Source organism: Peromyscus eremicus, chromosome 10 (genome assembly GCF_949786415.1).
Source record: "Peromyscus eremicus chromosome 10, PerEre_H2_v1, whole genome shotgun sequence".
Classification (NCBI taxonomy): domain Eukaryota; kingdom Metazoa; phylum Chordata; class Mammalia; order Rodentia; family Cricetidae; genus Peromyscus; species Peromyscus eremicus.
Window position 1 is genome coordinate 42,716,279 of NC_081426.1, and position 72,089 is coordinate 42,788,367.

A 72,089-nucleotide genomic window follows, 5' to 3' on the forward strand; every position below is an offset into this window, starting at 1 on the left:
AATTATAAGTATAAGCATTTTTATGCTTTGAGGGGCACGTTCATTCTTTTATCTTCATTAGGCTGAGCTAATAGGAAAGGTTAGTGATTCTGATACATGGATTCACATATCACATGTGTGCTTGTGGGGGTTGTGGGTGTGTTTATTATATACAACCTAAGGCTTTCTAATTCAATCTTTTCATTTATAAATGAAAATATTGAGATATGAAAGAGAAAAGTTTCCTCTGAACTGTGTTATCTGGCCTGTAGCAAACTGCCTACAATCAGCTTTGAAGCATACAACTGTGCAGGTTAGAAAGTAACCTACCTGGGCACCTATATTCAACATAGACTTTTGTGAGCCCACATTAAGTGTTATTGATCAGAACCAATATCAGAGAAAAGAATGTCTATGTAGTTGGTTCTTTTTTTTTTTTTTTTTTCTTTTTGGAGGACCTGCACCCAGGCCCCAAATAAATACACAGAAACTTATTCTTATTTATGAATGCCTAGCCTTAGCTTGGTTGGTTTTTAGCCACCTTTTCTAACTTAAATTATCCCATTTCTCTTCAACTACATTTTGCTTCCAGGCTTTTTACCTTTCTTTATTCTCTATATCTTTATTTCCTTCTTACTCCATGGGTGGCTGGGTGGCTGGGTGGCTGGCCTCTGGTGTCCTCCTCTCTTTTATTTTCTCACTCCCCTTCTCTTTTCAAGCCTAGATTGTTCCTCCTATTTATTCTCTCTGCCTGACAGCCCTGCCTGTTTCTCTCTCCTGCCTAGCTATTGGCTCTTGAGCTCTTTATTAGACCAATCAGGTCTTATAGACAGGCAAAGTAACACAGCTTTACAGAGTTAAACAAATGCAACATAAAAGAATGCAACACATTTTGCATCATTAAATATTCTGCAGCATAAAAAACATAACACATCTTAAATTAATATTCCACAACACATCTATAATGCAAGAAACCTGAGCTGTGGGAGCTCAGTCTATTGACGATAAAAGAACACATGGGTCCCTCAAAGCAGGAAAATGCTGGTACTTGTACTTATGAAAGTCATTGTTCGAACATCAGCTGGGAACCTTCTGTGTAAGCTAGGTATAAATGAAATATGGGAACTGTACGATTGTTCTTAAGAGAGAGCATAGCTGTGATTTTCCCTTACAGATAAGAGGAGCTCCAAGCAAGTTACTCCAACCCAGAGAGACAAATCATATATTGTGACAAGAGGATTTAAATTGGGTTCTATATAGTACCCTTACTATCCACCTTCTTTGTAAGCTACTGAGGGGAATACTGGCATTATTAGCACATTGTGGTTTACACCTGTCATTTGTGTACTAGGGACAGATAGGACTGTAATTCTAGAGATTTTTATCAAATAGTGGCACTATACCCACTAAACAGAAATGAAGTAACCTGGGAAAATAGTGATCACAATTAATAACACATAGCCAACCTCACCTTTCCCCTCTGTGTTTGTAAATGACCCCATTTGGAATTAGGGTCTTATAGATGATGAAATTAAGATATAGTCACAACACGGCTCACTCCTTGATCTCAGACTTCCAAACTTTGGAAGCACAAGGCAACACACTTCCCTGTTTGAGAACTTCATCTTCAGAATTTTACTTGGACAGTCCAAGCGAATGATGGCCAAGGGAACTTTGATTAGAGCTGAAAGTTATCGAACTAATTCTACTGAGCCCAAAGTGGTTGAATTCTTTATCAAATGGTGTGATTATAATACCCATTCTGTCCACAATGTTTAAACAAAATAACTATAATTCATTAAATACCTTATATAAGTGGCCACAAAATGCTCATAGCAATACTGTGGGTCAAGTATTATTATTTGTGGAGTGGAGATGAACTCATAAGTTAATGTGTATTGTTGAGAGGAACATTGCCATGTCAAGGGGCATCAATCCTTCACTTGGGAATTGTAAGGCTTTCCTTTGTTCCCAGTATAGATTTTTATAACATTTGACACTTAGAGAAAACAGTACGTGCAAAAAGGGCTCACTGTAGCTTTCTCAGCTAACCTGCCTCCTCATTCCTGTTGAATATATTAAAGGTACAAAGGATCCTGGCTTCTGATATGTGTCCAGGTTTGTTACTTGTTTCTGTCTTTCTTAATCTCCCATATCTCCCAGTGAGGTTTCCAGGACCCAGCCACAGCATTTATTAACAGTTGCATTTCACAGAAATGAAAGGTGACGCTTAGGAATATCAAACAGCTTGTATCAGGTCAAGTGTGCAATATGCGTATATCTTCCCAGTTGATCGATGTTGATACATTCTCTGTCGCACTACCTCAGTGTAAGCTGAATCCAGCCCTTTTTTCACTTCCTTCTTTTCTTCTATTCCTCCTTCCTTCCTTTCTTCTTCCCTAGTGTTCAGTGTAAAATGACTGTCAAAATACATAATAAAAACTAACAGCCATAAAATACACTGTAAGGCCATATTTCAAACACCTCATTCACGTGCTTATTACATACTCTCTGCCAAGTGAAATATTAGGATCAGCAATGACAGTGATGATCAAGCTTCAGCCACTATTCTGAAGGGAATTACAGGGTGGCTTTAGAAGAGTTTGCTACTCTAAGGAGGACACAGGAATGGAATGGCCCCTTAACACTGTGCTCTGGGAAGGTTCTTTCTAACCTTCCTATCAGAGCAGAGAACATAAATCTACACCTTCTTTAGGTCAGATTCAATACCATTTGATTGTAAGGTAAGCCAACCAGAGAAGTTGGTTTAAAACTCGCCCAATTGATATTAGACAAGTTGTTTTAAAATACAAATTTGACTTTTCCTATTCAATATTCTTGCTTTCCAGTTGGAGCATATTTGTATTAGGGATGACAGTGACTCACTTATTTACCGCAATATCCCAGATTTCCTTGCAAGCCAAACTATATACCTTTGACCAACGAGATACAAACAGAAGCCTTCTAGAGTCCTAGAACTATTTACTTGGTTACTCATCAGTTTGTTTTAATACAGGTGCTTAGCTTTGCTCAATCATTATTTCTTTTGAGTCCTGTCTGAAACACGGAAATGAGGTTGGAGTTGAAGCAACTAGGCTGAGACTATACGTGATAAATGTGAAGAAAGCTGTATGCTAAGTAAGGCACTGGGTAATGATTCAACTTAATCAGGATTCTGGTATTGTTTATTGAATGAGAGGGGGAGGCAGGAATCTCATTCGATCAGCCACTAAAGTTAGATTTCTCTGTTCATTCAGCCTAATCTAATTTCTGAGTGATAAATGATAGGAAATCAGCAATGGCCCCAGAGAATATAGACCCAGAAATAGGAATATTTCAGGATCATCTGATGAAATGGCTGGATTTCCAAGTCATCAGTTAGAGTGAATGTCACTAATAAACAAGATCTGCTCAGTCACACAGTTGATGCAATCAGCATGCTATTATCTCACTCTAAAATATTCATAGACTACCAGGATGGAAAGGCAGAGACCAAAACAAGTAATAAAAGGAATTCAGAGGGAAGGAGTCAGTGCAGGAAGCAAAGAAAATGGCTTTGCAAAATATACTTGATATATAGATATCTGAGAGGAAGTTTTTAAAGACAACAAAAATGGAATGAGAACAAGGATCTTTTGTGAAAGAAGGGAATTTAAATAATAATAATAATAATAATAATAATAATAATAATAATCCCAAGAAATGAACAATATTGTGCTTAGGCAAACGAGTGAATTCATTAAGGGATAATCAAAATAAACATAGAAGAATCTCACATAGAGATATATAAAAACAATGTTAGAGGGGAAAAGATAATTGTAAACACTACACCATCAATTCAGGAGAACCAATATCTGATTAAGAGAGTACAGAGAGCCAAAGCTGTAGCAATGGATGTGAAGCAAACTTCAAAGAGCTAACACAAAAGGAGTCCCCAGAATTTGAAGTTTCAGACTATCAGATTGAAAGAGTCCTCCAAAGGCATAAAACCATGAAAGGACAGAAACCCATGGCAGCTCATATAATTTGGAATTTCAGAATACCTCGGTAAAGATAAAATGCTAAACGGCTTCCACAGGGAAAAGGGAAGTAGATTAGATGAAAAGAATGACTGTAGGCTTTTAAACAAGACACTACTATATTGAAAAGGGAAGCCTGTGGAATTAAAAAGAAAACTCTTCTCATCTTGAGAACATGAGCTTAGGTCACCTGTGATGGGAAAAAGTAAAAGCAAAAACTGAGAATAAGAAATTTTGTAAAAATGTATCTCTTTCTTATGAAGTAATGACAGAGACTCTCTGTGAACGAGCAGGCATAGCAAATCAGAATGGGAACCAATTCAAGAGAGACAAAGGGGATATCAGGAAAAGAGGAAGATATTTCTATTACTTAGGAGTCTCAGGAGGTTGACTATTTGCAAAGGAAAACAAAGGGGGAAAGCTATGAATTTCCCAAATAGAACAGTGAATTTGGATATTAGAATGTGCATGTCTGAGCTGAAAGGCAACTACAGTTTGAGATTGAGAATTGGAAATCATGCATATATAGAATTCTTAGCAAATGAGAATATGAAACACATCCATTCTCTAGGTAAAACAGGGAAACAAAAGCAGTTATCGCATTATGTCTTGAACAACATCAGACAAAATTACACCATTAAAGTAAGCCTCCAGTATCCTGTGAAAGCATGAATTTGGGTGAGATGAAAAGAAAGGATTGATGTTGTAAAGTAAACTCTCTCCATAGGTCATATCAGGAAGACAGTAGGTAACATCAGAGAGTTAAAAACTAAAAAGAAAAATGATGAGCAAGTTTAGACTTGCTATATAAGCCTCCAGTAGAAGAAGCAGTAGAAAGCTTCAAGGATTCTGCTTCTTGGAACAGAACTCCTACATGATGAAAGTTGCTCATAAATTGCTATCTTTTCTTTTTCATCTTTTTGAGTTTTTCTATTGTGGGAAGGGCCTTGATATTCAAAGTTCATGTATTTCTTTAGTGAATGCGAGCATTTGTTAAAATTATTTTACTTTTGATTTACTTGTTGAAAATTAATTATTTTGGTTTAGAATTATATTTTATCTGATAGAAATTTTGAAATATCAAATACATTAGCTAGTATTCCTAAGGTTTGACAGTTTGTCTGAGGCAAGTTTCACTATGTAGCTGTGGTTATCCTAAAACTTACAATGTTAAAGTAGTTGGTCAAGAATATGTAACAATTCTTTTCTTTCTGTCTCTTGGTCGCTGGGATTATAGGCACGCAGATCATGACTGTCAGTGTTTCTAGTTTCTTTGGTAATCTAAATACACAGGAAATGCATTTAATTTCCTGTATATTTATGGCATTTCAAGTTATGTTTTTATTATAAACTTTGTTTTACTTATCCACTCACTAATTCATTTATTCTACTTTTAAAACACTTCATAATTTATTTTATGTGTACTTATTTATTTTATACATACAAATAGTCTACAGACTAGAAGTCTAAGTGTTCCCTAGAAGAAACTCTTCTCTCCAGTAGCCACAGAGCTCAAGTTCCTGAAAAATCAAACCAAAGTCTGTATTATAAGGTTGGCTAAAAGACAATGAAAACTCAAGTCCCAGCCTCAGAGGGTGTCAGAGGTAAGGGCATTAACTGGTAAAGAATAGGATCCTGTAACTTGAGATGGAGATGTGTAGAAAGGCTCTATAAAGAGTGAGAACTTTGAACCCTCAGATTCTCAGTTTATCTCATATATGAAAGTCGTCTTTCTATTCTCAGCAGAAGATGTGCTCCTACCCTCACCCCTTGAAATATTACCTTTTTCTCTTTTGACTGAAGAAATTAAGTCCACATTGTCCATTGTCTGCTAAATCATCAGTGACTTTCTCTGAAGGAGATGCTAAGCAAGACAATACTGATGTCCCTCAGAGCCCATCAATGGTTGCCTTTACACATATAACCAGACTTAAGGCTATGTAGGCTTCTAGTGGGAAAGTTAGGAAGTGCAGTCCACAAGGAGGTATACTACACTACTAAAGAGCTTAATGATTTTGTTAATTCATTCAAACAGAAGTCTGGGGAATGAATATGTGTGGGAATGGACTTTAAAGGTGTGGAAAAAAGAATGGAAAAGTACATAAAACTCAGTCAGGCTAAGTTTGTTGATATGGGCCCCTGGAGTTGATACTCTAGATTTAACATGGAAGCTTTCACAGCTTAAAAGTGTGCCAAAAGTTTGTTTGAATTGTTGACTGAAGCATTTGTCAAAGGTGGCCTACTAAAAAGGAGTTGAAGATGTCTGATATCCATTGGCTTAGTGTTAATGAAGGGATTTTTCAGGCTCAGGGAAATTGCAATGCTACAATGGGTTAGCTGTGTAAAACTTAATCCTCCACAATGAGAAGGCTCAGAAGACACGCCATTCACTAATCCTATAAGACACAAAATGGGTGAGGGCCACCAGCATATTTAAGGAGCTTTGTTGTTGCCCTTTCCTTGTGAAAGACCTGAGGATTGGAGATGCTGCTGCTCATCTGGATGATTTAAATGTAGTGCTTTTAATTGGGCACCAATATAGTAGGGACCAGGTGGCAGCACTGAATTGCCAAAGACAAGGTGATCATAGTTATCATAATGGGAAGCCTAGACAAAGCAATGTCCATTTTGACCTTATCTGTAATGTTCTGCACAGTCAAAGTGAATTTTATGGTGGCATGACTCTTATGGACATTTAGTATAGGCTAATCATGTTTTTTTTTTGTTGTTTTGTTTTGTTTGTTTTGTTTTGTTTTCCTGGCATGAAATAGGTAAAAAGCCTACTTCATTTCTGTCTGATATGAATAAGTAGAAAAATTCTCACACAAATGACAGAAAATTTAGTTTGTATTGTAGCAAAAGGGAATCTCATTTTGTAAAGCAGTTTCCAGACTTGAGCCAGTTTGCAGATCCAGAACCCATTAAATGAAGAATTGTGAAGGTTTGCCTGAGCAAGATAAGAGTTTTACTTTTAGCCTTTATCCTGTCCTTCTCCCAGAGAGACCTATGGCCTTTTCAAGAGTAATTGTACACTGAGGGAAAGTAAACAATCTGACTTTCTTGGGTCTCTTGTATCCTCGTTCTGAATTGACTCCAGTAGACTCCAAGACTTATTTAGGCCCTCCAGTTAACGTAGGGGTTTACGGAGGTCAGGTGATTAATGGAGTTTTGGCTGAAGTATGACTCACAGTAGGCACAGTGGGTCCTCAAACTCATCTTGTGGTTATTTCTCCAGTCCCAGAATATGTAATAGGGATAGATATATTTGGAAGTTGGTACAATTGCCATATTGTTTCCCTGATCTGAGAAGTGAGGGCTATTACGGTTGTAAAGGCTAAATGGAAGCTTTTATGGTTGTCTCTGCCAGGGAAAATAGTGAATCAAAAAAACAGTATTGCATCCCTAGGGAAATTGAAGAAATTAGTGCCACCAACAAGGACTTGAAAGACACAGAGGCAATGGTTTCCACAATATCTCTAGTTAACTCTCCTATCTGGCCAGACAGATGGATCATGCAGAATGACAATTGACTATTAAAACTCAGTAAAGCAGTAACTGCAATTGCAGCTGTTATACCACATGTTGTAGCCTTACTTGAGCAGATTAACACATCTCCTGTCAGATGGTATGCAGCTATTGATTTAGTAAATTTTTTTTTCTCAGTACCTTTTTATAAGGACCACCAGAAGCAATATTCTTTCAGTTGGCAAGGTCAGCAGTATACCTTTATTGTTTTACCTCAAGCACATATTAACTATCCATCCACGTGTCATAACTTAATTTGAAGGGATATTGATCATCTGTCTCTTCCACAAAATATCTCATTGGATTACTATATTGACACCATTATGCTTATTTAACCAAGTGATCAGGAGATAATAAACACTTTGGACTCGTTGGTAGCATGTATACAAGTCAGAGGATGGGAAATAAACCCAACCAAAATTCAAGGGCCTTCTACCCCAGTGAAATTCTTAGGAGTCCGGTGGTGTGGAGCATGCAGAGATATTCCTTCTAAGATGAAGAGTAAGTTATTGCACCCCCCCTCCTGCCACAAAGAAGGAGTACAACATTTTGTGTACCTATTTGAATCCTGGAGACAGCACATTCCTCACTCAGATGTATTAATCAAGCCTGCCCATACACCAAAATACTCAGAAATCTGCTAGTTATAACAGGGACATGGAGTAGACACTTATTCTAGTTATGGATTTGCCTTTCCTATATATAATGCTTCTACAGAAATTACCATACATGAACTTGTAGAATGTCTTATCCACTGTCATGGTACTCCAGAAAATATTGCTTCTGACCAAGGAACTCACATCAAAGCCACAGGAATGTAACACTCTGATGATCATGGAATGCATTCTCCACTATCCTGAAGCAGCTGGCCTGACAGAAAGATGGAATGGCTTTTTGAAGACACAGATACAGTGTCAATTATGTGGCAACAGTCTAGAGGGCTGGGGCAGGGTTCTCCAGAAGATGGTATATGCTTTGAATCACTATATATTATATGGTACAGTTTCTCCTATTACCAGGATCCACAGGCCCAGGAACTAAGGACTGAAAAAGGGAAGAGTTCCATTCACTCTCATCCCTATTGACCACCAGGAAAATATTTCCTTCCTGTTCCTGTGACCTTAAGTTCTGCTGGCATAGAAGTTTTGGCTCCATATGTGGGGAGCCACCCTGCCAGGAGACACAACACACATTCTATGGAACTGGAAAACTCAGACTTCTCCCTGATCGCTTTGAGCTTCTGATGCCCTTGAGCCAACTGGCTAAAAATAGAATGATTTCCAAGGGGGAAATCGGATTGCTTTTCCACAATGGAGGTAAGAAAGATTATGTCTGGAGTACAGGAGATCCTTCAGGGAGTCTTTTAGTGCAACCATATCATGTGATTAAAGTCAATAGGAAACTACAACAACCTAATCCAGGCAGGATGACAAAGGGCACAGACACTTCAGGGATGAAGGTATAGGTCAGTTCTCCAGAGAAAAATCCAAGACCTGCTGATGTGCTTGCTGAGGTTGGAGGAAACACAGAATGGGAAGTAGCAAAAGGCCATGTAACCAATTACAGACACTAGGATCATACCTGACATGTGTATTTCTGTCATATTTTGTTACAAATATATTTGGACAGATATTCGTGTTTTCTTTTCTTGATTTTTTTAATCATGTAATGTAACATCAATTATGAAAATATCAGTGGTTTTTGTATTTAAGTTTGAGATACTAAATTAATATCCTTGAAGGGACACTGCTTTGCCACCTATTCTACATTTTATAATTTTTTTTTCAGTTGTATGAGGTAGTGTAGCTAGAGTTTTTTCTCTCTGGGACCTACCAAGCCCTGGCAGTCTGACAGCCCACTTATAAAATAAACACACAGATGCTTATATTATTTTAAACTGTTTGGCCTAATGGCTCAGATTTCTGGCTATCTAGTTCTTACATGTTAAATTAATCCATTTCTATAAATCTATACCTTGCCACATGGCTCATGGCTTACCAGCATCTTCACATGCTGCCTGCCATGGCGGAAGCTGATAGTATCTCCCTCTGCCTTCCTGTTCTCTCAATTCTCCTCTCTGTTAGTCCCGCCTATACTTCCTGCCTGGCCTCTGGCCAATCAGTGTTTTATTTATTGACCAATCAGAGCAATTTGACATACAGACCATCCCACAGCACTTCCCCTTTTCTTTTTTTTTTATATTGTTATATTGTTAGGCACAATTATGACATGTTTGATGTTTTAATTTGGAAATTAAATATGGCATAAGGAGATATGATTGTGTGTGATGAAGATGACAAGAAGTGGATTGTGATGGCTATTTCTGGTTGTCCACATGACTACATATGGACTTAACTAAAACCCAAATGGCTACACAAACCTGTGAGGGACTTTTTTCTTAATTAAATCATTTGAAGTGAGAAGAACCACTTGTAATCTGGATCTTTGAGATCCTTTCATCCTAGTCCTTTAGTCCAGATCTTTTGAGTGGGAATATCCATCTTTAATCTGAGCCTATATAAAGGACAGAGATGAAGGAAGTTTGGTCTCTTTTCACTTGATTGCTCTGACTCAGCAAGTTCATCCCTTCTCTACCATTAGCACCTACTTCTTTGAGATTCCAGTGTGTAATGAAGTGTATAATGAAGAGCAGATGAGACATCTAGCTTCGTGGGTGGAGCAATTATTGGAATATTGGAATATTGGACTGGTAGAAAGTCATTGTTGGACTAGCTGTACCACTACCTGCCAGACATTCTAATAAATCTCCTCCCCCTCTCTCACTATATATACATATGTATACATATGTATGTATGTATATTCTTTAATTCTGAGTTCTGATCCTCTAGAGACATCTGACTAATATAATATAATTACTTTAATTTTGGTCATAATTAAAGGAGATAAACAATTGTAACATATCAAAGGCTGAAACCAAAAGGGACTATCTCCTTTCTATAACTGAATAAGTGAACTAGACTAGAAATATTTCATTATTAATATAGTCTTAGTGATGCTATCTCTACACTAACTAAAAGCATCCTTATAAATTTCTCATGTTTTAGAAACAATAATTTATTAAAAGGAATTTTAATTTTTTTCATTTAATCACAACTCAGTCTAACATATGGACAGCACATAAACACACACACACACATACACACACACACACACAGGGAGAGAGAGAGAGAGAGAGAGAGAGAGAGAGAGAGAGAGAGAGAAAGAGAAAGAGAAAGAGAGAGAGAAACAAGGCAATATTCAAAATTATGATATTTACTTTAATGATACCTGATGCAAAATGATATTGCTCCCATTACATTGGACATTAAGGTCAAGACAGACATAAATGATTTATGAAGCTGATATTGTCATGATAAAATTCCTGGTGACATTAAAGATACAAGGAGCATCCCTTATCATAATAAAGGCAGCTAACAGGAAGCCCATAGCCAACATCAACTTAAATAGAGAGAAGCTCCAAGCAACTCCACTAAAATCACAAACATGACAAGGTTTTTTTATTCTCTCCATATCTACTCTGTGTAATACTTGAAGTCTTAGCTAGAGCAATAAAATAAATGAAGGAAATCAAGGAGATATAAACTGGAAAATAAGAAATCAAAGTATTTTTATTTGCAGATGAAGTGACAACTGCAAAACTCCTAGAGATGATAAACACTTTCAGCAAGGTAGTTGGGTACAAAATTAACTCCCCCAACTCACTAGCATTCCTATGTACAAATGATAAACTGACTGAGAAAGAAATAAGGGAAACAATGCCTTTACAATCTCCTCAACAAATACAAAATATCTTGGGGGTAACTATGAGCAAGCAAATGAAAGACTGTACTATCAAAACTGTAAGATACTGAAGAAAGAAATCGAGGAATATATCAGAAAATGAAAAGATATCCCATGCTCATGGATCAGTAGGATTAATATAGTAAATATGGCCATCCGACTATAAGAAATTTATAGATTCAGTGCAATCCCCATCAAAATTCCAACACAATTCTTCATATCTTAAAAGGACAATATTAAGCTTCATATGGAAACACAAACGTACACACAAAAGAAACAGCACAAAACAAAACAAAAAACAGGATAGCTAAATAATTCTGAATATTAAAAGAACTACTAGAGGTATCACAACCTTCAATTGTTGCCAGAAGTTTTCTCTGGTCCTACCCGGCTCCATGGTCCCACAGCTGCTTTTATAAAACCATCACTCAGAGGCTTAATAATAATATTATTTATTATTAAGGTATTTTCTATTCATTTTACATACCAACCACAGATTCCCCTCTTATCCCTTTTCCACCCCCTAGACTCCCCCCCTACGACACCCATCCCCCATTCCCACCACCTACAAGGCAAGGTCTCCCTTGTCAGCAGAGCATGGTACATTCAGTTGAGGCAAGTCCAAGCCCCTCCTCCCTGTACCAGGGCTGCACAAAGTGCCCCACTATAGGCACTAGGCTCCAAAAAGCCAGCTCATGCACCAGGGATGGGTCCTGATCCCAATGTCTGGAGGCCCTCTAAACAATTCATAGAGGCTTAATATTATTTACAAACTGTATGGTGAATGGTAGGCCTCCTGCTAGCTAGCTCTTACATCTTAAATTAACCCATTTCTCTTAATCTATGTATTGCCATGGGTTCTGTGGCTTTACTGGTCTGCTGGCATGTTGCTCCTTGGGCACCAGGCTAGTGTCTCCTCAGACTCCGCCTTTCTCTTTCTTGTCACTTTCCTTGAATTTCCCGCCTGCATCTAAGCTGCCTTGCCATAGACCAAAGCAGCTTATTTATTAACCAGTGGGAACAACATATATTCACACTGTACAGAAAGATATCCCCCAGCACTCCCTTTTCTATCTAATCAAAAAGGAAGGTTTTAATTTTAATCTAGTAAAATTATATATAACAGACAGTTATTGAGCAAGAATTATAGTTGTAATACCTAGTCTATTTGTATTTGGCAAAATTAAAGAAAAATTCTATCTATCCTATATTTGTGAGGCTGAGGTTTTATATCTAATTTATCTTTTATCATAACCAAGGAAAATTATAACTATTTAGTCTTCAACTACATCACGACCCCAGAAGGATATAATATTACCTAAAAAAACAGGAAGACCATTGTAAGCAACTTTCAAAATTCCAATATGACAGAGGCAGCTGGTTAACTAAGCAGTCACTCAAAGTTCCTCTGCAATGTTGGGGAATCCATTTTCAGCCTATAGGCCTAAAGTTTCTCAGTTGCTTCCCTCTGTGTCCTGCAGAATGTCTGGCAATCTCCTCTGCAAAGGAGGAAACTGAAGGACCATCTTGCCTTGTTTTGGCAAAATTTAGTGGTCATTTTTTCCAAGGGTCCTGTATGTTTAGTTGATACAACATTTTGTCAAGCAGTCTAAGCAAGAAAAGTTTCTTGCCCAAATGGCTAACTTTTGCCATAAGGAAAGCAAACTCCATGTGGAGTTTCTCTGATGTCCATCATCTTTGAAGTAAATCAGTGCTGCCAGGAGCAGACATGTCTCACTGTCCAAGAAAGTCTAAGTGTTTAAAACATTTTAAACACCATATTTTATAGGTCTTTGAAGTGTTTGAAGATGACCTATCTAATTGAAATATATCTGTGGATACCTAGAAAATTTAACTAACATGACTATAAGTTTGATTAGCATAGATGACTATTAATCTGTGTTTCTTAATTATATTTTACAATTTTAAATGAATTGCATAAGCATAGTACCTTAAACAAGAGTAGAAATATACATACAGTATAACAAAATTAACTTTAAATTTGTAATAAACTAAAATCTAAAGCAATGTAAAATATTTTAAACAAGTTGTTGCTTTTTAAAAATAGATTCAATAATCTATCCATTTATCCTATCATATCTCTATCCTACATTTCTATATCATATCCCTCTTTCTTCTTCAGAAAGAGATTGCATATGGAGTTTACTTTTTGGCAAAATTTAGCAACTGGGCAAGAAAATGCCTTTGCGTCTATGGCTGACAGTATGCTGTCCAAAATGGACAAGCAGGACACAAAAGAAAGGACTGCTAGTCCTTGCCAAGACAAGGTAGGAAGGCCTTTCAGAAATTCCTGCTTCACAAATGAGTCTGTCAAATATGCTAGGCTTGTAGGCTGAAGATAGATGCCCCAACATTGCAAAGAAATCTTGGGTGACTGTTCAGGTAGCCAGCTGTTTCTGTCATTTCTTAAATTTTTTGGAAGTTGCTTGTTTGCACTTCCTGTTTACTCAGTTAATATTATTTCCTTCTCAGGTCTTCTGAGGAGTTGAAGATTAAATAGTTATATTTATAGTTTTCCTTGTTAAGAAATTCAGAAAAGAAACTCACTAAAGAGGTGTAAAGTGTGTAGGTTTGAAAGACATCAAAAGATAGTTTTTGGTTGGTAATGCAAATTAGAATAGAAGGTAAGTTAGATACAATCCTTTGGATCAACAAAAATAGAATAGATAATGGAGTATTTCCTCTGAATATGTCAAATGAAAACGGACTAGACATTGTTAACATACTTATTGCCTATATATATTGTATATAATTTTTCTTATATCAGTTTTAAACTTTCTTTTATTTTAGACAGAAAGGGAAATGTGGTGATATTTTATTTGTACTCTAACAAATAAAAATTTCCTGAAAATCAGAAAAAGGAGCTAGCCACTAGTTAACCATAGAAGTCTGGAAGTACAGACAGACAAGAAATGATAAAGCTGGGTGGAGAGAAGAAGTGATAAGGCAGGGTGGAGAGAGGAGCTCACTCTCTTTTGTGGAGGATTTCATAGTTTACTGCTTTGCCTCTCTGCCTTTCAGCTTTTACCCCAGTATCTGGCTCTGTGTTTTTGTTTTGTTTTGTTGTTTGTTTTCTATTAATAAGACCGTTTAGAAATTTGTGTTACATGCAATCTCATATTGTACTATAGAGCTATAGAAATATAGAAATAAAGAAACAGCACAGCATTGGCACAAAACAGCCATGTTAACCACTGGAATTGAATTGAAGACCCAGACATAAATCCACACACCTATAGTCACCTAATTTTTGATACAGAATCCAGAAATGCACACTGGAATAAAAACAGCATCTTCAGCAAATGTTGCTGGTCAAAGTGGACTGATGCATATAGAAGAATCCAGATAGATTCATACTTATTATCCTGTACAAAACTCAACTCCAAATGGACTAGAGATCTCATTATAAAACCAGATACACTGATAGAAGAGAAAGTGGGGAGTAGTCTTGAACTCATTGGCACAGGGATAGACTTTCTGAACAGAACACCCTAAGACAGGCACTAAGATCAATAATTTAAAAAAAAATGGGACCTTATGAAACTGAAAAGCTTCTGCACAGCAAAGAACATCATCATTCAGACAAAGCAGCATGGTCTCAGAGGTTTCAGTCCATCATGGCTGGAAGATGGGTAGGAAGGAGCAGAACACTTTACATGGTGACCAGGAAGCAGAGAAAAGTTAAAGAAACCAGAACAAAAGATCACTTTCACAAAATTCTCTTGTGACCTACTTCATCCCACGTAACCCTCCTACTTCTTACCACTTCCCAATAACGTCATCACATTTTGAATCCATCAACTGATCAATCTATTCATTAGGTCAGAGCTCTCCTGATGCAATTGTCTTAGAAAGGCCACTTAGAGACACAGCTTTGATTATCTTCTAGGTGCTCCATAATTAGGTCAAGTTGGCAATCTATATTAACCATTACAATCATTTTACTTTTAAAAAGTGGTTTGATACATCAACACATTGCCATTAATACAAAGAATAATACTAGATCAAAGTTTAATAGTCACAGAAGCAACCGTCCTTACTGATTTCTTGCTTAGGGTTGGCCATGATGCTGGGTACATCTCACTAGATGAATAATCTAAACAGAGTAATCTAAACAATATAAAGTTGAAATACAGTGAAGCAAGTTTCCTGAGCCTAGTAAGTTAGAAGCAGAACCTCAAACAGGCTTCCTGTACACAGGGCTTATGGATTGAATGATCCTGAGGAATGATGGGGTGAAATGGAGGAAGTCAGAAAAAAAAGGGGCAGGTGTCAGGATTTTTTTAGTCGAATTCTTAGTCTGATTTATGAGGAGCTCTAATGAACTAGAAGGTGATTAGCGGCTAGCCTGCATTGAGGCAGGGAATGGACCTTATATTTATCAGGTCCAGAAATTGCATAGGATCTGGGGGTTCCCGTATACCTTAACTGCAATCACTCTAGAGTAATTCTCCAGAGATAGTCATCAGGGATGTCCCTCAGCAAATGCCCATCATGAAACATCTGCCAGAGACAGGAGTTCCATGGTTACCATGGAACTGAGCTGAGCCAGTACTAAGAGGCACCCTGGCATCCTTTAGCTTCTTGGGCCAGATCCTCTTTCTAGCCAGAGAATACCTGAGATTCAACCTCCATTAGTTTAAATTGCTTCATCAGTGTTTTTCATCCATTCCTTATCTTCCATCTCACATTTTGTTGTATTTTGCCTTTAAAACAGACACAAATGGACAGTTCCTCTTCCCTAAATGACCTAGGTTGATCTGTCAGCATCTATTTTAAAATTGAGTATTACTTCAAACAAGAATAACAAAGTAAAGCCAATCTGGCACCCTTTTATCTTACTTTTAATGAATGGATAAAAATAATTTTAATTACCAGCATTATTTAAATGATGTCTGAGCAAGTTGGAGGTTGCTTTAAAACAGTTGACTAATGTCAGCATTTTAAATACTCCTCATTCCCAGTCTTATTTAGACTAACACATTTGCATGCTCTATGAATAAATATCTGTTCAGAATCTCAGTTCAGTGTCCAAATCACCGTATATTCTAAATAAGGCAGTTTGGATTTCTGAGAAATTACTGTAAATGCTTAGCTTTTTTAAAATCAGGTTTAAAATCATAAAGAAAAATATACTTTGATGTTAGCAAGCCATTAACGAGCAACTGTCTGCCATGGGAAAACAAGTCAAGAAACTACAGGATCTACAAAGTTAGGAAGCAATAAAACAAGTGCCTGTGACCCAGCTCTGCATGAAGTAAAGACTAGCTTGGCTTGAAATGATACATTGCAATGATAAGAAGACAGTTCATAAGGAATGGCAAGGACCCTAAATGAAAACTGTTCACTGCAGGACTTTGAACCTATATTTCCATTTTCACTCCCCTCATTCAGTTTCTTTTCCATTTAAATGCAGATCTGAAGATGATGTTTCATAGTACCTTCTACTTATCATGCGTGTCTCTATTTCCCCTTATCTCTTTATTTTGCATATTTTGAAAGCCAGTTTTATAGACCTCAACATTGGAATCAGAATCCCAGTGATCAGAGTATGTGGAGCAAATGAAATGTGTGATTGGATTCTATCAACAGTGTTTCTCATGTACACAGTAAAATGCTGTGTTAGATACTTGCCTGTGTGAAGGATGCCATACCTGATTGCTATGACATAATAATTGGTTGAACAGATAAAAATTAAAATAGTGTGTAAGAGAGGGCTTCCCAATCTGACTATAAAAATGACAAAATGGGGAGTTCTGTTTACTACTTAGGATAGGGTCCTGTGAGACAGAGCAGTTCCTAGAAGTATTTTCACTGAAAAAGGAATCTTTCAAAAATAGTGGGACATTTTATCTTATTTCAGTCCTCAGTCAGAAGCATTTCTCCTCAATAAAAAATTTTCCAGATAATCCCCTAGGAATCTGATGCCTTTGGAAACCTCTGGAAATATCCCCATTCATCAGAGTAGAGGGATGAAGACAACAGCTGCATCACTGTTATACATTTCATCTGTTATTTAATTTTACTGTGGGCTTTTGAAGAGAAAATGTTAAACTCTTGTATTGGATAAGAGAATTGAGACATAATTAAAACAAGCCACAATAATAATAAAATAATGATGATGATGATGATGATGATGATCATGATCATGATGTCAATTGAACACCAGACAAGGTCTAGGATCTAATCCGTGCAGTTTAGATTTATTTTTCATGCTCTTTTCACTTTTTCTTCTGTGTGGCAAATAATTTAATACATCTCTCAAAAGTATTCTGTAGGAGGTTAATAGGATGCAAACACTGTTTAGATTAAACAAACGCAGATTGCTTGGCTTACAAGCTTTCTTAACACGTTTAATATGTTCTGGTGTATTTCGAATTTTAGAGCCTTACACTATAGGATGTCCATAGATCCATTGCATAGTAATCTTGCCCTCTAAAACATGCTTAACCTTTGAATTCTCCTGAAAACATTTTAGAAATGACCTTTCTTCCAGAAATATTGTACAAATTAGAGAAGAGATACATAAAAATTCTAATGACTTCAGATTTTATTCATGAATGTTGCAATGACTGGAGTTTGCATTTATTTTGGAAATGAGAGGTATAACTGTGAATAGAAATGCTACTATATACATTCACATCAGCACATGTTTACACATCTGAAAAAGAAACCTATACTAAACAAGCCGCCCTATCTCTTATAATCATTACCTACAGGTGAATAAGAGATGTGTCCTTATAATGTCTCAATACTGTCATAGTTAAACAATAAACAGTTATGCAAGTCATACCAGGTACACTATCTCACTTACTCATCAGACTGACTCCTTGAAACATTTTATTTAAGATTCATTTATTTATTATGTATACAGTGTTCTGCCTATGTGTATGCCTGCGGGCCAGAAGAGGGCACCAGATATCATTACAGATGGTTATGAGCTACCCTGTGACTGCTGGGGATCGAACTCAGGGCCTCTGGAAGAGCAGCAAGTGCTATTTACCTGTGAGCCATCTCTCCAACCCCTTTCCAGAAACATTTTTATTTCCATATGGCATAAGAAAGAAGAGCATACACAGTATTCAGCACTAATTTAAACTTATTTCAGTCGATTGCAGTAACCTATAAAAGAGTTACAAGGACACTTACTATTTCACTTTCCTTCTGAAACACGCTCACCTTCTCCTTTTATGCCTTTATTATTGGAAAGTCTAAAAACCTAGACACAATATCAAAAAAAGTTTTAGAAGAAAAATTTCGTCCAAGTTACTAACATGAAAGTAGCATTAATAGATGGGTATTTATCTTTCTCAGTTATAATTTACTCGTAACCTATTGATGCATCCTCACTAAGCACCAAAAAGTAAGTTTAAATTAAGCACTCTTTCTTCCTGTCTAAAAATGATTGGGTTGTGCTGAGGACAGTATATGATTGAGCATCAGAAGCTGAATTTGCCCTAGAAATTGCAGGTTTTATTTTGATTCCTGTGGTGGTATTGTGTTCCCCAAAATATTGTGCACCCTAATAAACTTACCTGGGGTCAGAGAACAGAGCAGCCACTAGATACAGAGGCCAGAAAATGGTGGCACACACGCCTTTAATCTTATCACTTGGGAGGCAGAGATCCATCCGGATCTCTGTGAGTTTAAAGCCACACTGGAGACAGTCAGGCATGGTGACTCACACCTTTAATCCCAGGAAGTGAGCCTTTAATCCCAGGAAGTGATGGCAGAAAGGTATATAAGGTATGAAGACCAGGAACTAACTGCTTAAGCTTTTAGGCTTTTGAGCAGCAGTTCAGCTGAGATACATTTGGATGAGGACACAGAGGCTTCCAGTCTAAGGAAACAGGATCAGCTGAGGAACTGGCAAGGTGAGGTAGCTGTCACTTGTTCTGCTTCTCTGATCTTCCAGCTTTAACCCCAATACCTGGCTTCGGGTTTGTTTTTACTAATAAGACTCTTTAAGATTCATGCTACAGATTCCTGCAAACCCTTTCCAGAAATCTCCCTTGCTACCAAAGACACAAGTACATCTTAGAGAGAACTAGCCAAATGAGGCTGTGCATTCGGTGCTGAATCAGTGTTTACACCTATAGAAAATAGATTCCTGTAAGCAGATTTAATTCTACAGAGTTTAGCCATGAGTGGGTATGTGGTCAGGATAGACATACCTAGTCTAAAATACTTTATTTTAGTGGCTCAGCCAGATTGAGTGCTCTTGGCTGCTGCCAGTACAACTCTGGTCAATGCAGAGCAAGAATGGCCTGACGGCTCCCTGACTATGAATATATTGTATGTAGAAGGTGTCCTCATGTACTTTACTACAATTCTATGGGTGATGCTTACACCCATTCACTAACATCAAATACCTATTGAGTGAGTCTGGATGAAAAGAGGAGACTGGTCATAAGGCCTGATTTCTTCATGAATAACAATGAGGGAAATGATTTGGGCCTAAGTTCTTTGAAAGTACAGCTATTATCTTATTCAAACTGGCATGAAGTCTAAAGCAGAATTTTTTTCCTACCCCCAATTTTTTTAATTGGAATCTATAGCAGCCTAACCTGTGCTATTATTATTAAAAAATTAGTAATAAAAAAGAAAAATTACCTGAATTGTCCCTAGAGCTAAATTATATAAAGTAAGTTAAAAGAAAAGAAAAAAAAAGACGTATGGGAAGTGTTGAGGATTCCATTTCATGAGACATTTAATGGAATCTCTGCATTCCTGTGAAGTCTCCTTTTATCACTCCTTCCCTTTTAATCTGCTTCTCACATTAAATAATTCCTACCTGAGTTTCCCATGAATGGCTTGAGGGCAGCTGCGAGCTGACTGCTGATAGAAAAGAAAATTACTTATGCCCCAAAGTGGGCGAGGTTGAGCACTGCCAGAACAAACAACCCCCTGATCCTTTCCATCCTTCCTCACAAACCTGCACTCACTCAGATCAAGCTTCCGGTGCAGAGGAAGTGAAGCAAAACACATCAAGGAATGAAAATCATTTGCTCCTAAAAAAAAAAAAATTTTCATAGAAGCTACAGAGGATGAACACAACTTTTAGGTGAGTTCCAGCTGCCAAATGTCACTTTACAAACCCCTGATAACTTCCTTGACATCCCAATATGCATAAACACAGCTCTTCATCTACACCAGAAACTTTATCTTAAAGCTACAAAGAAGACTTTAATACTCAAGAACTGAGTGTTAGCTCCAAGATGCTACTCCCCGAATTCTCTTGCTTTTAAGGTAAAGACAGACTTAGATGGCTTTAATTTTAAATAACTTTTCTGAAACAAAAATAAAATGTTTTTTTAATTTATTTATTTATTTCTTTGAGTTGAGCCCCACACTCTATGGGTTTATACTTGCCTGCAGCATGAGTACTATACAATTGGGGTTCTACTGTGTCTTCTTAATCATCAACAACCTTCAGCAATGAGAATAGAGTCTTGATTGACTGCTTAACCACAGGTATATCCCCAGCCCCCATATTCTGTGACACTGCATTGTGGCCTGCTACTGTTTTCATCTGATACCTTGATTCTATGCACCAGAATATTCCATTACCCATGCTTAAGAATAAGACGAGACCAGAAAAGAGCAATAGTATGAAAAAAAATCTGAACAATATATTGTTAAGTAAATAAAGAGTCGGCATTTCTATAATTATGGTTAATAGTATTATTCTTACAGAGCTTTGCAAAAATTAGATACTAAAATATGTTAAATGCTTAGTTCTTCACCTAGAATATAATTATTGTTATATCATAGATGATGTAGTTATTATGGTATCTAAGCTACTAAACAGTGTTGTGATTTCTAATGAGTCAATTAACCTTCCTGGGTCTCAATTTATGCATAAAATGAGGAAAGTTAGGCAACAATTCCATAAATCTTGTGAGTTCCATAAATTATGTTTTAATATAAATAGCTGAGGAAGTAAATGTATTATTCTCATATCAATTCGGAATATGCCCCATTTAGATACTTATCACTGAAATTCATTTGTGAGGGAGGAGAAGCTACTTACAGGGAAGCAATATGATTTTCCTTTTGTGAAAGTCACATTTTTGCCTGCACACTCTCCTGATACTTTCACCATGGCCAATACCCAAGAAAGGGGATTTGGCTTTTCAAAATCTCTTCTCCAGATAGGTCATATTAAGACACTTGATACATTTTCTAATGATGCAATTAAAAGTTGTATTTTATACCATGGTGTTGAAACTGCCTGTTAAAAAGGAAGACAAGATCCACTCCCACTCTGTGGTAGGCAGATGACCAAACTTTACTTAATAAAGATGATTTTGGACATGAGCACCTCGTAAAGATCAGTAAAGGTCAGACACTTGTTCCAGATAAAGGGAGTTTGACAAGAGACGATGATTCTACATCCTGACAAATGTCCGACAGTGAGGTATCACAGAGAAGTCTCCATATAAGGACTTCAGCTGTTAGCCACTATAGAAAATGAGAATAGGAAGAAGCAAAGTGCTAGAGAGGCCCACAGAAATCCACAAAGATACCCCCACAATAGACTGCTGGCAATGGTCGAGAGACAGCCCGAACTGACCTACTCTGGTGATGGGATGGCCAAACACGTAATTGTCGTGCTAGAAACCCCATCCAGTGACTGAGGGAACTGGATGCAGAGATCCACGGCCAGGCCCCGGGTGGAGCTCCGGGAGTCCAATTGGCAAGAAAGAGGAGGGTTTATATGAGCAAGAATTGTTGAAATCAAGGTTGGAAAAAGCACAGGGACAAATAGCCAAACGAATGGAAACACATGAACTATGAACCAATGGCTGAGGGGCCCCCAACAGGATCAGGCCCTCTGAATAGGTGAGACAGTTGGTTAGCTTGGACTGTTTGGGAGGCATCCAGGCAGTGGGACAGGGTCCTGTGCTCAGTGCATGAGTTGGCTGTTTGAAACCTGGGGTTTATGCAGGGATGCTTGGCTCAGCCTGGGAGGAGGGGAGTGCACCTGCCTGGACTGAGTCTAACAGGTTGATCTCAATCCTCAGGGGAGTCTTTGCTCTGGAGAAGATGGGAATGGGGGGTGGGCTAGGGGGAAGGGGAAGGTGCGGAAGTGGGGAGAACAAGGGAATCCGTGGCTGATATGTAGAATTAAATTATATTGTTAAAAAAAGAAAAAAGAAAAGAAAACCTGATACCAGGGACTAAACAGAAGCTACAATAACTGTCTAGAAATGACATAAACTCACTACTTCAGTGGCTTCCCAGGATCTAAAATAAATCCCTGAGACGCGCAATGGTTCAGTATGGCATGACCTTAACTATGAATGCATTGCTCCTATCTCTTCCCTGCCAGCCTACAATGCTCCAACTAACTGCACTCTCAGCTCCTCAGTCAGAACTGACTAGCTGACAATTCTTTTTTTTTTTTTTTTTTTTGGTTTTTCGAGACAGGGTTTCTCTGTGTAGCTTTGCGCCTTTTCTGGAACTCACTTGGTAGCCCAGGCTGGCCTCGAACTCACAGAGATCCTCCTGGCTCTGCCTCCCGAGTGCTGGGATTAAAGGCGTGCGCCACCACCGCCCGGCGAGCTGACAATTCTTAAACTGTGCAGGCCTGTTGCCTGGACTCCTCGTCAGAGGTTTTCTTCTGTATCTCAGAAATTCATTTCTTTCAAGCATTTTCATACAAGCTAGTTTACCGTAATGCCTTTATTCTATTACTCTGTCACAGAGCCATATTTCTTCTTCTTATGATCATCTACATTTTTCTTTATTAAATATTAGATTACATATATATTCATTTATCTTTTTTGCCTTGTTTCCTCAAATGTATATTTACAATAGCTAGAAATGTTTGCTACTGTGAGTTAAATGTGTTAAGAATAACATATGGACCATTGTACAGACGTGTATTAAGCAAATGAGTAAATAAATGAACGACTTTCCCTCTGGTACATTTTTTTTATACCTAGTACCTTGACGTTTATTAGATGGCATTGAAAGAAAAGAGGTCTCACCTACTTTGCTTACAACTATACCCTTGTCTCCACGTTGAATCTTAGAGGTGACATCTTAAAGTTTCTCAACTAATGATCTTACACACATATCATGAAAGGGTCTCATACTTAAGTTTGAAGAAAGGTAGTGAATTATGTTGTTGATGACAGAAGCAGCTATCGAAACTTATTTTAAGCTCAATGCAGTTAAGCATCAACAACGTTCCATTAGCAGCCATTCTTCAGACAAAGTTAACTTTGTTTTGAATCATTGACTCTCACATTCATAGCTCTCACTTCCTTGGCAATCAAAGAGTGTAGCTTCTGGTTTCAAATGTTGAGTGTGTTTGCCTCTGTTGTTTGGATGGAAAGGTAAGGTGTCTGTCTATAATGGAAAGACACAAATAATTTATTATAATTGTAGGCAGACTTCTAACACATAAATACAAACTCATCTCAAGCCATGTAAAAACAGTTAGAAGTGCAGTGACAATTTCAACTTTAGATAAAAGGAAACTGAGGTAAAGAAGATCGTGGTTTGTACTCAAGGACATAACGCTACATGTGTTAGAGCTGGTACTTCATAATTAATGATCTAATTGCCTTGGGTTTAGAGTCTGTGCTTTGAGCATTTGAATTTCATGGCTTCTATCTAAATAAGAACTAAAACATACAATTGATATATTAGGAACAAGGTTTGACTTGATGATAAGCCTCCAGACCGATCCAAATGTTTTCTAAAGGCACGGCTCCAACAGCATGTTTAATGGCAGTGATTTGTTTGTTTGTTTGTGTTGGGAATGAGAACAAGGCCCCCGTTCATGTTAGGTAAGTGCCCTATCACAGAGGTGTACCTCAAGCTATTGTTTTGTTTTAGACAGATGTCACTATGTATATAATTCAAGCTGGTTTGGAACTCACTATGTAGATAGGATGGGTGCATATTTGTCTACTACTGAGGAGAGTATGGACATGTGTCATCATACCTTTGAATTTTGAATAAGGATATAAAAGTGGGTCCCCATGAAATTATGGCATCAGAGCAAACTGGTGAGCTCTCCAATTTTAATAATTAGAGTAATGAACATTAAGAATGACGATATGAGTATATGCATTTGGAATTTAACCTTGGCATTATAGAACTTCATTCCCTGGGCCACTAACTATGCATAGTATCATGCAGTAATTAATATCTACTATAAAACTTAACAGACAAATCTTAATGATGTAAACACTTCAGTTTATGGTCGACAAATTCAGCTCAAAGCTCTCTATACTGCATCTGTATCTAATGAGGATGAAATACTGGCAAACAACATCACTGTCATCAGATCGCTAGAATGCCAGACTTCAGAATGATCGGTCCACTAGAAGAACAGGAAAACTTCAATTATGATAAGGATTTTATAGAATTTAAATCATGCTTAAAGTTGATCTTCTGAGTATAATTCATTCTATTTTTCTTTAAAGAAAGTAGTACTGATGAAAACAGGCATTTCCATCTCTCTAGGACTCAGTTTCTTCGTATATGGAATGATTGATTTGATTCAGATAATTTCTGATTCCATTCTGTGCAGCCTTGATAAGTCAAAGCTTCAGTTATGTAAATTGCAGATACACCTTCCCTTATTTTCCCTTCTTCTTCATAGTTTCAATTGATTATCATAGCTATGCTTTCAAAATGTGTCTATATAAAGCTGTATGCAAAAAAAACCAACAACATTAAAATGTATAGGAAAATTCTGTATAGAATGATTGTATCACATATGACTATTATTTATTTTTTGTCATAGTTGAAGTATTTACTCTCTGTAGCCTAATGAATGCTACTTGGATCAGCGCCACTATTATAACTCTGAAACTAATCTAGACTTTTTTGCTATTCCCTTGTGATCTTAAGCACATTCTCATTCTGCCTAAGTCTTCAGCTAGCCTTCTACAAAATAGAAACAACACCTGAATTCTTGCATATTTGACAGCAAGAGTTGGGAAAGGCATCTGCAGCCTCCTTTAATCCTGTTTGCAAGTTCTTAACTGAAGTTGGTTTTCATTCCACCCTTTGTTCTGTCCCAGGTAGCTAGAACCACCTGTGTTTGTTTTTGTTTTCGTTTTTTTTTTTTTTTTTTTTTTTTTTTTTTTTTTTTAAATAGAGCCTAGAATAAATATTTTCCATGGGCAACTCTCCCAATCAGAACCCCAAACTCAGATAAGGCTATGTTCATCTCCTAATCAGTTTTGGGTGCATTTACTTTAGAATGCTACTTACTACCATATGCATCATCAGGTTATAGATGCCAATGTGCCAATCAACCTACTCAAATTCTCAAATGCTCAAATGTCTCAAATTCTTTCATTAAAGTATCTCCACACTGGGTGCAAGCAGCATCTCACACTGAATTTCCTCTTGTTTCAAGAATGACAAGCTACTTGTCTCCATTAATCTTTCTGTCATTTTCAAAGAAAGAAAGATAGTCAGGCATCAGTTTTAGGGTGGGCATTCATACTGCTTTTCTGCCTCCATTTTTATACAATAACCTATAAATGTTTTAATTATTTGATAAGACAGACTTTAGAAGCTTCTTTATGGCATGTTTAATCTAGCGCATTGTATTAAACTAAGGTTTGTAGAGTCTGGCTACTATGGATACCTGATCTAACATCTTATCCTTGTCACAAGATTATTGGTCATTGCCGTTGTGACATATTGTGTAGTATATTAGGATTACAAAACAGGATTTGGAATTTGATGTTCTGAGTGTGAATTTCAATTTTAAAAGTTATGGGCTCATTCACTCTTAGCTACCATTTTTTTCTCATATCAAAGATGAGAACACTTACTTCATAGAACTGAGATGAAATCAAATACACTATACAATTAATATGCTTAAACTATAGTATTAACATACGTACATTATACTATTATATTAACAATTTTTATTTAACATTAGCCTAATTTCCATGTAATTCACAGTAAAACAAGGTATTAAAATTATTTATGATAATTTTATAGGATATATAAATATAGTGGAATGTAAATATATCTATAAGGAGGTCAAATAATATTTTAAAAACCCAGGATGAATAAAAATTGAAATTGTTATCTTAATTCACACAAAATGACTCTGTATCCTCTAAGTGTAACCTTTGAGTGCACTATTTTTTTTGTCCATTAGTCTGCTTTAGGTATTGTTTTAATAATACAGAAATTTTCACTATAAGGGGGTCACTAAAATGTCAAATGTTGAAAATATCCTTTAATTCCATTCCCATATGGCATTAAAAGATGGTATTAAAGTATTCAAGGACTTTTATTTTCTTAAATGTTACAGTTTAGAAAGGACTTTTCTCCAACAATACATGAAAACACCTTTGGCTTCTCATTATGTTTTTGGAAGCAGGATGCTAGGATTTTAAAAAAATTTCTTCTTTATGAGTTTCAATTAACAGTTTCAGGTGGGAATAACATCCTCCCACCCCAATCACCCCAGTCTGTCACATGATCACGAGTAAGCATGATGGTGATCATGGACAGATAGTATGGATTTGTAGGTGGTCCAAAACCACAGATCTACCACCACACTTGTCAAGAGCAGCATGCAAGAACTAATGATTTACTTTTCATAAGTCTATCTGTGAATATATGCTACTATTTAATACTTACTACTCATATCTGTCAAATAAAGCAAAGTGAGTAAATACAAAAAAAAGAAGCTTTATGCTGATTTTAAAGGGGGTACAGATCATGAGTTTATCTGTCTTTTTGTAAGAGAGAGTGACTATGAGCATTGTTTTCGAGTCGCTTTTAATACATTTTTTAAAAATTGCTCTCTACTGTAGCTTGATATGAGGATTGTTCTTTCTTCATTCAGTAATACTTTATCATCATTTTGAGTGTATTTGGTTGAAATGTAGATATTTTCACAGCCCAGTACAGCATACAGGGATAATGAAATAGCTGTGCCATTAAAATTTTGATTCAATTTTTCTCTGGAATGAGTTAACAGAAAACTACTTTCATTTTTATGGCTGGAGAAGAGGCAATTTGTGTTGTGAAATTTTAGTCATATTCCAAACTCTCATAGCTCTGGAATTTCCTAAACTACTCAACTAGTGAAAAGAACAATCACTATAAAAAAGGAGCCTCTGACTTTACCTTTTATCCTTAAAACTTTGCTCAAATCAGCACTATTGTTTCATATGCATACCAGTCTGATGTTAATATTACTTTTATTTTTTAAATTTATTTATTTTATCTCTATGGGTGTTTTGTTTGAATATATGTCTATGTGTCTTGTGTGCTTGGTACTCAAGGAGGCCAGAAAAGGGTGTCAGATACCCTGTGACTGGAGTTACAGATGATTGTAGACACCAAGTTGATACTGGGAATCTAATCTAGGAAGACCAGCTATTATTGTAAACTCCTGAGCTATCTCTTTGGCTAACATTATTTCATTAAAAAGGAGTCTTATTGAAGTTTACCTAAATTACAAAATATAAGTATAATGTAATATGCCTATTTGTTACTAAAATTCTACATAAATTTTGAGAAACTAAATGATCAGAATGTGCCTGAAATAATGGCTTGAAATATCAAAATCTAGAAATATAGGAGCATATATTTCTCTGAAAATGCAATAAACACTTTCCTGGGGTAGGATGAATTAGCCTACCACATAAAAGGAAGATTAGTCTAACGGCTACATTGTTTACCTATTACAAAGTAGGCCATTTCTTCTCTGTCTTGAAAAGAATATATGTTACATAAATTATCAATCCGTAGTTACCTGGTAGACCTATATAATTTATGAAATAGAAAGTTTCATGGAAATTTTCAAGCCCAACTTTCTCATCTTAAACTGAGAGAGGTAAACTTGACTTATAAGGTAGAAAGTCAGAGAATAACAGAGGAGATATAAACATCAGTACTTTGTATTGTTTATCAAATGAAATAATTTTACCTGCCAGATACCAATCTTTTTGTTTGAAAATACGTGATGGGTGTACATAGAGCATCATGTGTTTAAATGTATCATATATAGACTCAGACAGAAGAACATTGGGTATTCAATGGTACCATCCCCAGTTTTCCCCAAGAAATGGAAACCTAAAGCACTTGGAAAGAAGCAAATACAAATTCTTTAAACTTTTATATTAACAATTTTATTCTAAAGTACATTTATTAGACATAGATTGAAAATAAGATATGCTATATAAATATTGTATTTTCTCTGCCCTCCAGAATACAACCTAATAGATATCATTCATAATATTAATAAATTCAAACTGCATTTTGAGTGAGGCCCACACTATAGAACAGCTGCAAAGTGAAATGAAAAGTTTTAATGATTTAAAGTAACCTTTAAAAAAATCATCCTTGATTTTTAACCAAGTTCAATTTTTCCTACTTAGTCTCAAGTTCCTTTATAGGGCATGTCTACAAATAGAAATAAAAATGACAAAACAAGTCCGTATCCTCCAACTAGGACGTGTGGGATCCTGGGAAAGGAACTCCTGTGGGGAAAGAGATCTGAATGAAATGAGTATCAGTGTTTCCTTGTTTGTATGAAGGTTTCAGACATGGGCAAATTGTTACTTTGATGTTAAATGCTGTTTATTCTCTTCATTAATTAAACTTAGGCTGTAACTCTAGAGTATGTATGCAAACTATACAATGAGCTATATCATCAACTTGTTTATATCATATCTCCAGGAATTAATCTGTATATTCTTTAGAAAGTTTTCTGACTCTTAAATTGATATTGAAATAAGTCTAATAAATATTTCAGCTATAAAAGACACCATTTCTTTACACATCCCCTAACTTTTACATACTATGTATAATTCCACTTTGGTATGGTTATGAACATATTACCATTTTAAAATACTGAACAAACACCAGAAAACAGAGATTCATAGTGACATTTAGAAGAAATCAAATTCTCTCTGCAGTGTTAATACAATGTTAACAATAATACTAACAATACAATATAAAATTCAAGACAGAAACTGTCCATGCTGATCAGTACAGATTTGAATTCAAGGAATAACGGAAAAGAATACTGAATACTTTCACAGAGATTAGCAGCCCTTAGGAGGAACAACCCTAAGTTATTATCTGACAGGTGATATTTATGCTCCTGAAACAAATAACTCTAACACTAGAGTAGGCATCATACAAAACCCAAAATTAATACCCTGAACATAAGAGTGTAAAGAAGGACCACACCTCTAGCATAAAGTAAGATGTAACCAATCCCTCCAAAGAGCTAGAAATTCTGGTAGTGTTCTATGAAGCTTCCTGTCTCAAAGAGAAGAAAGCATAAAATCCACCACATCAAAATGGGACGTCAGAGTCATAACCATCAGGTAAAATTACAGTAATACACAAAGAAGCCATAAAAAGTTACTAGTTTCATGAAAATATACAAAATCAAGTCAATTTTAAAGACATTGATCATTTCCAAAATTTAAGGTTTTTTTCCTCACTTTGAAACTACCAAACATTTCCTTCAGAAAGAGCCACAATATGCACTCTGCAAAGTTCCATTAAAATTACTTTAATAAACCTTGCTTTCCACTCCCTCCTCCTCCCAATGAGTTATAAATGTAGGTTTCCGGTAACCTACATCAGAGTGACACACTTACTTTAATTTGATGTTTGCTATTTGTAAAAATAATCACATTTATGTCACATTGTGGCAGTCTTTCTGAGAGGATTAGATTAGCTGAACATATAAAGACGTTGCTAACATTCTTTATGTTTACTCAAGTTTAAAACTTCAAGTGAGAATACCACAGCAACACTGTCAAGCATCAGAACAAGATGCTTTTAAAAACTGCACTGCCAACTTTGAGAAACAATGACTGGCTGAACACTAACATATCTCAAATACATTCTGAGTAATAAGAAGATAAACTCAAAATTTACTCAGAATCTCCGAGACACATTCAGTGCATGGAAAGATACAGGCAAGAATATACCTCACTTTTAAAGGGAGAGAAGACTATTAGGAATGGAGGATCAGCCTCTAATGAACATAAACATCAACACTTGCCAAGCCAAAGCTTGTTTAGAAGCCCTTACAATCTGTCACATGAGTTGGAGACTCATTTCTCCACGGAGTCTCCGTTAGATTGTAAAGCAGATAACATGGACACCCCTGCAGACAACCTTAGGAGAAAGCTTGGTCCTCAGTGTCCGATCTTAAACCGTAAGAATTTCTAAATGCATACAGAGTTCTATCTGATGAGTGCATTTGCATACAAGAAACAAGTGCACCCCACAACATACACAAATACAATTTGCTGCTATAATCAGAAGAGAATATTCTACACAAAATCCCAACAACAGGGACCAAATGCTCTGGATATGAGCTGAAAAATATTATCAACCCTTATTCCTCAGTTTTGATTCTAGATTCTAAGTGCTGCTCACAGTGTTTTAACATTCTCTTGCTGTGACAACATCACCACAACTTGCCAAAAGTTTATTTCGCTAATCTTCCTTACCCTGAGAAACCTGCTTTTCTGCATGTCCAGCCCAGAATCACATTTCTCTGTTCTCATTTCAGGTGCCTCTAACATTCTCTTAAAGAATTTTTTTTTTTAATTGCAAAACAGGATTTTTGTAAGTGACTGAAAAGCACTCCCTTACCTTCTAAACCTGCTTCAATCAGCCCAAACTGTTCCAATAATTTAACAAAAAGCACAATGACGATCAGAACTGCTATCATTTCAAGCCCCTCCAAGTTCATGGTCAGCTAGGTCATGGTCCAGCCACAGCCACTGAGAAGCGCTCCTCACCCTGGCTTTCTTTGTAAAGCCATTAAACTACATTAAGAAGGCTACAGCTGGAGAGGGAGGAGGAGAGCTGGGAGAGAGGAGGGAGAGAGAGAAGAGAGAGAGAGAGAGAGAGAGAGAGAGAGAGAGAGAGAGAGAGAGAGAGAGAGAGAGAGAGAGAGAGAGAGAGAGAGAGAGAGAGAGAGAGGGGGGGAGAGAGAGAGAGAGAGAGAGAGAGAGAGAGAGAGAGAGAGAGGAGAGAGAGAGAGAGCAGTCATCTTGTTTGCTGTATCCAAGGCCAGAAGTGGCAGCCCCGATAAAGTCGAGCCTGTCAGATGAGAATTATAAGAGTCCTTGTTATCACTCTCCCACACGGAGACAGCCATGCGTGAAGTAGTAGTGCTCAGATCGCGGAAAACCAAGGAGGTCTCCAGGTCCGGAGCAAGCCTGGCGGGCAACAGAAGCAGCGCCCCCAGGACTCCACACCTCACTCGTCAATGGAATCTCAGGGCTGGTCAGTTGCCTTGGAAACAGTGGAAGCGAAGCTGGACTCCTGCTGCAGCCAGGACCTGAGCACCTTGTTGTGAGAAGCAAGGAAAAAGAAAAGCCTGAACCGCCCACAAGCAGTGACAGCTTGCATTCAGCAGTTTCTGAACTAGCTTTACTCTTCAGAGAAAACAAATGTGTGTGTTTATTCCAAGGAGTGCGCAGAGGAATGAAGCTTTCCGGCGTGGTTCCTTATGGGTCTGTTCTTTTCAATGAGTCGCCTTATTGGAATGCTCAGTGTCTTACTCATTGCAAACTAATATTCTATTTGAGTAGTAACTAGTATTTCAAAGTGTGATATAATCATAAATAGTCTCACTGTTTACTAATATTTTAGAGTTTAGCAGTTACCTCGTTTCTCACTGGCTTCACTTTCAACGTAACAATATATGTATTTAGCATTTATTACCTTGCATGCTTTTTGAAAACGGTTGACATAAACTCAGTGCCATAAAATGTTCGAGAAGGAAAAAAAAATGAAGCAAACATTCTTTGGATGTTCTGTGTCTTGTACATGTTTTTTTTTCCCCTCTCAATACTGCCTAAAGAGGTAGATCAGTCCCAGAATGAAAAACTGATTGAAGCAAAATAAAACACATGAAAACAAACAACAGAACTCAGAGTAGAACTCATCCTACACAAGTCTCCTACTCCACAGATGAGCAATGTAAGGACCAAAGAGAACAGACCAAGGGGCACAGAAAGTGCAGTGGGGTGATTAGAAGTTCAAATCCAGAGCCAACTAGCCTGGATTCAGGTTTCAAACCTCCTAGATCTTATATACATTACGTCATATCATCATGCCTCAGTATCCACATTTGTGAGAAGGGCAATAATAGCAACACCAAGTTCAGGAACTTTTGAGAAAATTAGTTAAAAATATTCCCAGAGCAAAGGGATTTGCTCAACAGTAGTAGCTCTTGTCTTGCCATAAATATTTCCATGCTTTATTCATATTTCTGAGGGTTGCTAGGGTAATTCCTCTAATACTCAGCTTTCTTACTCAAAATTCTCACATGGCTTACAGTGGACACACTGAGTAAAACCCACATGCCTGTGTACAGCTTCCTGGTGGTGTCTTTACACTCGGCTATCAGCCCCGGGGTTTACCCTTCAATGTTACTATTTTCGTGAAGACTCTCTACAGGGCAGAAAGCTTTGTTCCTTCTCCAAAATGTATGCTGGACTTCTCTTTCTCTAGGGCTTTGTTTTCACCCTTCTGTCTGTTTGCTGGGGAAAGAGAGACATAAAAACAAACAAAGCAAAACACAAAACAAAATAAAACCAGAATCTATCATCTCTGCTTGTCAAGTTCCTCAGATTATTTCATGAAAATTCTGAAACCAGTGCTGGATGCAGTCTTTTCCTCGTGTGTGCCCGTTTGTTGCTACTTTTACTGCTTATGTTAATTACCTGATATTGTCAAGTCTCGGTGTATTGTATTATAGCTACTTAGATGTATGTTCGCTCCAATAAAAGACGAACTTCAGGAGGACATATATCATGACTTCATTGCCTGCCTTGACAATGCTTTCCTACCTCTTATAATCACTCTTAGGGGCCTACTTCTCACTCTGTAGATATTTGTTAGATCATTCTAGTCACCACACAATAAGCAATTACTGCATTCTGGATGCTTTACATACATTGATTCCTACTAGCCACTCTGAAAGTAAGTATAATTAGACAGCATTTTCATAGGAAACATGATGCCTCAGAGAGCTTAATAAGCAGCAGGCTTAAGGTCATAACCCTGGTAAATGGCAGGACAAAGATTCAAACTCTGGTTCATTTAATGCATACTATTATGTGGTCTTGTTATCCCACACAGCTTTAAATGCATTAGAAATTCAGACACTGGCACAAATTTTTATTAGCCTAAGTTGAAAGTGATATTCAAACCTACCCTTTCAAAACATTTGGTGACATTCTAATTATTCGATTAACCCCAGTAACTTTAGGAGTTGAAATGTTACTGAACTAGTAGTTGAATTCATGGATCTTGCTTCCTGGTGACTTGTCGGAGTATTATTGCATAAGCATGCATCCTCTGTGCTGATAAAAGGGTTTTTTCTGTGTCCTTACTACAGCAAACAGTGTAAAGATTGTCACTCATTGGTTCCTATGTGCTCTCCCACAAATCCTGGGGTTGAGAAACCGATAGTAGAGAGCTTGTGAAAAGTACCAGAGTGGGGATGGCTATTCTGCTCAGTATGAATGCCACAGTACAAGACCTCTTGGTGCTACACTCCTTTTCCCGGGGCTTGCCAGTTTCCACTTCTTACATAGACCTTATGACCTCAAACTTTTGTCCTAAATGCTTCCTCTGTCAGAATGCTCACCCCAGATCTCCTCCTGAATAAGAGATGTTATTTGGTCATTGACATCAAAATCCCTATCAAAGAGATGCCCTTCCTATCAACACTGCATGATACAGTATATCTCTTCCGGGTCCTAGAGTCATAACTATCTGAATCTCTGTCATTTTCATCAAAATTATTGTCATCATGAAGCATGCATGTTTGTTTACTTGCTTATCAAATGTCACTACTATAATCTCTAGAATATCAACTGTTATTGATAGGGTGTAGGTCACTATCTGCTATATTTCCCCATGGTGGCATCAAGTGGAGAATAGTGCCTGGCACTGGAAAGGCTGGGTTTTATGAAATCAGAAGGCTGGCTAATACTTTCACCTTCCCTAAGAAGTCATCTGTTCTCTCAGTGATCTGGCAGAACCAGATTCCCTATGATGTAGGGTGCTGAGGGTACCTGTGGACCCTGTCAGTCTTTTGTACTTTTTAACAGGATTTCTTATCCCAAGGCCAATTGAAGGAGCCAGCCACAGCAGGGCAAATTCCCATGACCTTTCTTTAAGGTCAGCTGTGAACACTGCAAGCTTGGCTACTTCACTATATTCTGTCCCGAAGGTTTAATATGAATATGATTTGTGGTTTTGCCAAGGTGACCAATGAAAGCAGTATTAAGAAGGAGACCAAGGAAGTATCAGTATCCAACATATCTGAAAATCATTGCTATAAAAGGTGAGCAGTAACTTCGTTAAGATCCATTCCTATCATTTAATTTTCAACTACAAGAACACTGTAGTATAAATAGGAAAAGTTGCTTAGCTATAAGTGCAACTCCTAGCTTCATGGTACACAGCCTGAATTCAGTCTAACACATTAATCCATTATCTCAGATTCCTATATTCCTTCCTGCATCACCTTTTGTAAAGAAAAACGTAAGTGCATCCTCATTCAAGGCCAAGCTAATATTTGTCGTCCCCAGAGGAAGGAGAGGAAAGACAAGGGGTGATACTATTTGCAAATGATACTTAATCTGTGTTGATCCATGATTTGCCCAACCATAGGCTAAGCATGTAGACTGGCCCAACCCTGAACCATTTTTGAGAAGGGCAAAATCTTAACTGTCATCTTATAAGAAGAGAGAAGAGACTTTAGAAGGGTGAGTGAATTTTTCCAAGTTAGAATCCAGTGAAGTTGATGGTTGATTACTTTTTATTATGATGTTGCCCCTTAGATTCTAAAAGCATCTCACCATACATGAAGCATGTGATAAAACATCACCAGAGTTAAGAAGCCAACATTTATTGTGTCCTTTTAAAAGATCCCTTGCAATTTCTGAATTAAGAATAGAGTTATGAGAAAAATTCTATTCATTTGCATTCTAAGTGAGTAGGTGGGGTAAATAATGCATATGCTATGATATAAGAGAGAAGGGATGATGTTGTTATAGCTTTAAAAAACAAAACAAAACCCTATGTTTGGTCCTGGAAAAATAGCTTGGTCAATAAAAACTGCATTCGATGCCCAGAATCCATGTTGCAGAAGTGTGGCCTGTATCTATAATCGCAGTGCTGGCATAATAGAGACTGAAAGCTCCCTGGGGATTGTTTTCTTGCCAGTTTATGCAAATTGGCAAGTTCCGGATTCAGTGAGAGTCAACTTTGGAAAACATAAGGTAGACTCTGATTGAGAAAGACACTGAGAGCGACCTCTGTCTTCCACACACTTGTACATACATGTGCATATACAGCTTCTCCCATGTGCGAACACACATAAACATACATACACATGGCCACACACATATGAAGTCTGCATGTAGCTCATGAGATTGAAGAGGAAGCTCCAATAGAAGACTTTACACATGATCTATTCTTAAGAAACTAACAAAGTGGACAAGAGGCAGGTATTCTAGCTAAAAAAGTTTCACAATGCAACTTTCACGATACTTACTCAGAACCCATGGCAACAATTAAATTATCCTTTGCTTGTCCCCAGAAAAATGAGCACATTTAATTAAAGTTACTCCTACTACTGCAATTCTAATCCTATATATCCCTATAGTGTAGTTTACTCAAAATCACCAGTTACCAGCAGTAATAAACCCATTTCTGCCTCATTTTCAGCTATATGGGTTTTGGAAGAAAAAACCCCGAAACTAAAACGTTTCCTTACAAAATGAGATGAAGCTGCCCTTTGATGAACTGAGATAGCAAAATGGGGATTCTGTTTTCTTCTTTCTCCCTCTACCCCTGCCTCTCTATTTATTTCTTGCTTCCTTGTTTTCTCCTCAAATTTGTTATGGCACTAACATACAGACAAGGGAAGCAATAAGCTTTCTCTATATTCTTTTTTTTCCTCCGGAGTCTTAATTACTTAGACTGAGCAAAATCTAAGCTTATCTCAATATGTTCTTAATTATACACTGTTCATTCATTTGTTAAATTTGTGGTCTGGGTACAATACATTGTGATACGGGTCATAAAAATCCTATTCCTGGTTCCTGTATAGCTTGGAATCTGTTAACATGAAATTGGGAAGCTAAATAATGTGTATAGAGTAGAGTGGGCACTATCCTACAGGTTAGTTGGCTAAGCACTTTATACAGATCCTCTAACTCTTGGCTCACATAAGCCTGTGAGTAAGTTTAAAGTCTTCCTCCCTTCTTACAAGGTAAAGTGAAGAGCAAAGACCTTGGTGGGTTAGAATGGGGACACCCACCTGAAGATTTACCTAGACCTGGCTTCAGAAATCATAAGTTGATGTTGTGATAGATGCAGTTACTAAGGACTGCAGTCCCAAGCATCAGGGGGTAAAAGCCTGTAAGGAAACATAAAAGTTCCACCAGAATACAAGAGAGCCCACATAGAAGTTAATGCCAGTAGAAGAGGAAAGGCTAGATCCAATGCCAGATGTACAGGACTATCTGATGGTTTTACTGGTTGGTTGGGTTGATGTGTGGTTGCATGGGGAGGGTAATTTATATTACATGAGCAGTGGAGAATAAAATTAGTCTTGCTAGAGAATTTACTCTGAGCCTGAAAAAGTTAATGTCATCCAGACCCCTTACCTAAGTATTCTCTGGAAGCCTTTTCCTCTTACTTACTAGACAATGTCCTATTCCAACACAGACTGAGAGCATCAATGAACACTTCCTTGATCCAAGAGAAGCAGGGCTACTGATTTTCACTGAGCAAATAAGAAATTGACTTGATTCTATAAACTAAACTAAACAAAACCATAACACACCAGATGAGACATTTATTATTTCCACATTCTGAGGAGATGGTGGTCCAGGTTTATGGAGTAGACACTAGGATGAGGAGAAGGATAGGGTCCCAGAGGTCTCACTGCCACTTTAGAGCCATGTGATTGTGCAGTGAGTGATGAAAGCACTCAGAACAGAGACTGCTGCTGTGAGAAGTTCTGTATGGCAAATGTGTTGCTAATTAGTCGATAAATAAAACACTGATTGGCCATTGGCTAGGCAGGAAGTGTAGGCGGGACAAGGAGGAGAATAAAGCTGGGAAGTGGAAGGCTGAGTCAGAGAGACACTGCCAGCCGCCAGGATGAGAAACAGCTTGTGAAGATGCCGGTAAGCCACGAGCCATGTGGCAAGGTATAGATTAAAGGAAATGGATTAATTTAAGCTATAAGAACAGTTAGCAAGAAGCCTGCCACGGCCATACAGTTTGAAAGCAATATAAGTCTCTGTGTTTACTTGGTCGGGTCTGAGTGGTTGTGGGACTGGCAGGTGATAGAGATTTGTCCTGACTGTGGGCCAGGCAGGAAAACTCTAGCTACAGACTGCCACTTTGTAAATGCTCAATAAACACTAGCTAGAATTGTTGCTATTTGTTGAACCCTTTTATACCCTGATTGCCATTCTAATTGCTTCATATGACTTATCTCAATTAATCCATATATCTCAATGAGCTGAGCACTGGTACTCAGTATTCTCAACTGCTGTGTAGATAAGAAAGGAGATATCACCAGTGGAGTTGAGCTCTGTAGGAAATATATTGATTATGCCAGCAAAAAATTATCAATGTCACATACAAACATTAGATGCTGATGGCATGATGGTTTAATGGGTAAAGTGATTGAAGAACCCATTTAAAACTCAACTTGATAGCATATGTTTGCAATTACAGTACTCCTACAGTGAGATGGAAACAGAGACAAGAGCAACCCTAGATGACAAATCAGCTATCCCATCTCATATAGCAGCAAGCCACAAAGAGAGAACCTGTCTCAAGCAAGATGAATGATGAAGACTGATACCAGAGGCTATTTTCTGACCTCCATACAAGAGCCATAGAACATATGTGCCTACACTTATACATACACAAGCATGTAACACATACAACACAAAGGTTAAATCCCCTCAGTTGCCATGCCTCACCCTCCACTTTGCATAACTAGATCACCTCCTCAATGGGGAGGAAGCAGTTACACTACGCCCAGGTTTCAACAGGTTGTTCTGTCCTGAGGAACAAGCAAAGTGACAGAGACACACAGGGGCTCTCTCTTAGTGCATGTATATTGTCCTGCAAGTACATGGGAGCAATGAAAACCAAAGCAAGACTAGTTAGTTCATTGACAAGAGACAGGTAACTTGATTTACATGGGAGTGCAAAAATGCTAGTATGGGTCAAAATGACACAGGGATCTTTCTAAACATGAATCTCTGGATTTTTCCCAGAGATTCTGAGTTAGTAGGTCTTATGTAGGTAGAGTCTGCAAATCTCCATCTTTATCACTGTTTAACACAGGACCTCTATAGGCCACACCATGAAGACCACTACATTAATCTTCCCAAACATCCTCAACTGTATAAACAACACAGCTTTCAGGGTGATCTTCCCCCAGGAATTATCAAAAGTTTAGCATGGTAAAACATTTTGCCAACTCCATATAGCTAAGAATAGGTGGGGAGGGGACCTTCCATTAGTTTTTGAAACTTCTCCTGTAAGTTCTGTTTATTTATTTATTTTTTGTCAGAGAGGAAAAGGTTTTTAAGACTCAGTTATAAACTGATGCAAGTTTCTTTTTCATATTTAAAGTCATTTTTGATGATTTGGTCCCTGTATTCACGACACCTTTATGTCACTAATGAACTTCAGATGCAAACTTTAATGGAAGCAGAGCCTATCGAACATCCCATGGGTTTCTTTCTGCATTTCTCCAGATCATGTCTTCCATCATGAGTCTGTTTCTGGAACATTCATGCTTTATCTTAGAATATAATTAGTTAATTGAGAGAGTAGTGTGCAGTACTAGTATACAGTACCAGTGTACAGACACGTTAGTATTAATTTATTCACTGTGGATAGTAAATAAATACCAGCTGATTAATGAAAAAAAATTTTTAGTGAGCTGCTATTATAGATAGAATAGATATTTCTGCATTGGATCTAATAAAAAACAAACCATCAGCCACAGTTACCTCTTCCCCATTATCCCACAAAGGCTAATTCTTATCTAAATCAATACAATTAAAGTACCAAAAGTTGTCTGATGCATAACTCACTTATTATAAACTCATATCAGTCTCAAATAACTGAAACAAGATTATTTATGGGATTGTAAAACCCAGGGACAATTTCTGCAGCCTTTAGTTTAGCTCCACATAATGGCAATCTGAGTTGCAGATATATATTTTGTCAGATTTCATTTTAAATATTGTCCCTTCCAACCAATTATTCCTCATTACAGCTGACATGGCATACTTCCTCCTAGTAATAGGGTATGAAATTATTTATTCTTTTGTGGTAGCCAAGAAATACATGAAAAGTAATATATAACAATCCTCTTGACAATTACTCCTGCTGCTTAGATCTTATAGTTTAATTACTAACAACTCTAACCTAATCAGTTGTTAATAACCTCAATTTTCAACAGGAATATATTAAATGTAATAGTCATGAAAATCATATCCAGCCAAAATTAAATTTGAAAAATAATTAAGTATATATTTTATTTGAGAAACATATACAAGATAGGGCATTAGTAAGGCCACACTGACAAGAAAAATTATCATCAACTAAAAGAAAATAGATTGAGAGTGTTAGAGGTAAAGTTTAATGAATGAATCAAATGGCATGATATCCTAACTTCATTACACCTACAGCCAGACACATATTAAAACACTTTTGTAGAATTATCAGAACAAATCACTCAGGCATGATCCCCTGGTACGTAAATCAAGAATGAAACCTCTCTAAGTCATGGTATAGTCACACATTATTTCCATATTTAAACACATTTATTTATTTTTTAAAGGTAACATACCATCAGTAGTTTTCCCTTTGGCGTTTTTGTACATGTAAATCATTATACTTTGTTTTTTTCTAAATAATAGGAAGACATCTCAAGAAACACATCTTTAAATGATTCCATCATTTCAGAAACACCATAGCATACACTGAAACAAGAACAGAATGCAGCTCAGTTGGTAGGGTGCTTACCTAGCACTCAGGAAGCCCTTGGTTCTATCCCCAATATCTCATAAGTCTGGTGTGTTGGCACACACCCAGGAGTGTAAGCAGGACAATCAAAAGTTCAGGGTCACCTTCAGGTACATACCAAGTTTCAACCCAACCTGATATACTGGAGAGTTAAAATAATATAGCCTTAATGTGGTGCCATGTTGCAAGCAAGAGATAGGTTAACATAAAATGCACCAAATAGTTCCAGGAGAGTGACCACAACGTACTGTTTTCCTGGAAATGATTGTTATTGAGGAGAACAGACTAGGGAGGAAGAGATGGCTCAGTGTGTGAAGATGCCAGCAACCATAATTAATGGCCTGAGTCTAACACCTGGGACCCACATGGGAAAAGGATAGAACTCGCATCTGCATGTTGTCCTCCGATCACATTTGTACCATAGTGTATACATGCTTGCATATATACATGTGTCCAGCTTTGTGGTCACTATAGTCAAGGCAGGTCTAATGAGTATTGTGCCTTTTTCATAATATAAATCCCAGTTGGGCCGGGCGGTGGTGGCACACGCCTTTAATCCCAGCACTCGGGAGGCAGAGCCAGGCAGATCTTTGTGAGTTCAAGGCCAGCCTGGTCTACCAAGTGAGTCCCAGGAAAGGCACAAAACTACACAGAGAAACCCTGTCTCAAAAAACCAAAAAAATAAAAAAATAAAAATAAATAAATCCCAGTTGGATATTTTATTGGCTCAACAGCTTTGCAGAAAACACCTCTTAGCCTTAGTCATACTACCTATACATTATAGAAGGTAATCACATCTCAGTCATCACTGAATTGGTATATATATATAAAATATGTCAGGCCACACAAAATAAACAGTAAGTAAACATCTTTGTAACTAGTGCTAAATTTCCCTGAGGCAGTCACTATAGTTATGTTGATCTCAAAATGTCCCTAGAATCTTGTGCCATATGTGATCTAAAGCATTCCCTCAGTGCCAGGTTCTAAGGTTTCGTGAAAGCTTCTTCTCACTCTTGTGCTCAACCCTCAGCATGCACTTTTCAGAGTGATAGGAATATGTGATTCCATCACTTCAGTTTTCAATCATGTCTAACTCACTATGGAATAAAATCCCCAAATCACTCAGAATCACAGAATCATCACCCTGGTCTGTTGAGTGGCTTTCCAGCCTTACCTTCTGAAAATTACCTGTCATTTAAGCATCAGTTTAAATGTTTTTGTTTATGACTACTGTTTCCCAAGCCTTTCTCACCAATCAGTATTGCCTACTTTCTACTGTGTAACAGTCTTAACTACTGTCCTTTCAAGAAAAATGAACTGGTTGTCTTCATGTCCTCTCTGCAATACCATGAGCCCATGGGGGCTAGAGTCACATCTCATTTATCTTTATTAATTCAGTATTATTCATGTAGCTAGAATATATTACTTGATCAGGAAATCAAATAATAGGTTTATAGAAAACGCATGGGAGGAAGGAAACTGGGAAGAACTGAGCAATACCTGTCTACGGGATTAAGGAAGGCAGCAGATGAAATCATCATATCTAGATGCAGAAATCAAAGATTAATTTTTCACATGAAGCATTATGCTGTTCTAAAAACAACAAAAATGGCAAAAGACACTCATGTTTGCACCATGGTGTGAGTTGTTCCAGCACTTTTGGGCATGATAACTAACAACATTGGTCTCCAGGGAACTTTACCTGATGGCACTAATGTAGAGAAAGGGAGAGATGTTATGAGTCAGTTTGTCAGAAAATTCAGAAGGATGACCGATAGAAAAGCCACCTGAATCAGAAAGCTCATACAAAGCCAGTACTGAACATTCTAAAGCAATTGTTCATCTACATAATTGTACATTTTCTTTTACTTTCTACTTAGTGTTTACTGTGTTTAACATGCAAACAATTATTATCTTCAAATGATAATTTACTAGCCATTGCTCAATGATATATTAATCCTTCTAAATTGTTATTATCAACACCATCATCATTATAATGATTGAGGTTTTTTTTTTTTTATACACTCAATATGTAGTTCAATTGGTCTCAAACACCTGATCCACCTGCCTTAACCTCGTAAGTGTTGGGGTTGCAGGTTTGTATCACTGTACCCTGCTTTCCTTTTATCTGACCAAATCAAACTTCTACAAGTCAGTGCTGGGAACAACTGGATCAAAGTTACATATATCTCATTTCCTAAGGACCCACAAATCTTAATTTAATATTGTCACAGGTAACATCAGTATGCTCTTATGAGATTCCCAGACTTCAAAATTCTTGAGGAGATATTTAAAAGATATGGAGAAAGTGGTTTAGAATTATTATGAAGTGGAAATGCTTCGAATTAGCAAGAGGAAAATATTATAGACCTCTCAAGATTACTGAGTTTTTTAAATTGGCTTAACAATATTTTGGACTTGAGCAAACTTTCAATTCACATGGCAGCTACACTTTATATAGTTTTTAAAAACACATTGTGATTAATTCAGGAATCACCCTGAATAATTAACATAAAATCATTAAAATATATTGGCTATTTAGTATGTGCTACAATACATTTTTAATCATTCCTCTTTTGTTCTCTGAGGAAAAAAATTGCTGAAAAATTAAATGGCCAAATATGTACTTCTATCAATCAGAATTTTATTTATTTTAGTAATTTAAGAATTCAAACAAGCTGTTAAATGAAGTCATATTTCTATCATAAATGAAGGCGGCAAGGTATGGCTATATAAAACAGAAGGTAAATGTGTGTTTGCAATCAGTTCATGAGCACCAAAAGAGGCCATGCTTGCAAGTCATGCCTTGGCTCCAGCTATCGTTCAGCATGCTAGGACCTGAATTTTAGGAACTGCCTTTTACTACCACTTACAATCTCTCATGCCTTGTCTGCTGTACCACACACCAGGATGCCATCAGGATCAACTTGTCAAACCTCTGTACCAGTAAGAGCAACAACAGATGGACTTTTCAGAGCCATGTCCTGTTTGGCAAGCTCCTCTGAAAATGGTTGATGATTAACATCATTTGTATATCCCTAGGAGTTTGATAAGTAGTTTGGCAGCTTTCTGAGCCTCACATAGAACCTTTCCTCTTCTACCTGGTCAACCAGAAATATAAATGGATCCCTGGAGCTTGATGTGGCTGTCCAAGGTTATACCTGCCCTTTATCTCCTGCAGCTTGAAAAAAGAGATCTTGGAATACATCTGATGTTCTCAAGTGACCTCACTACTGTGTACATTGAAATAAACTCTAGCTTTTCAGAATCACAAGAATTATAACTTGTTTTTCTCAGAGTTTGTCTCCTCTTTACATTTTTGTAAAATGCTTCAGGAAAAAGGGGTGATAAGAAGAAGACAGGTAAAGCAACACAGAGGCTGTGTTATTCTTCTCATTTGCTTCTATAAAGATGAAAGGGTAAAGAGGCAGGGTGAGTCCATGTGGAGAATAAGCCTTCTGTATTGTCAGTGAATTTTAATTATATGTTATCATGGCCTTCATTACCTGGGGCAATTAGCACCCCATGAGTCAAACCCATCTATAAAATGTGATTCTTGCTCCGTGAGGTAGAAATGACCTTATAATTCTATTAGATAAATGGGGTCTTAGTGTCACAATTCCCTGACTTTGAAAGTTTGAAATGAGATTATAGAAATATCATTTCCTATCTGTTTTATCAGCTATTTACTTATTTTTATACCATCTGGAGATTTAAGTATTGCATATATTACTGCACTGTCATTATTATAGCATTCAATAATGAGAGAGAAAATGAAATAGTACCTTTTTTTTTCTTCTAGAACCCTGTTGCTTGTATAGTATCCCTTGATATTTGTTCTTGTAAAGTGAAATTTGTGGGTAAACTTAAAATTCATTTGTTAGAGCAGGATCATAGGGAGAAGCTTATGCTTCCACAGGCTTAATCCTTTGATTTTCATATTGTTACTGAAAACCCTCTCAAGTTTATGTTTTTCCTGCACACAAGACAGATGAAGAGTCATTCAATCTGAAATTGTTTAGAATAGAGTTATATTTAATCCACAAACAAGCTAAATAGAAAGCTGAATGCACCCCTATCTAGCAAGAAGATAAAAAGATACTCTGAAGTTTGCTAAATTGCTAATGGCTGTGCGTGTTTAGCAAGAATGAGTTACAACTTGAGCAGATGGCATAACGAGGTGATTGGAAGAGTAAATTGGTGACATAATGCAAGAAAAAAAAAACACATGAAAATACATTCAAGACCATGGAAATTCGCCTATAATACTGTTCTCATCCTCTGAGTCCTTTCAGCTGCATTTGCTGACAGTTTTTATCATCTGCTTGTAATCCCAGCAACGTAGACAAAAGGTATCAGTTGTCAAAACAAGGAAGACCAGTCCACAGATACATGCTACAGCATGGAGAGACCCCTGCCCACAACTTTGCTGGGAATTGATACTCCAATCCATACAGCTAAGCTTCCCCTCATATCTAAATGACTAGCTTAGCCTTAGTGCTCTACTCTCAATTACAGAATCCCTGAGTTTTACTTAGAAAGTTTTCTAGGATGTTGCCTTCCTGGGTCTCTGAAAGTTATTGTCCCCTGGATGTCTCATAGGAACATGTATAAATACCCCATTACATATTTTTTTTAGTTTTTTTTTTTGATCTTTGAGTTGCCTAGTGCTTGTTAAACATTAATGCATGCTAGATCCCTTCCAAGGTGAGTCACCTTCTACTCATAAGAACATCTCTTCACCTAAGAAAGATATATAAAAATACAAACATACAGTATAGTTAAAAAGATCTTTTCAACAATAGTCAGCTCAAGACCATTAAAAAAATAATACATTGTGGTAGTATTCTTTCAAAACCAGCTTAATCTGATTAAAGAATACCAAAACCATGTCATTAGTTTACGGCCAATAATATATTAACTAGCACAGCACAGAATAGATTGCTATTAAGTAGAATAAATATGTGAATGTTTTACAAATTTAAAATGTATTATTTTGAAAATTTTTATTAGTTATGTTTATCTGTATTTTGTTTATGTTTATGGTCATGACTGAAAATGACTTTTTTGCTGTAGCTCATGATTGAAAGTATTGTTTTCTGAAGCATTATCTGAACACCCAGAGAATAAAGAAGTTTCTATAGATTACCTTAATGAAACTGCAATTTTGTTTACTGAAATAGATAATACATCAAACAGTAAATGCCATATAAACACAACAAATACATTTTGATCTGATAAGCCTGGGTTTTGCAATGAAGGCAAGTAAGGAAAACTCAGAACTACTCAGTAGGCCCGAACAGTGACAATGTAATAAACATAACTAACCGACAGCCAGGGCTGTGCTGGGAGGAGGGAGCATAGACTCAGGAGTGAGCCTACCCAGAAGCTAGCTGTTCAGGAGCTGGCTCCCTCAGCAGCTAGCCTGCTCCACAGCTAATGTTAGGAGCTCCCTGCTCAGGAGTGAGGCCACTCATCAGCTAGCATACTCAGACTACCCTGATGAGCGGATAGCTTGCCCTGGGGATAGGTCAGTGAGGAGATATGTTGCTCAGGAGACAGAATGCCAAAAACACAGTCTGACAAGAAAATGACATGCCTAGGAACAAGCCCTTTCAAGAGCTAAACTGAACAAAAGAGAACCTACTCAGTAGCTAGCATAGTAAACAACTATTAACAGCTTGTTTGAGGTTTAGTATATGCAGGGACTAGGTTAGTATTTGTTTACTCGGGATCTACCCTACTCAGGTGCTGGTAGGCTCAGGAGTTAGTGCTCTGGTACACCAGTAAATGGCAAAGAGTAGAGACTAGAGAAAAGGGTTTTGCTTTTGTGACTGCTATATTTCTTATTATTCCAAGGTCAGTAAGTTAAGTTGGGGTATGTCCATACCTGTTACATTATTTTAGTGGGACATCTAGGGAGGAAAATTCTAGGAGACACTTACTTTATGGTGCCCTTTGAGATCTGTTTCCTTATTCTAGCCTGTACCCTATTCAGGAGGAAGGTATTATCAATTATGCATTGTATGTGAGAGGAATTGTCCAGAATATAAGTGTAGAAGGCTCAAATTCTGTTAACTCTGGATTGAAAGATGGCTCTCTGACCTTGGAAAGAGATTTATGTCTTTATCTAATTCAAAGAACTTCTTTAGTGTCTTACTCTGCATGAATTTGCAAAGCAGTGAATTGGCAAGATAAAGAACCACAGCAGACTTATTTGTTATGAAATGTTTGTTCAGGAAGGGGAACAAAATAAAAGCCAGATGCAGCTTGCAGCCGGCAAGGTTTCAGCCTTGAATTCCAGCATTTTGTTAAGGCACTCTCAGAAGGACAGGGACAAATTGAAAACCATTTAAAGAGTGATAAGGGAAAAGAAAGGCTTGATTTATAAGGCCAGATTTAAGGTGATAAATACCTATTATCAGGCTAAGAAATATCCAGGGGACATGATAAGAATCTACAAATATTGAGAGGATGTGAATACAGATAATAGAGAGGATTTCTTAATGTGTTACAAGATAAAACTGGCAGAAATAAAATGTTCAACTGCAGAAGATACCAAGAAGATTTTGGCAAGGGTCTTCAGAGGAAAAGGAGGAGTCAGAGAGAAAGGAAGAAGAGGAGGAAGAAGGAGATAAGAAGAGAGAGAAAGGGGGAAATAGTAATGAAGACTAAAATAGAAAATATGTGAGGAAGAAAATAAAGAAAGAATTGAAGTAAGAATGGATAGAGAATAAAGAGAGACACTTTTTCCAGGTCTAGAGGTGTAGATAGGTAACTTCAGCTACCCAGAAGGCCAAAGCAGGGGGACAGCAAATTCTCAAAATTAAAAGGGATGGTGGGATTAAGTTCATGTCCTCATTCTTGCATAGATTTCTCTGTCAAATGCAATGACAAGATATAATATTTCTAACAAGAACATATATGTTAATCATAGTTTAATAAACAGAATTCACAGATGCCAAATTAAAAACACTGCATAAAATGTAAGCAACTATGGTTTGTGGAGTTACCAGGAACTATCACAAAGCAGAGAAAGGAGACGGAAAGGGAAAGAAGGAAAGAAGAAAAGAAAATAAGGGAAACGGAGAGGAGAGAGGGGAACAATATTTTCTCATTGTATTTAGGAAATAGAAGCCATATTATTTTTGCAAGTTCTCAAGCATAATGAAAATCTCCCTATGAATCTAAGCCAGGAAAGGGGATAGCACCAACACTCTACCTTAGGGCACAACCCACCACTAAATCAGTAGGTGACAGTAATGGGAAGGTGAAGTGGCCATGCAGAACCATTACTGCTATTAAATCCAGGGCCTGGGTACAGGCTACCTGCCAACCTTTGGCAAGCTTGCTATCTATAACAGTTACTGTAATTGAAACTGAATTATAATGGTGACTTGGCACACATCTTTTCTGTAAAAACTGGACACATAATAATGTCATTAAAATAAGACTAACTGGAAAACAACCTTTAGGCACATTGTTTCTTGTAGCTGGCACCTGACTTCACAAGGGATCCTTCTAGCTTCTGCAGTAAATACCAAGAAATGGTGAAAATAAAGACCTTTGGATGAATCAGAAGGTGGATGCTGAGAAGCGATTAGATGCTATTGAACTAGGCCCATTGTTTTTATAACGTATGAGGTAGAGATTCATATCCTACATTTCATAAATTAAAAATCTCTGATCAAGGAAGTTAAATAATGTGTTCTAAATTACTTAATTAATGAAATAGGTCAAGAATAAATGGATTTTAGGCTGCCTATCCTCAAAGTATATGTATTATGCCTAACCAGCACATAGCACAAAACAAAAACTGAATTTATAAGCTCTGAATTGAAGGGAATGGATGAGATCTGAAAAGACTCATCAACAGCTTTTGGTCATGAGTTCATGAGACATGGTAAAATGTTTACCAACTATTGGACTATGTATGAACCAATTATGGTCACATTAAGAAATGATGCCTTTCCTTTTGGTGCTGAAGGAACTTTATCTTCTTGTTGTCATTTTAATTATTCCTACCATATATCAAGTTTTCTAACAACACACAATGTCCTGACACCTGGATACTTTCAGTAAATGCTAAAGTTCTATAACTCCATATATTGTCCCTCTATATGATAGATGGTAGAAAAGTTACTGATAAATGACACTGGAAGTCAATGCATAGTGTTTAATGCCCTACAATAAAGAATGAATTGGGTTGATGGCTCAAAGGTTAAAGTACTTGCTGTATACGTTGGAGATTGGGATTGAGGTCTTGGAACTCAAATGAAAGCAGGGTGGGTGTGCAATCTACCTATAATCGCAGTGTTCATAGAAATAAACTGGAGAAGGCTGTCTAGGCAGAGTACCTGTATAGATCAACTCTGGGTTCAACTGAGAGACTTTGTTCAATGTATAAGGTAGATAGTGATAACAAAGATTCCCAATATCAACCTCAGGCCTCTACATATACACACATAGAGGTATATATACTCACACATATGTGTGCTTGTGCACATTAAAATACACACATTGACATTTAAGGAAAATACAGTTTAATTTACCCATAGAAAGTACTGAGGAATAGGAGATAGAAGTACAGTACTTACAGAAATTCTAATTTCATAGGGAGATAAAATATAGCTGCATGAGAAGGTAAATACATCAAAGTATAATAGCCATTTAGGAGACTTTTTTCTAATAGATTTAATCCCTTAATATGTATGAAAATGCTACTATGTTGTAGATTAAAGTTAGGCACACGCATACAAATGAACATGGAACCATTAATCTTATGAGTTCACAACCAGAGAGGAAGGAAGTCTCTACACACACATTTCCAAACTAGCATGACTGACAAAGGCAAGTGACATTGGGGTTTACAGGAGGCCAGTTTAACTGCTGTTTTGGGAATACTTCGCAAAGGGGGTGACAAAGCTGAGGTTTGGAGAATAAGTAAGTTTTCAGGCCCAAAAGGAAGAAACCTCCAAATAGGAAGACTAATTGGTTCAAATCATTGCAATTTAAATTACGCAAGAATTTCACAGATTTTGATAACTAAGTAGTTGGAAGATAATGGCAGAATATTGCAAGCTGTGGTAACTGTGATGAGGAGGCATTGTCAGAAAAATGGATAACCGAAACACCCCAACTTCTCACATTTACTAGAATGACTAGAGATATCAAAATCTCTCTTCAAATGGGAACTAACATTTCCACCACCAAACTGAACAGGTTCCTTCTTTACAGTAGAAGAAATTCATTAAAAACGGTGAATTCAAACACCATACCCTGAAGCATACCTTCTAGCTTAGGCCAGAATATGTAATTACACAAGAGCTGTTATTAACATTTCATAAATCATTTATTGGATAACTTTGGAGCTTAACACTCTTCAAGAGCACTGTTACATTTTAGAAACAAATCATAATTGCACCAGTGGCATCACAGAATGATTAGTACAATGATAAGGAATGATGATTAGTTCTTTAAAATGCATAGTTGCAGAAGTTCATGAATGAATAATGGTGGTGTATCACATAATGAAATCTGTTAATCAGAATGAGTCTTAGAATTTCAGGACTACTACTGTAAAGTGTGCTTTGGAACCACTGACTGTAGGAAATAAGGAAGAATTGAAGCTATAAAGGACTATCTTAGTTTGATTTCTGTTGCTGTGATAAAACACTGTAACACAAATCTTAAAAGGTCTTAATAATAAAAACAAATCCAGAGCCAATAATTGGGTGAATGCTGAAAGATCAGAGAAACAGAACCAGCCACAGCTAACCTCACCTCGCCAGTTCCTCAGCTGATCTCATTTCCTCAAACTGGAATCCTCTATGTCCTCCTCTGAATGGATCTCAGCTGAACTGCTGCTAAAAGCCTAAAAGCTTAACCAGACTCTAGTTCCTGGTCCTCATGCCTTTATACCTTTCTGCTTCCTGCCATCACTTCCTGGGATTAAAGGCATGTGTCACCATGCCTGGCTGTTTCCACTGTGGCTTTGAAATCACAGAGATCCAGACAGATCTCTGCCTTTGGAATGCTAGGATTAAAGGTGCCTGTGCCACCATTTTCTGGCCTCTATATCTAGTGGCTGTTCTGTTCTCTGACCCTACATAAGTTTATTAGGGTGCACAATATATTGGGGAACACAATATCACCACAAAACACACCGATAGAAAGCAACTTAGGTCACAAGAGTTTATTTCAGCTAACAATTCCAGTTTATAGTTAATTATTATGGGGAAGTCAAGGCAGGAAATTCACACAGCTAATCACATCACGTTTATACTTAGGGAGAGAGAAATATGTACAAATTTTTACTTGCTTACTTGCATATACTCAGATTGCTTTCTCCACTTTTATACAATTCGGGATGTCCCTGGCTAGGGAATGGTGCTACCTGCAGTGGGTCTGCTCTTCCCACATCAGTTAACTCATTTAAGACAATTCCCCAATGACATTCACACAGGTGAAGCGAACCTAGACAATCCCTCATTAAAACTCTCTTCCCCAGTGATTTAGGTTGTGTCAAGTTGACAGTTAAAGCTAACAATCACAAGGGCTATTGCTCATAACATTTGTGCTACAGAATTCTGGCTATATGAATTCCAAGAATTAAACAGTTGCAGTATGTGTTTTCCTAAAGAAATAAACTAGAAAAAAATGAGTGATGTCATTCATTTTTCCAGTTTACATGGTTAAGAAAGCTTAAAGTATAAATCTTCTCAAGGAGAAAATGAGAAATAATTTCACATTTAATCCTAGGCAAATTTAATTGAAATCTCATAAAACATTCCGCACAAATAGTTTCCAGCAAAAATTTGATGTCCTTAAAGAATAACGAGTTTTATATCTTCCTCTTCAAACGTAATCATCATTGTCATTGAACTTGGTCACTTCTGCTTCCTTTGAATGATTATCCTTTGCAAATGAATCTCAAAAAAAAGAGTGGCTCCAGCTTCCTCAGCATCTCCTTTTCTCCACATTGAGCTGCCTTTTGAAAATTGTTCTTGCTTCTCCCAGCCATATCTCACCTAGCTAGCACTTCAGAACACCTCAGTGGCTGATGCAAGAAACTGACCGCTGTCCTTTCACAGTTAAGCATGAATCAGGCAACTAAAATTCGGTAGATTATCTGGATTCTTCTGTGTCTTAGGCTCCGACTCATGTTTCCCACCTCTGGATATCCGATTCTAATTCACATGGAAAACACTGTACTGTCTTCTTGTCTGATTGAGGTTCTCCTTTTGACCCTCATCTACTCTGACACCAGTCTGCTTCTTGTTCCTTATGCTTACACTAGTATTCAGTTTTTTCCCCAACAGCCTACTAACTCATTGTTTCTGCTGTATAGCTTATGCCTGTGTCATCTCAGAGAAATTATTTTCATGTTCATTTTCCTCAAGAATTTGCTGATTTTATTATGTAGCCCATGCTGGCCTCAAACTTGGTATGTATCTCAGGCTGACCTCAAGCTTTCAGAAATCCTCCTGCATCAGTCTCCTGAGTAGGATTACTGTCAAGAGCCACCATGCTCAGAAAAGATGCTGGTTTTAAATTACTTGAATATTCCTACTCTTTCTTTATCCCTTCTCCCCAGCTTCTCATTCCCTCTCCTCCCCCTTAAGAGACAACAGTTCGCTCCACTCCCTGAGTAAGACTAAAGGGAGAAGACACACACTGAACCAGCAATTATTGTGAAAGGTAGCATTTCCAAAATTTTAAGGTTATACAAAGGAGAGGGTAAACATCTAAGGACTACAAGATATTTCATAGTAAACCCAATAATTGCATGGATACAGATATGATAAACAATGATTATTAGGAAACAAATATTATTTTTGCAAGTTCTCAAGCATAATGAAAATCTCCCTATGAATCTGAGCCAGGAAAGGGGATAGCACCAACACCCTACCTTAGGGAACAACCCACCACTAAATCAGTAGGTGACAGTAATGGGAAGGTGAGGTGGATTCATTATGGCTTACCAAGCATTGCCTGCCCAACATTTATAGCAATGTTGAGCCTCAAATATTTTCTTTGAGATCCTCTAACTTAAACATTTTTTTTAACCTACTCAGAACCCATGCACGTGATGCTCCTTCTTCTTCTGTTCTCCATCCTTTGCTACGTTTGTTCTTTCTGTCTTTGTTCAAATGTTACTTCTGTAGAGAAACCTTCACGATCTCACTGTTTAAATGGATGGTACCCGAGTCCCACAGAAACACTTCATTTTTCAGTTCTGTTTTCATCATCTTGATTGCGTCCGAACACAGACAGTGTTCTTTAGCAATGCTTCCTTGAGGCTGCAGAAAAAACCTCCTTCTCTAAAGTGCTTGGCCTGCAAGCATGAGGATCAAGTTTGATCTCCTGAACCTACATAAAAAGCTGGCCATGGTGATATGAGTTTGTAATCCCAGTTGTGGGAGTAAAGAGACAGGAGGCTCCCTGACTACTAAGCAGCACAGCCTAATCAGAGAGATGCAGATCCTAATGAGATACCATGTCTCAAAAAGCAGTGTGGATAGCCATCCTGAGAAACAATCTTAGGTTGACCATTGGCATCTACACACACATGCACACACACACACACACACACACACACACACACATCTCTGCATAAATGAACACACATATACCTACATACAAATACTGCTGCTGCTACTACTAATATTTTAGGTCTCATATTTATTGTTAATTTGTAATAAATGTAACCATTTTGGCCAAAGTCACTGTTTTATCACCATTTTACCATTTGTAACAATATGTGCAATGACCAACAAAATATCGATTGATTAAAAGAAATGACTTTTTAAGCCTTAATTAGAGTTCTGCTATCTTCACAGAAGTTGATCTACACATTCACATATATTTTACAATGGTAATATAGGGCATGTGGTTTTATTCCATTTAACCAACACACAAATCTGGTTCTCAAACTCATAGACCAATTGGAGAGTCTAACCCGAATTCCTAAATCTCTGTGACTTGCTTTCTTCTACTATATTATCAAAACCAATTTTAAATATATTTACATTATACTTTTTTTATTAAGAAATTTTTTTTTCATTCATTTTACACAACAATCAAAGATCTCCCTCTTCCCTCCTCCTGCCCCTTCAGCCTCCCCGTCCCACCCCGCCCCAGTCCCCACCACAAGAAAGCAAGGCCTCCCATGGGGATCCAGAATCCAGAGAGCAAGCCCTTCCCCCTCCCCCATACACACACACACCTCAAGGCTGCACAAGGTGTCCCATCATAGGCAGTGGGGCTCCAAAAAGCCTGCTCATGCACCAGGGATGACTTCTGATCCTACCACCAGAGGGCCCCCCAAGCAGATCAAGCTACACAACCCTCTCGCCATGAAGAGGACCTAGTTCAGTCAGTCCGATGCAGGCTCCACAGCCATTGATCCAACTTTCATGAGTTCCCACTAGTTTGGTTTGGTCATCTCTGCAGGTTTCCCCATCATGATCCTGATGCACTTGATCATTGACTGGACTCCTGGAGCTCTGCCTGGTGTTTGGCTATGGATCTCTGCATCTGCTTCCATCAATCACTGGAGAAAAGCTCTGTGATGATAGTTAGGGTATTCACCAGTCTGATCACTGGGGTAAGACAGTTCAGTTCAGGTACCCTCTCCACTATTTCTAGTAGTCCAAGCTGGGGTCATCCTTGGGAATTCCTGGCTACTTCCCTAGCACCAGGTTTCTCTCTGTTCCCATATCTCCCTCTATCATGGTATCTTTCATAGCTTTCCCACTCCATCCCTGTTCCTGCTCAACAATCCCATTCCCTTATGTTCTCATCCCCTATCCCCTACCCTCTATTGCCCATACCTCATCCCCAGTTCACTCATGGAGATCTCATCTCTTTCCCCTTTCCAGGGCGATTCTTGTACTTCCTTGTACTTTAATATTTATAAATGTTGCTGCAATTTCAGTTGTGATTTTTCCCCCACCAGGTAAATTAAAAAGAAAAAAAACTTAATGATATATCCTGGAGTTCTCTTTTGTAAGATGAAAGGGGAAAGAAAGAACAGCAGACTCCATCAGTGCAAATCTCATGCATAAACCTGCCACAGTAAATTAAAGATGTGTTATGGAGAGAGAATGGATGCTCTGGTGTAAGACTCGTGGCTAGTGGCCAAAAAGCAATTGTCTACTGTTCCTTAATAACTCAGTCCAAAAACCATGGGCATTTTATGCCACTATTTATCATATCACTTTAGAGATAAATTACAGGAAATAACAAAGACTTTATTTTCCTAAATGTACTAAAACTGTTACAGAAGGAGTTCTTAATCCAAGAGCCCACTGTCTGGTGCCCAGCCACCTCAAGGAAGCAGAGACAAGTCTTAATTACTATTATGTCAGGTATACATTTATCTTAAGCATGTGATGGGCAAGCAATGGTCTGATCTTTCTCAAGATTAGGGCCAGAAACCAAGGGCTCAACATTCCCCTCAGCTTTGTGCATGCTGTGTTGTACTGAATAGATTCTTCAGTGACTTAGTCATAAAAAGAAGATAATAATGTCTGTCTTCTAGGGTTGTGATGAGGAAAGAAAAAGTCATGCATAGTAAAATTCTCACTATGGAGTAGGCTCTAAAATAAATAAGTAAGTTATTGAGAATTCCCACTTTGCCAGAGATACCAAGCATGTTGGGTAGAGGTAAGTAACCCATATTTTAAGGACAAGCTGTGCCTGCCCTTCATCTTTAAAACTGCTTTCATTGGATAAAATTTATGTACTATAAAATGCATCCATTTAAGTATATATTGAATGATTTAATCAGACTAACAGAGTTGCATGACTTTGGCCACAATCTTAGCATTTAGAACACTCACACCACTCCACAAGGACCCATGTACCAGTTTGTGGTCACTTCCTTCCCACTCACACCCCCAACCCCAGGTCATTCTATTTTCTTCTGTGCCTTTTCTAAGCATTGAATATAAATTATATTGCATTGCAAAATACTGAGGTTTAACTCTGTGTTGTCGTACACCTGGCTGTGATTAATGAGACCTGTTACTTTATCCTATCACTATAGAATCATATGCCCATAAACAGAAAGCTGAATTGTTTTCAGATTGTGGCCATTAACAATACTGCTACTGTAATGCTTATTTAAAGACTTTTCTAGACAGCTGTTCTCATTTCTTTTGGCTTAGTTGTTAGGACATCTCCCTTCTTCATAACCTCAGCATCCTAGTAGAAGAGAGACATTCTACACTGTGATAATTGTGTTCCTCCCTTCATTTCAATGATTATTGAGTCATGGGGACTCATGGTTTGTAAATTCCCAGAAATCCTATTCCAGGGGAAGAGAAGGCTTGGAGCTAGGCAGAGGAGGCACTTGTCTGCTAGGAAGAGATTTCACATGTTGTCACGACACATTGGATCACCTTACAGGTAATGCTTCAATGCAATGGAAGCAATGACTGATAGTGATGGGGGTAACTGCATCCTGATCAGAACTATTCAATCATGAATTGTTGTAGAATTTATTTTAAGGTGTGCTACTTTTGTTTATGTTGCAGTTGTTTAACTCTGTGAAGTTGTGCTACTGTGCCTGTTTAAAATACCTGGTGGTATTGCCAAACAGCCAATGGCAAGGCAGGAGAAAGGATAGATGTGGCTGGCAGGCAGAGAAAATATATAGAAGGAGAAATCTGGGAGGAAAGATCAAGGAGCTAGAGAGAAAGAGGAGGACACCAGGGGCCAGTCACCCACTTACAGAGTAAGTGTAAAAGTAAGATATATGGAAGTAAGAAGAGAAAAAAGTCCAGAGGCAAAAGGTAGAGAAGATAAGTTGAGAAAAGATGGCAAGAAAAAAAAAAGCCAAGGTATGGCTGAGTGTTTATAATTAAGAATAAGCCTTTGTGTATGATTTACTTGGGAGCTGCGTGGTGGGCCCCCCAAAAGATGCAAAAAACAAACAACAGCAATGAACGTATTTCACCTATGTTTAAACCTGTGCCTTACATTACTACCCATAAAAATGAACTGGGAAGTCACTGGATCCTTTTATTTATTCCTTTTACCAACATGACAATTGTGACTAGATCTCCATTCTCTGCTTTTTAGCATTACTTGTCTCTTTAACGTACATGTTGGATACAAGTGTCTGAGTAGCTTCCTGGGGTTTCTAGAGCCCAGGATTTTACCCTAAAATCACTTAGTGCCATTAAAATGAAAGAGTAACATTTGTGGATTCAGAGTTGTCTTTCTTGTAAGGAACACACGGCTCTCATACCAAATCACCAGAAACCACTGATCATTCAGCTCAGATAGTGAAGTAGGAAGGAGCACATCTGCACTTGCCTCTCTACCTTTCTTCTCCTAAATCCATCTGTGACCTTGAGAGAAAAACTGCCTCCTTTTACATTGTGTTTTCTCTACTTGGGAACTGAAGGTACTGCTAAATGTTCTTTGTACTGGCTTCTACCTTGAAAAGCTTACAGTGTCCTTAGAAACTGAAAGATGTATAAGTAAAATGAAAGATACAATCAATGACTCCCTTCTTTGCCTCTAGCATTTTCCGGACATGACACTGTGGGAATCCAGGGTCAGTTACAGAATGCACAAGAGAGGAAGCATTTGGACACTGGGTTACTATTTGCAGAGCCAAGAAGTCACAAGCTGCCACTCTGCATGTGTCTCTTGTTTTTGTGTATTTTTCTTGCATATCACCCTACTTCTCTGGTCCTGTTTGCTTGAGGCAATCTTTTCTTGGCATAAAAACAAATATTAGTGGTATGGAATAAAGGATATAGGTTTATAAAACATTCAAAAAGGTATAAGTCCAAGTGACCGCCATTACCTTGTAAACAGTCCTTTGGGTGGGCATGCCTTCCCTCCCTCTCGGCTTTATACAGCCATTGCTTGGGGCATGCATAGATATTCCTCTTCATAATTACCCTCTGCACTAGGGGGCAAGCAATTTTTAAGGTTATATATTTAAAACATAGCAGAAAGCAAAAAAAAGTAGAGTGATCTATACACACATCAGTTACAAAGCTTTATAACACTTGACCACTGATGCCAGGAAAACTGCATCTCTCTGTCCTTTTGTTCCACAACCCATTTTTTTCTTTAAACCAAAAAAAAAAAAAAATAATAATAATCCTCCACAGCCGGGCAGTGGTGGCGCACGCCTTTAATCCCAGCACTCGGGAGGCAGAGCCAGGCGAATCTCTGTGAGTTCGAGGCCAGCCTTGGCTACCAAGTGAGTTCCAGGAAAGGCGCAAAGCTACACAGAGAAACCCTGTCTCGAAAAAACAAAACAAAACAAAACAAACAAAAAAAAAATCCACAACCCATTTGTGACTGCAAGTAGTACCAGAACATTCCAACATCCAGTCATGTCAATCCTAAGCATGTACTTATAATTCTCTGCATTTTATGCTACCCTGAGTCATATTAACAGTTTCATGGACTTCAACATTTACATAAATAGTATTATAGAATATGTATTATTTAGCAACTTGCTATGTTAATCTAATATTGTATCTGAGGATTTATCAACATAGTTATGTGAGTTCTACTTCAATATTTATATAGTATAATATTAAATTTTTAATAAAACATAACTATTTTTCTATTTTCCTGACATGTATTTAAGTAATATCTAACATTTTATGACTATATATATATTAGATAAAAATATTTTTGTTGTTCATTCTTTATCTATGTCTTTTGTGTGCTTATTGAGGTATTTCTCTGGGGTAGAATAGAATTTCCAGACTGCAAAAATTGTACAATTTCATCTTTAGCAATTGTTACTAAATTGTATCCAAAGGGTTTGAATCCTTTTTCTTTCCACTCATCAAGATGGAAGATACCCATTTCCTCACATTGCCCCAAAACTTTGTATTTTTAGATACTTTAGTTTTTCAGATAAAAATTTTAGGTACAGCCTATAATAAACATTCACTGACACTTGGTCTGGATCTGCCTCTGTGCTTGGTTCTGTGTGGAGTGTAAAGTGAATTGCATGTATCAAAAATACTGTGGAACAGGAAGAAGCTAACACCAGGCCTTCATTTTTGCATTGAAGAAAATCAGAACAAGAATTTAAAAACACAATATCTTTACTATTAAAGGAAAAGTAAGAAAATTGCTCATGTTCCTTTCACCTTTAATACCATTCGTGCAATTATACTCTGTGAGAGCTGACAAAGCAATATAATTTGCTACAGGTACTCAGATGAATTCAGAAAAAGACAAAATGTGCATGAAAGCCATTAGAAGAATACAGCGTGATACAGAATCCAAACAAGAGAGAAGAATTGGGAAGAATTTATAAAAGCAGTCCAGAAGCACTTCACCAGGAAGACAAGCACAGCACCTTTAAGAATGGATAAAAGAAAGGAAAACTCAGAGCAGAGCAGGGGAAGGAGGGGCTGAAGGAGGGAGGACTGAGGGGCCCTGTGGAGTCACAAAAGAGAGTGGAGGAAACTAAGGTAGACAGGAAGGCAGACTAGTGTGAGTATCTCATAGGGTGTAAGTGCCAAGTAGTGGGAGTTGAGGTCTGGTATATTGTGTTCTTATTATGTCAAAGTATAATAAATCTTCATCATTTTGTTGATAATTTTATTTTTAAAACTCCTCAGAGCAATTTGAAATCAAATATGTCCACATTTTGAATCAAGGCAGATGGTCATTTTATTTCCGCTTTGAAACAAAGCTCTAGTCCTAGTTTTTCTAACATTCATCAGCTGACTGCAGTCAATGCTCGATTCGGGTCCTCGGGGTTTTAAGATGGGAAAACCATTTCTTAAGTGAGAATATAGTCTCCTGAGGTGGCAACTTTGAACACACACACTCCTTCAGATCTCTGAATTTTATCAGGTTGGTTTAAAAGATTCATTATTTTACATTTATACCTAGCACAGAAAATTCTCAAAACGTGACAGAAACTTAATACTGCCACGCGAAACTTAAAAGTTTAAAAGAAAAAATATTCCTGGGGAGACAAGAAGGTAATGCCTGCTAATCAGCTTCAAATCTTTATGCTAGAGCACCTCCTGGTTTCATTTTTTTATTATTCATTTTTTTTAAAGTTTTTTTTTTTCATTTTACAGACCAATCCCAGTTCCCCCTCCCTTCTCCCCTCCCCCATCCCACTCTCCATCTACTCCTCAGAGAGGGTAAGGCCTTCCTTGGAGAGTCAACAAAGTCTGGTATAATAAGTTGAGGCAGGACCAACCCCTCCCTGCTGCGTCAAGGCTAAGCAAGGTATCCCATCTTAGGAAATATGTTTCAAAAAGCCATTTCATGCACCCAGGATAAGTCCTCATGCCATGGCCAGGAGCTCCCCCAACAGATCTAGCCACATAACTCTATAACTATAGAGTCCATGAGCTCCCACTGGCTTGGGTCAGCTTTCTCTGTGGTTTTCCCCCATCATGATCTTGACCTCACTTGCTCCTGTGATTCCTCCTCCCTCTCTTCAACTGAAGTCTAGTAGTTCAACCCATTGCTTGGTTGTGGATCACTGCGTCTGCTTCCATCAGTTACTGGATGTGGGCTCTACAGTAACAATTAGGATAATCACTAATCTGATTATAGAGGAAGGTAAGTTCAGACACCTACCTCTCCATTATTGCTAGGAGTCTTATTTGGTGTCATCATTGTGAATTCCTGGGGATTTCTCCCTAACCCCCTCCTAAATGGATGTTAGACACAAAGCTAAGGATAACCAGGCTACAATCCACAAACCCAGAAAAGCTTGGTGAAAAAGGGGACTCCAAGAGGGAAACACATGGAGGGCCCCAGGAAGGGAAAATAGTTGAGATCTCCTGGTAAACTGGGAGGAGGGCAGGTAGAAAAGAAGGGGTGGGGGATGGGAACAGGAAAGACTGAGATAGCCAAGTGGAGGGAAGTACAAAGAGGGAGAGCAATGAAAGAGATACCTGATTTCATTATTAAAAATGCTTAATGTATCTGATTGTTGAATGAATGAGTATATTTGTTATTGCTTACAGACATAAGCAGGCAAAGCCATCATTGGATTACGTGGGTTTCAATATGCACTTACACATTGTATACAGTTTGGTATTTATATCACTAGTATTTTTCTTATATAAGAAGAAATCATAATTATACAGCATAAGACTGTCTCTATAGTGTCACTAAAGACCTGAAGGTTTATATTTGTGTCCCACCACTCTTGTCATGTAGTTTCTGTCCCTGGCTTCAAGATAATTACCTCTCTCTAGGCACTGTTTGAGAACTGGAGGTGGAAAGAAAAGAGAAACCTCTTTCTCTCTCTCTCTCTCTCTCTCTCTCTCTCTCTCTCTCTCTCTCTCTCTCTCTCTCTTTCTGTCTCTCTCTCTGTCTCTCTCCCTCCCTGTGCTTGTGTGTGTGTTTATTATAATATAATTTTCACTTATAAAAGCATTCTACCAAGCAATCCTACTGATCCAAACTAAGAAATACAAAGATGCATTATTCCATGGGAGCCTGTAAACTCTTTTGAAGAGTGAGGAAGATGAGCATTGTTCCCCTAAACAAAACCAGTAGCATTTTAGTAATGTGGGCATAAAAAAAAAGATAAGTTTTCTGAACAATGAAAGTGTTTTTACTTTGTGTCAGTGAAGGGTTACTTCAAAGATTATGAATAAAATAAAGTCTTGGCATATAGTAACCTTTCCAATAAGAAGTATATTTATGCATAATTACTAATGTTTTATCAGTCACCATGGTCTAGATCAAATGTTATATACACTAAAATGCTTCTCTGATTCTAGTACTCAGACTACTTATTTATCATTTAATAGGTTACAGTAGATTAAACAATCTAATCTGGCAAACCATAAGAAAAAGATTGCTTTGTAAATATTTAGAATCATGAAATCTAGAGGAAAGATATTGAGAGAGGCTTTAGGAAAAAGTGATGTAAAACAGTATTGGGGGAGTAACCTAACCAGTTTATTTGAGCTCCACGAACTACAAATAGGCAATAAGCACCTGCTTCCCATTGGGATCCAAAGTATTGTTTCTCTAGGAAGAAGTATCTGGATGGCGGACAGACAGAAGAGTTTCTGTCTGTAACAGGCTCAGCACAGAAGTGGTTGACTTGGGTCACTTGGCAGTATGATGTCTCAGTGTTATCCAGTTCCAGGAAAGTCTATTTGTTCAATTAATACTGCTGAGTGAGAATCATGATGAGCAAGAGGAAAATTAATTCAGAGAAAATAGTGTGAATTAATGTAAAGCAGGAAGGCATAGTTCTAATTCATAGGTTGTCAAGGAGAAAAATATCTTAGTCTGCACACAGGATACAAAAAGGCTAATGCTAGTATGGGATCCAGGATAGGAATAGACAGAAAGCCAAGAGCTGAAAGAATTAGAGAGGCAGATTAAGGAGAAATGACAACAGAAGACGAGTTTATAAATCTATGTTGAATTCGCTCTCCTATGAAAAGCTATGTGGAAACAATGCAAAGCAGCCATGGGAAGGAAGATAAGGCACATTGAGGTTATTAGCTTTGATATACTAAGGGAATATTTTTGAAGAAATGTGTGGAAGTTGAATTGCATTGCTATTACTCCTGAAAGAACAGGGCTGGTGGTATAGAAAGATACATGCCATTCATCATAATATCTTGTATCTTTCTCTAGCCTTGTTTTATTCTCTTCCCCATCAATCATAGAAATATTTTACATATATCTACTTCTATTTGGCTTATATATCCTTTTCTATCATGTTATTTCATAAGCTCTCCTTAAAATTATCAACACTCTACACAATATTATTTTTGCTTTTTTAATTTTTAAAAACATATTTGTATGTGTGTGTGTTTGTGTATACATGTAGAATGGATATGCACACATGAGTTACTGTGTCTTTGAGGCTAGAAGCATCAGATAGCCTAGGGGTGAAGTCAAAGGTGGTAATGATCTGTCAGACCTGGATACTAGAAACCAAACTCTGGTCTTCTGTAAAAGCAGGACAGGTAAAAGTAAAAAGCAACACAGTAACCATCAACCTATCACTCTAGCCTATATTATTATTAAAGGTGTGACATCCTCTCCTATCTTTTATTTGCTGATGAATCATGAGGCTATTTTAATCAAAGTTTTTTTTTTCCTTCTTCAGTAAGTTATGATAAAATAACTTTTGGATCCATGAAAACTTAATAAAATGTGTTGTAATTGTAACTCTTCTTGAAAGATTTATGGCCTGCTAAAACTTTCTGAGATCTGTTATCTTATCTGTTGTCAGACATTATTTAATGAGTTCCTTCTTGTTTAAAAAATAGCCCATTTACATCTTGAAAATCTTATCAGTAGTAACCAGATTACTCCTAATTATTCTTGTAGGACTGACTTCAGATACACTATTGGAAGCCATCTGTTATTTCAATTCAAATTAGTTACACTAGAAAAAACAAACTTGATTTCTATTATCTCTGATTTTTTTTCTGGTATCTTTAGAATGAAACTTGACAGGATCTCATGGACAGAAGTTATAGTATAATATAAGACCAGGGTATGCCTGAAACTGTGACTCAAACACATGAACGTACAAGTAATATACACACTGATCCAGTGTTTGCATTTTTAGTAACAAACATACACATGTGTGTATGATATTTTATGATTTATATTTTCTCTGCCAAATAAGTGGTAGACTCTGTTTTGCATTTTGCATTACCCCAGAAGATTCATGTCCACTCACAACTTCAAAATGTTGCCGCCACACTTTTTATAGTGGCTAATAACAGATACAATTAGTTAAGATGATATTATATTTTGACTCTCTCTCCTGGCCCTTATATCTTAGTTCACAACTTCAGTAGAAGACTTCTGCTTTAGCTGAGGCAAGGCTGATTTTAGGGACCCAAGGTAAGACACTGCCCACAGCCAACTAACTCTTCCTAAAGCTGGCCCAACAGCCCACGACTGCATCCCTTCTCCTGCTCCCTATATCCCAGCTCACAACCTCAATAGAAAACTTCAGCTGTACTAGAGGTCACACTGTACTAGGAATCCCACAGACAAAGCAGGTACCAAAAACCGCAGAGGCCACACAGGTACTTGGAACTGCAGAGGCAATGTTGGCACCCAAAACCCCAGAGGTTTTGTGGGATGCAAAAACCCCAGCAGAGATACCCTACTGGACTTGAATAATTGCTATTCACCAGAACCTCTGGCCACTTAGGCCAGAAGACTAGAGTAAATAGAAACTAAGGAACAAAACACCCATCCAACAAAGACAAGAGATCAAGCCTCAAATGCAAGGGCATCCATTTTTTGTAAAAGAAGTATTACTAAAGCTTAAACGACATATTGAGCCTCACACATTAATAGTGGGAGATGTCAATACCCCACTCTCACCAATGGATAAGCCATCCAGACAAAAACTAAATAGAGAAAAAAAAAATGGAATTAGCAGATGTTATGATTCAAATGTACCTAACAGATATCTACAGAACATTTTACCCAAACACAAAAGAATATACTTTCTTCTTAGCACCTTAGGGAACATTCTCCAAATTGATCATATACTCAGTCACAAAGCAAGTCTCAACAGATATAAGAAAATTGAAATAGCTCCCTGAACCTTATCAGACTACCGTGGATTAAAACTAGATTCCAACAACAACAGAAAGCCTAAAAACTCATAGAAACTAAACAACACTCAACTGAATCACCTCTTGGTCAAGGAAGAAATAAAAGAAGAAATAAAAGACTTCCTAGAATTCAATGAAAATGAGTGCATGGCATACCCAAACTTATGGGACACAAGCAAAGCAGTGCTAAGAGACAAGTTCATAGCAGCAAAGAGCCTTTATAAAGAAATTACAGAGATCTCATACAAATAACTAAACAGCACACCTGACAGTTCTAGAACAAAAAGAAGCAAACACACACAAGGTGAGTAGAGGACAGAAAATAATCAAACTAGGGGTTGAAATCAATAAAATAGAAACAAAGAGAACAATACAAGGAATCAAGGAAACAAACATTTGGGTCTTTGAGAAAATCAACAAGATAGACAAATCCTTATTCAATCTTACTAAAAGGCAGAGAGAGAATATCCAAATTTACAAAATCAGAATTAAAAAGGGGTATAAAACAGACATGGAGGAAATTCAATGAATTATTAGGTCATACTTCAAAAACCTGTATTTCACAAAATTGGAAAATCTCTAAGAAATGGACAAGTTTCTCAATACCAATTTTCACTTACCAAAGTTAAATCGAGATCAGATAAATAATTTAAATAGACCTGTAACTCCTAGGAAAATAGAAGCAGTTATTAAAAGTCCCCCAACCAAACAAGCCAGGGCCAGATGGTTTCAGCACAGAATTCCATCAGAATTTCAAAGAAGAACTAATACCAGTACTCCTCAAATTATTCCCCAAAATATAAACAGAAGTAACATTGTGAAATACATCTCATGAGGCCACAGTTACCCTGATACACAAACCATACAAAGACTCAACAAGGAAAGAGAATTACAGACCATTTTCCCTCATGAACACTGATTCAAAAATACTCAGTAGTACACTTGCATCTTTAATCTAAGAACACATCCAAAAGATCATCCACCTTAATTAAGTAGGGTTCAAGCAGCGATGGTTCAACATATGAAAATCAATCAATGTAATACACCATATAAGCAAACTGTAAGGAAAAAAAACATGATCATTTCACAAGATGCTGAAAAAGCATTTGATAAAATCCAACATCTCTTCATGATAAAAGTCTTGGAGAGATCATGGATACAAGGAACATACTTAAACATAATAAAAAGCAATATACAACAAGCCTATGGTCAACATCAAATTAAATGAAGAGAAACTCAAAGCATTCCTACTAAAATCAGAGACAAGACAAGGACATCCACTCTCTCCATAACTATTCAATATTGTACTTGAAGTTTTTGCTAGAGCAATAAGGCAACTAAAGTAGATCAAGGGGATACAAATAGGAAAGAAAGAAGTCAAAGTATTGCTATTTGCAGATGATATGATAGTATACATAAGTAACCCCAAACATTCTACCAGGGCATTCCTACATCTGATAAATACCTTCAAAAAAGTGGTTGGATATAAAATAAACTAAAAATAAAAAAATCAGTAGCTGCCCTATATACAGTTGATAAATGGGCTGATAAGGAAATTATGGAAACAAAAACCTTCATAGTAGCTATGAATAACATAAACTATCTTGTGGATACTCTAACCAAGCAAGTGAAAGACATGTATGGCAAGAACTTCAAGTCTTTGAAGAAAGAAATTGAAGAAGATATCATAAGATGGAAAGATCTCCCATTGTCATGGATAAGTAGGATTAACATAGTAAAAATGGCAGTCTAACCAAAAGCAATCTACGGATTCAATGAGTTCTCTCAATTCTTTATAGAGCTTAAAAGAACACTATTCAACTACATATGAAAAAAAAAGAATAGCTAAAAAGTCCTGTACAATAAAAAAAACTGGAGATATCACAATCCCTGATTTCAAGCTATACTGTAGAGCCATAGTAACAAAAACCACATGGTATTTGCATAAAAACTTGCAGGATGATCACTGGAATGGAATTGAAGACCCAGGTATGAATCCACATACTCATGGACATACGATTTTTGATAAAGAAGCCAGAAATATACAATGGAAAAAAGAGAGCACCTTCAAAAATGATGTTGGTGTAACTGGATTCCTGCATGTAGAAGAATGCAAATAGATCCATATCTACCATCCTGAATGAAACTCAAGTCTGAGTGCATAAAAGACCTCAACATAAAACTTAGTACCCTGAGCCCGATACAAGAGAAAGTGAGGAATAGCCTTGAACATATTGGCACAAGAGACAACTTCCTAAACAGAACACCAGCAGCCTACCTGTGATACTGCCTGGACGGTTGAGACCCAGAGGTTGGACAGCCCAGAGACCTAGGATAGAACCAAACATGACTTGCAAAAAAAAAAAAAAAAAAAAAAAAAAAAAAAAAAATTCAAGGAAATGATTCCTAATCAATAGATTGCTGCCTAGCCCAATTGTCATCAGGGGGCTTTACTTAGCACCTGATAGAAACAGATGCAGAGACCTAAGGCCAAACATTAGGCTGACCTCAAGGAATCCAGTGGAAGATGGGGAGGAAGGATTATGGGAGCTAGAGGGGACGGAGACATTACAAGAAAACACACAGAATCAACTAACTTGTGCTCATGGGAACTCACAGAAACTGAACCAACAACAAAGGGGCCTGCAAGGGATTGACCTAGACACTCTTCACATACCTTACAGTTGTATAGGTTGGTCTTCTTGTTGGACTCCTAACAGTGGGAGCAAGGGTTGTCTCTGACCCTCTTACCTCCTTTTGGGACCCTTTTCTCCTATTGGATTGCCTCATTCAGCCTTAATAAGAGAAGAGGTGCCTAGTCTTACTGCAGTTTACTAAGCTATGGCTGGCTGATACACATGGGAGGCCTGCCCTTTACTGAAGAAAAAGGAGGAGGAGTGGATGGGGTGAAGATTGAAGGTTGGGGGAGGGACTAGGAGGAGAGGAGGTAGGGAGGGGAGAATGTGATTGGGTTGGGAAAATTAATTAATAAAACATTAATTAAATAAATAATAAAATATATTTTATTTTATTATAATGGCCCCTAAACAGTACATCTGATATTCCTATAGGTTCAAGTGATAACACACCATGGGAAGAAAGTTTTATGAGAATAGAGTTAAAGATTAGAGTAAAGCAGCTACAAGCATTGAAGGGATAAAGATTGCTAACAACTATAGTAACCTAAGAAGAAGTGAGGGAAGACCCATCCTTGTAGCTGTAAGTTTTTTCTGGTCCTGCCTGGGTCCCATGGCCCCATGGTCCCACAGCCGTTCAGACTCAAGTAAACACAATAGAGGCTTATATTATTTTTCAACTATGGCCATGGCAGTCTTTTCACTAGCTAGCTCTTACATCTTAAATTAACCCATTTCTATAAATCCATACTTTGCCACATGGCTTGTGGCTTACTGGTATATTTACATCTTGCTTCTCTTGGAAGTGGCTGGCAGCATCTTCTTTCTCTTTCTTTCTCCTTCCTCTCTCTAGTTAGAATGTGCTGCCTAACCTTATTCTGCCTCATCATTGGCCTAACAGCTTTATTTATCAACCAATCAGAGCAACGCATATTCACAGCATACAGAATGACATCACCTATCATTTCTCCTATTCTTTCTATTCAAAAGGAAGATTTTAACTTCAACATAGTAAAATTACATATAACAAAACAATTATCAAGCAAGAATTATAGTTATAATATCTAGTCTAATTGTATTTGGCAAAATTAAAGAAGATATCCTATCTATCCTATATTTGTGAGTAAGGTTCTGTACTTTATGTACACATAAAAAAGTATAATATTACTTTAGAATGATAGGATGCTGTCTTTATACAATTTCTTTCAGTTCTGAAAAAAGAAAAGAAAATATGAATAAAGGATTTTCTCTCTAGAGAAAAATGAAAGCTGAAACATCATGTTCAAGGATGTATAGCTACCCACTGCTGGAGTTTGAATTAGAACATATTTCACAACTATAAATATACCATCCTCTTTCCAATTTACCTTTGAATATGATCCCTGATTTCATTTTCTGTCCTCCAAGCAAAACAGAAAACATTACTTGATAAATCATTTTACAAATGTTTTCTTCAATCACTCAAGGAAAACATCTAGCTCCCAGATATGACATCTAAGGCTGTTACACTAACAAGCTCTTGTGTCCCTGTAGAGAAAGATAAAATTTTGCCCCTTATACATGTGTACTTTTTTTTTCTACCTCTGTAATGTACTTGTCCTGAATGATGTTATACTTAAATGTAAATACTTAAACACATCATCTATGTCTGTTCTTAGAACACCACTCAAGGTAATGGTACTTTAAGCCTGAGAGTTGTGAACCCATAGGTAGCATTATAATTTCTGAGTGATAGTATTTAGAATGTTCATATTTCCTTGTGTTTTCCTCTTAGAGGTCTATCTCTTGCCATTCACTTTTGCCTGTTTAAAGCCAGCAATATGGGAATAGAGGATTTTTGAAAGACACAGGTTCAATTATACCAATATGCATTTTTTTTTAATATTAGTGACAATAGGGATGTTGAGAAGCTGATTTTAAGTCTTTGACAAACCATGACAGTCTAAAAATCAATAAAAACATACATCTTCTACTTGGAACTAATGTAAAAGTTGAGGTAAAAAATGCACCCAAACTAGAATTTTTCAAAAGCCACCGATGTATTTAGATAGATACTTCTCAAATGGAAAAGGAGGAAATAGAAGAGGAGAGGGAAAGAATGTGGAGGGAGAGGAGTAGTTTGGGAGTGAGTTATAGGGAGACAAGGGAGAAGGGATGACAAAAGGAATTCAGAAAGGAAGGAATCCAATCACATTGTTAGCTTTCTGGGCAAGGCAGCACTTCAGGGACACATCCCCTTCTTGAAAGAATTTTATCTCTTTTTAGTCAGAAAAACTATACATCATAGTGAGCCTGTTTTTTATTATCCTTGCAACAACTGAACTCATTGAACCAAAATGCTGCTTCTGTGTGAATCTTTATCAAGACCCATTAACCCCAGGGTATTTCCCAGAAGTAGGAATTCTCAAACTTTATTGTTCATGGGAACTACCTAAAAAACACAAAATGTAAGACCATCAGGAAACTCTCAGGGGGAGTTTCCAACATTCACATTGAAACATCTCCTGAATGCTTCTAATAAAGGGCTCTCCTGCCTGCACAACCAAAACATACAAGGAGGAGAGAAAGAATGCACAGAGCCTTTGTGCTTGTGAGCACAGTTTTAAGAATTATCCTTCGTCTACTGCTGTTTGAAATCATTGAATTCTAAGAACAACATGCTAATATAGATGTTATGAGCTCGGTTTTCTTTATGGTTGCACTTGTCAAAATCAACCCATAAATAAAGAAAACTCAAGTACATGGCCTATTACGAATGTGTTCTTTCTAATTTGTTGGGTTATATAGCATTGGATACATAAGTGTAATCCTTGGAGGAATTAATCAGTTCTTAGAGACAAAAATGTAGACACTGAAAGAGAGTTTTTAAAGCATTGGAAAGACAAGTTTTACTTGTTGAACATGAAAGGCTCAGCCACTAGTCCAACAAAGAAAACAAAAAATATACAGAATTGCTCTAATCCTGAGATAAGTAAATAAGATCCAAAAAGGAGAAAAGATAGAATGGAACAGTTCCAGCAAAGATGCATGCTGGCCTGGGAATCCCCAAGATGCTTTAGATCTGTTCTTCCATTAGAGTTTCACACAATTCTTGACAAGTATAAAGAAGAGGTACCCACCTTCCTAATTTTCAGAAAAGTGAACTAAAAAATAAAAGGCTCTAATCTATAAAGCCCAAAGGGTCATTTTAAAGATGATATTTCTTAAAAAAAAATGTAAGATCTGGGACTCACCACAGTTCCCTACAGTACTCTCATTGTCTCATTGTATGGTGACACATACAAGGATACATGTGCCACCAAATTAAAATCCCATAGAAAGTTATGGTATTCTCCACACAGACTTATTAGGTAGATATGGCAGCTTAAACATATGCCTACATATGTCTTATACTCCTAAAGAAGAAGAGATTAATTTCCCTGGACTTGACTATAGTTTGAACTTTAGTTTTTCTTTTGATTATAAGCATAGGTTATAAGAAGGCTTCAGGCTTTTCTTCAGGTATACTATTTCATGATTTTTGAAGGTATGCCCTGAAGGAAGATAGCTTCCTCATTTGCAGCATCCTTGAAGAGATGGAAGTTACCTGTCCCAAATATTATGGGAAAGTTCATGTGGTGAAGCATAGAGAACTTCCAGAAATCTCATGAGGAGACTGGACAGTAGACCTTCTCTTAGTCAAGCATTGAATCAACTGTTGAATCAGCTTACAGAAACTTCATGGGAGACTCTGAGCCTGAACCGCCCAGCTAACCCATTAAATCAGTAAGGCTATAAATGAGTGTGGCTTCAAGACACTAAGTGTGGAATGATTTGTTGCAAGGCAATGGATGATTAATATCAAAGGGAATGAAACAGCTTTAACATTACAGTTAACGTTGACTTAGAGTCAGCTCACATATTCAGACAAGAAAACTTTGCCCTACTCCAATTAGCACTTGTACAGAGGGGATAACAGCAACGAATCATAGTTGCTGAAAGATATTCTGACTGCCAAAGAAAGTGAGTTGAGTTGATGGTAATGCTGTGGTCCTGAGGACAGATGTCCCCATCACCTAGTTGCCTCTGTATTGCTGAACTTGTTCACTATTCTCCTTATTACATTCAGTAAAATTCCACAAATTAGAGACATAATTGAGCTAACAACCATCTCATTAGGAAAAAAAAAAAGGAAATTCTCCTAAGGGTGTTTAAGTGACTAGTTATCCACTCATTAGTTTGAATTAAAATTCATTACTTTCATAATAACTCACTGTGAAAATGGCCTATGCTGTGAAAGGAGGATTGGATCAAGGCAGGTGTTGTGATGATACCTCATCTTGGAGAACGTTGGAACCCTAATGAGGTTCCTCAGGGGCTGAAATTAGGGAAAGAAATGAGGAAGTGGGAAGGAAGCATTCCACAACAATTGACATACTGCCAACAAACTGCTTATATAGGCAAACTAAAACCACCTAGAATAGCCTAGAGTTGAAGAAAAGAGCAGAGAAAGTTTTCTTTTACCTTGCAATTGGCCTAGCACTCTTTGCTCCAAGAATAATGTTCCAACTGGCTAGCCTTTAAAACCAATTGAAATTTCTAACAATTTCTATGTGGAAATTAATACCACAGTGGTGCTAATAAAGAAGATTTAGAACACATCTTACTCATTAACTGAGCTAAGGTCTGAAACACAGTGACTAGAAAATTTGAATGAACAAAGATTTATAAACAATTCTTTTAAATATAATTATCCTTTAATCTACAAGGTTTCTTTAACTTTTACTCAAATGAAAAATTTTAAAGGTTTTCTATTATTGTGATTTATGTGTACATGTATGTATGTATCTCTGTGTGGGCATATGCACACATGTGTAGCTGTTCAGAGGAACCAGAAGACAGTGTGAGGTTTTCCTAGCGCTGAACTTACAGGCAATTACTTGTGTGTCGCTTGATGTCAGTGCCAAGAACTGAACTGCCATCCTCTGCAAGAGTATCAAGTACTCTTAATCACTGAGCCCTCTCTCTAGCCCTTCAAAAAATAGGCATTAAAGAGACTTATACATAGTTATTTTATGTGTATGTGTGAATACTTGCACACGTATATGTGGATCATATGTGTTCCTGTCCCTGTAGAAGCGAGAAAATGGCACTGGGTGCTCTAAACTGGAGATATAAACTTCTCCTATAAGAGCAACAAAAGTTCTCAACTTCTGAGCCTCAAACTCTAACCCCTCAAATCAAGTTCTTTAGTACAGTGTTTTTTAGACTTTAGTCACCATCCCAATCACCCCCGGGATCATCTTGGAACATTCTGATGAGTTCCAGGATTCTGTATTTTAAAATACTTCCTTTCAGGTGATGCTGATGCTGTAGGGAGTCAGATAACACTCCAGGGCTGAGATTGCACCTCCATAACAGGAAAGCTTCTGTTGATTTTCCATGATCAAAACAAATGACTTGGCACT